Raw genomic sequence first — 60,948 nt, 5'->3', positions numbered from 1 at the left:
TCATCATAGTTCATAACCTGATAGAAAAAAATGATTTATGGTTTTCTAATGTTTTGAAAACTGATAAAATGTATTTTATATAACATTATGTTGATGCCTTGGAGTCAATTTTTTCACAGTCAATGTATTAAGTTTAAACACATCGTGACACTGCTATTATAGATGCGTACGGTTGGCCAAAAAATAAAAGTTAATATCCTGTTGGGCCTTAAGTACAATAATTCTAATACATTGAAGTTGCATTATTGTTTTACCGTTAAATGTAATGTTATATTTTTTTTAATGAATCTTAAAATCAAACAGACCAACTTGCTGTCTTGGCGAAATCATACAATTTTAAAGGGGCACTAGCTGTCAAATTCATTTTCATCGAGGTGACTCAAATTCTCATATTCTATTCATAACAAATTAAAGGTAAAACATTTATCTTAACAGTCTAAAATAAACAATTTACAGGACATGTGCTTCATTAAATGTAGTTTCGTTTCGTGTGCATTTTAGTCTAGACACCATCTAACTAACCATCGAGTTGACCTCCGAAGTCATCCGATGATCATATAATCGAAGTTAACATAAATATTGATAAAAATAGATTAAGCGACTAGTGCAATTGGATGTTTCTAGGTCTATTTAATTTCATATTATAGATTAGAAATATACGTTTATCGTAGATTTTCCTTGTATAAGAAAATAAAGAATGATTGTTGTGGATCGAATCAGTCAATCAAATAGTTTACCTTTGTTTCACTTTCAGTGTTAACATTCTTTTCCTTTAAATAACTTTACACGCACAATTCATGTATCATTAATCTCTAGCTAAGGGGTTAAATTGAATTTCACATGAATACTGGTTTAATGAGGTCAAAATATTCTACTTTACCAGACGCAGTCGTGTGGTCTCTGTCTGGTCCTGTAAACTTTGTTGGAGTTTTCCCACTATATTGTGTCCACTTGTATCTGTCAACACCACTTATAAGCCAACCACAACCATCAACGTCACCAGAATTTCCGAAAGTACAGCTACGTTTTGAATATCCTGTCGAGATAGATTTTAAGTAAAACCATCGGACTCCTAATATGTATTTTATATTCAAAAACTGTATATTGTGTCATTTTATTGTAATTAATATATAAACCATAAAAACAAATAAAAATACATGCAGTTTAGTACTTACATGTACATGTGCAATACGACCGGTATCTCATGTGGAGTAGGATCAGCTTACCCTTCAAGAGCACCTTAAATCATCCCCATATTTTGGTGGGTTTCATGTTTCTCAGTCACGTAAACGTACTGACACAAAGAGTCAAGTGAGTATTCTTCATGACTTGGCGTCCGTCGTCCGTCATCTTTCGTTTCTGTCCATTACTTTTAACAAAAATCTTCTCCTTTGAAACTACTGAGCCAAACTTGACCTAAATCATTCTCTTGGTATCTAGTTTAATAATATGTATCCAAAGACCCCGCCCACCAACCAAAAGAGCCATCTTTGCTAGTAATAGAATATGGGAGGGAAATGTACTTTTTTGCTTAAATCTCTAAAACTAAAGCATATAGAGAAGATCTGACATGATAAAAACTGTTTATCAGGTCCCCATCTATCTGACCTAAAATTTCCAGACAACGCAGACAATCGGTTGTTGTGTTTAGGCCCTTGAGCTGGTAAATTTGAGAAATGTTTGCAGTTTTTGGTTATTATCTTCAATATTATTATAGATAAAAATAAGCTCCTTGATATATTCCATTTTCAGAATTATTCAGTGTTAATTTTTCTAATAACCACAATCCTTATTTGAGAAATTCATCTGGATTGAAAAATGTATCTAATGACCCGACTCTACAACCGACATGGTTGCCATGGGTAAAAAAAATATGTATATAGGTGTTTACTATATAAGTCTATGGATTGGAAAAAATGGTCACAACTAAGAAACTAATTGAAATAATGATCAGGGGGTTTTCAGTAACTATCTTTAGACCACAACGTTTATTTGTAGTACTTAAATTATACCGTTAGTTTTCTCGTTTGAAATGTTTCACATTTGCCATTTCAGGGCATTTTATAGCTGAATATGCGGTATTGGCTTTGCTCATTGTTGAAGACCGTACGGTGATCTATAGATGCTAATTTCTATTTCATTTTGTCTCTTTTTGGAGAGTTGCCTCATTGGCAGTCATACAACATCTTTTTTCTTTGTATTATATAATTACTGTCGTCCTACTTACTCTTATATTGAATTGGGTGATCCCCCCAGGATCAGGCAGATTAGTGGGGATCACGAACCTTCCCTAAAATAAATTGTTTTCAAGGGTTTTCATAAAAGAGTTTAAATTTCCAGTATTATACAGGCCCTGTGTGAAATTTATTTTGGAGCGGAGGAGAGAAAATTTTGCATTTTTTGTTATTTATCTTGAATATCATCATACATTGAGATAATGTAAACAGCAAAAATATCAAGCAGACAAAGACAATGAAAGATCTACAAATAAGTCAACATGGAAATTTGCCTCCAAATGGAGATCTTTAACATAAATTTTCAGCAATTTATTTGTAATTTTGTAAATTTTCAAAATATTTCTGTTTTTGATTTAACTACTGGGCACAATTTAACCAAACTTGTCCTCTATCATTATTAAGGTATTTAATATAATTTCAATCGTATTTTACATGATTTCCAAAACCATATTAGATACAGGTGAGCGTCACAGGTTCCGGGGAGCCTCTCGTTTTAACTTGTGTTCCCTCAATCTGTCGACGCTAGTGTTTTGTTTGTCAGGAGTGAATGAACTTAAATGTACTTACCTGTGCAAGAATATGAAATGGAGACACGTCCATAATCATTTAACAAGCAGTTTTTTGGAATAAGCTTTGATATGGTACACGTTCTTTCTTTATTACAATGCATTTTAATGGAATTCGTCTGCACCTCTGTCAAATTACAATGCTTGTTTTCAGAACATGATGTTGTGTGTTGCTTTACCAGTAAATCAATGATTGTGATAGTTGTGTTCCCGTCACAGCTGATTATACTAGAGTTGCTAAAAAAGGTATTTCCTTGAGAACCTGCAGAAAAAAAAATAACTTGTTAATAACTGTTTTTAAAAATTTTGTTCCAGATTCAGTTAACCTCTGAGTTAGTGAATCATTGAAGTAACCATAATTGTCGAAATCCGCATTTTGTAGAGTTAAGAGATATCGCTAATGTTATTCTACGCATTCATGGTGCATTTTTTGAATGAAATAACTTTTATCTATATGTGATTTTGGCTCCTATTTGTTTATTATATTCTATAACACTATTTGTGCGTATCATCCTCTGAGTTTTTTTGTTATTCCACTTGAAAGACTAGCATGAATTATCGAACACTAGACAATAGTGTTTATGTTGTGAATAGTGTATGTATACGTTGATTGTTGCATATATGTGTTGTCTTCTTTATCAATGAATTCATCGTTGCACGAACGAAGAGTTTTGACATTGCTGCAAAGACGTGATGTTTTAGAAAGGTTGAACATATTCGAGTAGTTGGATTATTTAACGATATAATTTTAAATAAATCTACAACATATCATATTCGTATGTCAAGTGTCACATACAATACGCCGTTCATATGTTATGGATATGATCCGGTACATAGGTGTATTTGGACCATATACGTATACTAGTATTGCCCGATCATACTAGTATGTTCGGACCATACGAGTATATACTCTTTTGGATATTAACAGGCCCTATATCATTAATTCGTATCTTTTAACAAATTTGATTCGTTTAGGGATAGTCACATGTTAAACTATATTTTCGAAAGTAGAGAGAAAACGGCGGATAGCAAAAAGCTTATTGCACAGCAAAAAAGCATACTGCACAGCAAAAAATATATTGCACGGTTATTTTTAGAATGTCTAAATAGTTATCAAAAGTACCAGGATTATAATTTTATACGCCAGACGTGCGCCTCGTCTACATAAGACTCACCAGTGACGCCCAGATCAAAACAGTTAAAAAGCCAAACAAACACAAAGCCGAAGAGCATTGAGTATCCAAAATTCCAAAAAGCCGTGCCAAATAAGGCTAAGGTAATCTACTCCTGGGGTAAGAAAATCCTTAGTTTTTCGAAAAATTCAGTTTTGTAAACAGAAAATTTATAAAAATGACCATATAATTGATATTCATGTCAACACCGAAGTGCTGACTACTGGGCTGGTGATACCCTCGGGGACGAAACGTCCACCAGCAGTGGCATCGACCCAGTGGTTTAAATAGTTATCAAAAGTACCAGGATTATAATTTTATACGCCAGACGCGCGCCTCGTCTACATAAGACTCACCAGTGACGCCCAGATCAAAACAGTTAAAAAGCCAAACAAACACAAAGCCGAAGAGCATTGAGTATCCAAAATTCCAAAAAGCCGTGCCAAATAAGGCTAAGGTAATCTACTCCTGGGGTAAGAAAATCCTTAGTTTTTCGAAAAATTCAGTTTTGTAAACAGAAAATTTATAAAAATGACCATATAATTGATATTCATGTCAACACCGAAGTGCTGACTACTGGGCTGGTGATACCCTCGGGGACGAAATGTCCACCAGCAGTGGCATCGACCCAGTGGTTTAAATAGTTATCAAAAGTACCAGGATTATAATTTTATACGCCAGACGCGCGCCTCGTCTACATAAGATTCACCAGTGACGCCCAGATCAAAACAGTTAAAAAGCCAAACAAACACAAAGCCGAAGAGCATTGAGTATCCAAAATTCCAAAAAGCCGTGCCAAATAAGGCTAAGGTAATCTACTCCTGGGGTAAGAAAATCCTTAGTTTTTCGAAAAATTCAGTTTTGTAAACAGAAAATTTATAAAAATGACCATATAATTGATATTCATGTCAACACCGAAGTGCTGACTACTGGGCTGGTGATACCCTCGGGGACGAAACGTCCACCAGCAGTGGCATCGACCCAGTGGTTTAAATAGTTATCAAAAGTACCAGGATTATAATTTTATACGCCAGACGCGCGCCTCGTCTACATAAGACTCACCAGTGACGCCCAGATCAAAACAGTTAAAAAGCCAAACAAACACAAAGCCGAAGAGCATTGAGTATCCAAAATTCCAAAAAGCCGTGCCAAATAAGGCTAAGGTAATCTACTCCTGGGGTAAGAAAATCCTTAGTTTTTCGAAAAATTCAGTTTTGTAAACAGAAAATTTATAAAAATGACCATATAATTGATATTCATGTCAACACCGAAGTGCTGACTACTGGGCTGGTGATACCCTCGGGGACGAAACGTCCACCAGCAGTGGCATCGACCCAGTGGTTTAAATAGTTATCAAAAGTACCAGGATTATAATTTTATACGCCAGACGCGCGCCTCGTCTACATAAGACTCACCAGTGACGCCCAGATCAAAACAGTTAAAAAGCCAAACAAACACAAAGCCGAAGAGCATTGAGTATCCAAAATTCCAAAAAGCCGTGCCAAATAAGGCTAAGGTAATCTACTCCTGGGGTAAGAAAATCCTTAGTTTTTCGAAAAATTCAGTTTTGTAAACAGAAAATTTATAAAAATGACCATATAATTGATATTCATGTCAACACCGAAGTGCTGACTACTGGGCTGGTGATACCCTCGGGGACGAAACGTCCACCAGCAGTGGCATCGACCCAGTGGTTTAAATAGTTATCAAAAGTACCAGGATTATAATTTTATACGCCAGACGCGCGCCTCGTCTACATAAGACTCACCAGTGACGCCCAGATCAAAACAGTTAAAAAGCCAAACAAACACAAAGCCGAAGAGCATTGAGTATCCAAAATTCCAAAAAGCCGTGCCAAATAAGGCTAAGGTAATCTACTCCTGGGGTAAGAAAATCCTTAGTTTTTCGAAAAATTCAGTTTTGTAAACAGAAAATTTATAAAAATGACCATATAATTGATATTCATGTCAACACCGAAGTGCTGACTACTGGGCTGGTGATACCCTCGGGGACGAAACGTCCACCAGCAGTGGCATCGACCCAGTGGTTTAAATAGTTATCAAAAGTACCAGGATTATAATTTTATACGCCAGACGCGCGCCTCGTCTACATAAGACTCACCAGTGACGCCCAGATCAAAACAGTTAAAAAGCCAAACAAACACAAAGCCGAAGAGCATTGAGTATCCAAAATTCCAAAAAGCCGTGCCAAATAAGGCTAAGGTAATCTACTCCTGGGGTAAGAAAATCCTTAGTTTTTCGAAAAATTCAGTTTTGTAAACAGAAAATTTATAAAAATGACCATATAATTGATATTCATGTCAACACCGAAGTGCTGACTACTGGGCTGGTGATACCCTCGGGGACGAAACCGATATACGATTGACGTCATGCAATGAATTTCAGGATATTGTCAAACGATCTTTATCGTTTTGAAACAAATGATATCTGTGATCGATTATTTGACGAAAAAAAATCTTCAAATACATACATTGTAAGATGACAAAAAAAAACCAATAGAAATAACAACTAATGTTTTTTTATTGTCAAGGAGACAATATGATATCTATAAAATTCCAACAAAATCAAATGACGATTTTGATACAAATATGGTCGGAAATTAATAATATAACAAATATAGCCTGTGTATGGGTTCAATACAGGATGTATCGATCCAAAGACGTATATCGACTTTGGACTTCGTCCTCAGTCAATATACTTCTTTCAGGTCAATATTATAGTATTAATGAATGGGTGTTTTATAATGGCTCTGTTATATGTCCAAGGTCTGTAATAATGGTCGAGGAAGTCTGTAATGGCCCGAGGCAACGCCGAGGGCTATTACAGACATTCGAGGCCATTATTACTGACCGAAGACATATAACAGGGCCATTATAAAAACACCCATTTCTTAATACATTTATTAACCAACTGAACAAAAGTGTATGTGTTGCTGCTAACTTGATGTACTGTCTTACTCTTTTAATGACAGTTTAGTTTGAACAAAATAATGTGTACTTCACCATTATAAAGCTTTAAATATACCAAATATCCAAGATATTAAGTTGAAAGAGATATGAGTTAAAAACAGGATGAACAGAGATCCCTTTATATGGTTCTTTAATATTGGTTGCTGGTTACTTAATTAAATAAAATACAAAAAGGTATTATACTCTTTACAACTCAGTTTTATTAACTTTATAAAAAAACCCTAACAGGGCTTAATACAGACAAACTGGGCTTTAATACAGGGCCATTACAGAAAAACAGGGCCATTACAGAAAAAACAGGGCCATTACAGAAAAATAGGTCCATTACAGAAAAAAACAGGGCCATAACAGAAAAACAGGGCCATTACAGAAAATATGCAATTTTTAATAAACAGTCACTTTTGGCAATAATGCACTTAGTTGGTTAATAAATCCTTGTATCAACTTCATACAACGGCTATATTTGTATAGTACTAGTTATTTTGCTAATAAATCATAATTCATTCACAGGAACTCATAGCTCGTACTCTGACCAAAATCGGCATAAGTTAATTTCTTAATTTCGTTATATTTTACATGTTGTCTGAATCTTGTTGCATCTGCTAGTATAAGCCTGTCGTTGCTAGAGTAAATTTGATACACCTTATTCCTGTTATTCTTTCCTCCATGTTTAGATTTTTTTTGGTGTCTTATTACTACTTATTTGAAGTGTTCTTCGCCTTATTCATACATTCTTACAATAACAGTACTGTAGTTTATGCGTACTATTTTTATTTATTCAAATATAAACTGCGGTGCATGAAAATATTAAATAACTCAAACACTCTGCAGAGTTAAGAAACTGTATTTTACTAAAAATACAAATCAAAACACCATAATAGATTTAAAAACGAAAAGCAGGGTGCTATACCTTATATGCCGGTTAGATAAATAGTTGACTAATTCAGAAATGAGTATGACCATTATCACAGAACTGGTATAAATATTTATTTAGGGGCCAGCTGAAGGACGCCTCCGGGTGTGGTAGTTTCTCGCTGCATTGCAGACCCATTGGTGGCTTTCGGCTGTTGTCTGCTCTATGGTCGGGTTGTTGTCTTTTTGACACATTCCCCATTTCCATTCTCAATATAATTCTTGTTAAACAGTTTATTTCGATATAACTTTGATCATGTTGAAGTTATGAACCATAGTCAAAGTCGACATATTGCGTTTCGAAAGAAAATATCGACAATGACCATTTAAGGAAGCGTGCTTGTCATGTTTTGGAATTTTGGTCAGATTTTCGGAATCCTCTGTTTTTATCCGTTTGAAAGCCCTATCAAATTTTGTCCGGTGACCCCCATTTTTCTTTTTATAATTCTTTTACATGTATAATGATAAGATGTCTGTTAAAGTCTTATAAATTTTAATTACTTTTTAATAGTTATTGAGGACTTGAACTTGTTAATGATAAAGCTATGAAAAGTCAAGAGAGAACATTTTCCCACCAAAATTCCAATGGCTAATATGTCGAAAACAAGCACGGTGACCTATATATTTTCCCTTTATTAATCCCCTATCAATATATATGTTAGTGATTTGAAAAGTTAATTACTTTGAAACTGAGAAGCCAGCTCCCTTAAAAATAAATAAATTTAAAATTTAATTTGTAAGTAAAATTCATGTATTTCATTAAAAGTTTAATAATGCATACCATTTGATTAATTAATCACTATTTCAATCAAGATATTTTTTACTTATAACATTAAGTTATTGGTGGTACATGTATGTGAAAATCACCAATTGTAGACATGAATTCATACTTGTACATTATAGTATACATAACACCTTCTTTGTTGCATTTTGACGCAAGAACGAGAAAAGCGAAAGTGGTGTGATAATGAATGAGATAACTGTCCAGTTTGCATTAGTCCATATGAAGAAACAGGTTTAATCAACTAATATTTGATCATTATCATACGGTATTTACGAAGAATAAATAAAACTTATCACCTATAAAAGACCCTCACATATTATAATGTGACAGAGTTCAAAGTGAAAAATGCAGTACAAATATTTAAAAGATTCAATAAATAATCGAAACTTGATCATTCCCTACTTACTGCATTAAGTACCATGCAGCATTTTACATAAAAAATGAAGAAAGAAAATTAGGCAGACGTTAGCAGAATCTGTGTACGCGAAAGATATTAAAAGTTCTGTCATGTAAGAAAACAATAGAAATATCGGTTGTTATTAGTAACATATTTATCATTTAATAGGCTGGAAGTGTATCAAAAATTATTATTGAAAAATAAGTTATGTTTTAATATTGATTAAGTACATTTCTATCGAATAGGCTGTCCAAGTAAATATCAGGCAAATCCTATGATATGGGTGGCACAACATATTTTTCCCCACTGAATTTTTGGTTCCAATTCAGTGTTTATATCATACAAAGGATATATATGTCAAAGATATTTTTGAATCAACAGTGGATGGCTCAGGAAATGATTTTAAAGTTCACAAACAATGCAACAAAATCTGGTACAAAATGAAGAGTTATCTCCCCTTTTCAAAGAATTTTCAGTGCTTTCTATGTACTTTTTCTCTTTATTTGTTGCAGTTAATAAAAAAACAAAACTTAACTTTGAGAAAGAATGAATTTGTGATATGAAATAGCTGAAAATATTTTGAAAACAAAAAATTTCATGTGCTATCCACTGCCTGGTTTTTCCATAGACACCCTCTTGAATTGCTACCTTTCGTACGGATAACCATTACCCTACCTCCAAAAATATTATAAATGATAGACGTAGAATCCTTTAACTCTTTCAGGAAAATAAAAGTTAAGGACCCGTTTTATTTTTCACATATTTTGTGAACTATTCCCCACCTTTTGTTAGGACATTTATATTAAATAAATTACAACAACAACAGAGGAAAATGATTAAAGGAAATATTGTATCCATTTTAAACAATCAGGAAGACAGTTTTGTATCAGTCGGATATCAACTAATAAACCTTAAAAGTTCGTCACGGATGTGGTCATACATGAATGGAAAACATCAAACAATTTACTTTTTAACATAAAATGAAGCTTTTACTACATTACAAATGCCTTTGAGATATGTACATACACACATGAAAATGACTGATGTTTTGCTGTGTGATTCGGTGTCAACTTAGATTAAAGATTTTATAAATCCCTCTAACCAAATTCCTGCTTCATGTTTTTAATTTTAAAAAAATTACTTAGGACAAGATCTATCGATGTTCACATTACTGTAAAACATTCAAATCAAATCAACAGTTTTGTAGTGCATGTTCATTAGTATAATATTAGATACATACTATTAAAGAAATGGAAATTTTGAATTAATTGTATTTATTTACATTACGGCATCGAACTAATGTGTACGGCTTATATTTTAAGTGATAGTCAAAATTTCAATCTATAATGAGTTTCTTTTTATATTTTTGTGTCATGTTTATGGTGGTAAATTGCTTTATTTGTGTCTTTGGCAATAATGACAATGGAATTTGCAGAAGAATATTTCGTAACAATTTGTCATGCTAGCTTAATGATATCAACTATTTCATTTTGTAAAATGTATAAACCATATTGTATGATATAAATATAAGCTAACTATTATTTACCTTTTACATAGAAACTTTCAGAAAATAAATCCATACACTGTATATAAAGTAAAACGATGACTTTCTTTATTTCATCCATATTTTCTGTTCAAATATGTAATGAGGAAGTATAAAACGTACAATGTATATTGAAGTGTTTCATTTACAAGTATTTCCGATGTAAGTACTTCGATGTAAATCATTTCCGATGTATGAAAAGAGAGTCAATAACGATTGATGTTATCATTTTTTTCCAAAATTGCTTGTAGAAGTAAAAATGTAGGAATATGATATTTCAGCCTAGCGGTTTTTTTTATTTAAGAAATGACTGTAATATTTTTTCTGTCTAATAAGAAATGACATAAAAATGTGGTGCACACTAAATAACGCGCGTAGCGGGTTTTTTAACAGTGTGCACCACATTTTTTATGTTATATTTCGAATAGACAGAAAAACGATAACAGTTATTTCTTATAATTTAATACTGAATTTCATTTTAAACCGGAAAAAACCATTACTTATGTCTATGAACTGATAAACAGAATAACGTACGCCAACCAGAAGACGCGTTACATCCACAATTAAATTATTAATAGTTAGAAAAAATTAATTTGAAAAAAATTGTCCATTGTAATTAAAAAACAAAATGTTTCATAAATTCAATAACAGTTTCTCTGTGTTAATATAATGTATATGATTGCAATTCAAATTTGCAAGAGAGAAAAAGAGAGAAAAATTTTTTGATGATAAAAAAAAAGATATGCGGTACGTTCCAATTTGCAATTTAACAAACTGTAATACATCAAACGTATGCGATTACGGCGAAGAGGAATGGAAGCAAGATATCAACAGGGCATAATATAAAACACCGTTGACAAAAAAAAAGTACATGATATTATAATACAATGTATTTACTAAAATAAGGATTAATAATAAATTTTACTTCTGTCTGAACAACAACGACGGAAGAGATTTTTCTTCTTTTAATTATTTCTTTAAATTTTTTACAAACATCTTGACACCTGTGTTATTATTTTGATTATTTAATTTATACAATTTACTGAACAGGGGACTTGTTTTCGAAAGTATCCAAATATATTTCATAAGATATATTTCAACAAATTATATGACCATCGAAAAGCATTCAATGGGTTAAAGGCGAAAAAGAAGACGTAACGCTGGACAATTTTAATTTGCAAAGCACTCATTTGCAAATCCGCCGCCGCCTCAAATAAGAGCTACAATGTCATGTATATCACCAAAATGTGCGGAATTACATGGGATTCAATAATTTCATTTGTTTTCTACTGTCACTATTATATTTTTTTTGCTTTTTGATTTATAAAAACATGGGATTTTCGATTTTGGTTAAATTCCATGGGATTTTTTTTTTGGTCCCATGGGATAATTGTAGTCCCATGGGACAAAAAAATCCCATGGGACTATAAATATCCAATGGGATTTTTAATATCCCATGGATCAAATTAAAATCCTATGGGATTCAAATTATAAATATAAATATACAGTATTGTGTATGTTACAATGTATTTTATTTGGTAGTAAATTGTTATTAGATGATTTTTTTTAATTGAATATCTTTTTTTCTTTGGAAATGTTAATTCAATATATTGTTCTATAACTGTCCAAAACTAAACTTTCAAACAACAAAGCAGATAATGTAAGTATCAATATGTTTATGAATTATAGAATACTTTCTTGAAACACAATAATTTACCATTTGAAATCAATGAAAAACTCTATTATTAGGCTTAACATACTAGTAGCTATTTAAGTAATCTATTTTTTTTTTCACAATATCCATCCACAAAAACATTAATAGTTTCTTATCATCCAGCATTGTGTGATCCTATAGTACACTTGTTGGTCATTCAGCACAGAACATTGACATTATTGTGGTTTCAATATCTTTTAGTATTTAAAAGAACTTCAAATCATTGACTGAGTGATGCAAATAATAACTGCTTCAATTTTTGTCTTTGAATTTATTCTGGTATTGTTTCTATGTTTTCTCCATTTATTCTAGGTGATGAATTTCAATCCTTCTGAAAAAGAACCAATAAAATCTGAAGTTATATATTATACAAAATTTTTTGCATACATGTAGCAATTATATGATTTTCAATAAAAATAGCTATGCGGTATGGATTTTACTGATTGTTAAAGGTTGTCCAGTGTCATCAGTTGCTAACCTCCTACATCCTTTGGTCTCTGATGGAGAGTTGTCAAATTAGCAATATACCACATCTTCCTATTCTAATACTCTATAACAATCAATTAATTTATTCTTCTTTATAACATTTGGGTATTTTCCCAAGTTAAATATTATAATATATATATATATATATATAAAGATCAATGTAAAAACTTCAGGCAATTTTAATAACATTCCATTATTCAAAAGAATTTGCAATATATTATACAAAACGCAGACAACAGAAACAATATTTCCTTAAACTTTGGAAGTTCTAACAGAGTTCAACTTGTGTTTTATTTCAATAAAAAAATACATAGAACTCTTAGGACATATTGGAAATTATAACATTGATACAAAAAATTATATTGCTTTATCCTCATTTTTTATGTTGTTGGCTCGCTGTCTCATTTTTATATACAGTTATACATACATCAATAATCTTCTTCTTTATTAAAAGTAAAAATGGGATATTTTTCTAATTTTGATATCCCAAAACATTATAGTTCTATCGAATAACTTATTACCAAGTTCACAAACACCAATGTGTTTGATATTAACTTTAAGACATGTATAAATGTTCCAGACCATATCAGTATTTGGACTGTACGTTAACGGTCCGGAACATATAAGTATACTCTTACAGTCCGACCATATGCATACAGTCAGACCTTTTGAGTATACTTTTACTGTCTAGTACCAGCTCGACCAAACATGTGTTTTTATTTCAAATACAATTTAACTTTTTGTATTAATCTATTAAAGATTTCAGTTATGTTGATCTGTAGTGTAAATTTGTTTCTAATAAAATTGACCAGCGTCTTAAAATTGGGCAGACTGTACGCGTAGAGTCCAAATAATCATATGTTCTGGAACATAAACATGATTAACAAGCATTTGACAGGATGTCATGCGAAAATCCCATTACTAATAGTACTAAATTTTGAGTATATACATGTAAATCAACAAGTCGTGCAAGTTACTTACTGAAATTCACGGCGATCACTCACCAAAAACTTAAAGAGGATACAATTTAGAGGAAAGACTAGACAGATGAATGCACAAACACTATGAAAACAGGACATAAAACTTACCGAAAACCAGATGATTTATCCTTCAGAAGCAGGCAAATTGAAAAAAAAAATTCTTTCTCTGCCGTCCATGATATAAACTTTAAGTTCATTCATGCAAAATATGAAAATCTGCAAAGGTACGACCTTGAACCTCAGCTTATCCACATTTTGACTTTTGAACTGCATATTTGTTCTTTTCATCTTGCTGACAACCTAAACCTAAAAAAATTATAAAAACATAATTCTAGATTAACTTTGTGATTTTATTTTTTTTTTTGGTACAAACAATTTTTCCCAACTTAAAACGAAAACATCATCACAAAAAAAGGAAGTCATACTAACCTCCGAAATATTTAAACAAACCAAAATTATTACTTGATTAAGTTCTTGTCATATATTAATAGCATCTATACTCTTATTTTTGAAGACCATATTGATATATGTCTATTACATACCTACCGGTATATTCATTTGTACAAGAGTATGCATTTTAAGATTGATTCCGAGGACTTTAATGTTTATTTTACAGTTTCTCAGCTCCATGTGTACATTTTGAGAGAATCTTAGAAAACTGTATATTCTGATATTCAGAACTTATTTTGAGGTTTTTATTATTGCAACTGAAAGCTGTATCTCATTCTCATTTCTGATACATATTTATGAGCTGAAGACCAGTGCCGAAATTTTCTCACTGCATTGAAGATCCATAGGTGACCTTCGACCGTTGTCTGATCTTTGGTTGGGTTGTTATCTCTTTGACAAATTCACAGTTTCCATTTCCCATTTTATAACATGTATGCAGACTTTTTTTAAATTACAATAATCAATCACGCAATTTTGTCCATTATTGAGAATAAGAAAAAATAAATACACACAAAATATAACATTGTAATTAAAGGCTTTTTTTAAAAATGAAAACAGTTGCCTACACCGTTAATTTCCTTGTTTGATTTATTTCATATTTTTAAAGCCTTTATAGCTAGCTAGATGGTATGCCGGGGAGGATTCAGCCATTTTAAAAGGGGGTTCCCAACCCAAGAAAAAAAGGGGGGGTCCAACTATATGTTCTCATTCAAATGCATTGATGGTCCAAAAAAAGGGGGGTTCCAAGTTGAACTTCCAACCCCTGGAATTCTCCCCTTGATCCGCCACTGGTATGGCTTTTGCTCATAGTTGCATTCATATCGTTACCTATATCTTACTTGTGCATCATTTGGTCTCTGATGGAGATAGGCATACTGAAGAAGGTTCAACTTGCAATTTGCCGGATTATGAGTCTATTTATCCAAAAATGTAGACGAAACACATGCATAATAAAAACTAAAATTATGTTCAAACAAGAAGTAATTGTAACAGGATGCTGTTACGAAGTATCCCAAACAAAGCTCCCATAACTCACCATTCCTATGGTCCCATATTCATTCGATTTCCTTTATTGTATCATACAACATTGTACAAGAATATATATGGTTTAGGGGTGGGGATCACAACTACATGTCCCCATTCAAATGCATTGATCGTCCCAAAATAGGGGGTTCCAATGCCCGGTTCCCCCCTTTGGATCCGCGCCTGAGTTTGGGCCCACTGACTGCCTAAGAGGGGGCCTGCTCCTGTCATGCTTCAGTAATTCCCTATATAAACAACCATTTTTTTCCAAAAAAGGCGGGCCTGAACTCCTGATAAGTTATTAATTTGGGAAGCTTTCAAATTCACAGCATATTGCCGGTAGCTGTGTTCAAAGTGCTGGGTTTTCATCACCGTGTGTCCCTCGTTGTTTGCGGACTAACGATTTAGGTTAGTGGAGGATAATAGTGTGCGAGCATTAATCATTTGTTAATTTTCTATACCTTCTTCATCAATATTTTCAAATACTGACGAAAAGTCTTGTAATGTATTTTTTCCTTTTTGAGGCCAACGTGCCATTTACATGTGCGATCGAGAATGCAGGGGAAGGAAACTTGTCAATTATGTTTATTTTTAAGTCAAAATAAAATGAGCCGCCGTAAATTTAACCTTGGATAACCCTCAAAATGCAAGAGGCTTTGTGGTACGGACGGACTACTAATACATGTTTTTGTCTCAAAATAACTCGGCAGCGTCAAAAAAGAGTAAGGATCGTCTCGGGGGGGGGGGGGGTCTTCTTTTTTTTAACTATATTTTTAATAACTTTTTTCCATTATTCTCTTTCTTTCACTATTCTGTATTCCTTTTTTTCTTTGCCCGTTATTCTCTATTCTGTTAATCCACATCCATACCCTCTTATGTGGACTTTCGGTGGTTTATTTTGTAGTTCTGGTATTATGCGATAAGTCAATTTTTCATTCAGTTTCATGAAATAATGGTTTAATGCATATCAACCAAGATTGTGTGTGAAATTTTAATAAACAATTCAACACTACACGTTATGTGAATTTGATTAAAATCGATAAACATGAATTTAACAGCTAGTGCCCCTTTAACAGGTAAAATTCAATTAAAAAATTCTGATCTACTGGCATTCAAGATCATTCAACACCAAATTACTTACTTGCTGTAACAGTATATTGATAAATGTGATTGTATATTGTCAATACCTCAACATCGTGAATACGCCATGTGAGGTGTTGGCAATCTAATTTAAATATTGATCTCTGATTACGTTATACTACCTATGAGATCTAACAACTATCCATTTGAGGTTTCACTTTTGTGACCTTTTATGGCGTAATATTTGACCCCAGAAAGTATTTATATTGACCAATCAAAACCGTCCTAATGAAACGATATCAGAATCTTTTAAAGATTGCGACACAGGATAGAAAGACGATTTCGAAAACGTTCAAGTTCAAGGGCTAAATTGTGGGCAAGCTCAAAGTTTGCAAAGTATTTTGGGGCACAAAGATTGTTATCATCACGGTCATGCCTGCGGGTTATGGAAAAGTTTACTTTACAGATTCTCAGCTACCTGTTGTTGTCAGGACAGAAGTAATGCGTTCTCAACTAAAATATCAAATTCTCATGTACAGTTTTTTTCATACATTCCGTGAAATGACTAGGAAATAGCATATGTCAATGAAAAGATGCTAATTTTGAATAATTTGTCAAAGTATTTCTCAGTTTTTTAATTGCTTTCATATTTTGTATAAGGTAGCATCTTTTTATAGTACATATATATATGCTGTCTGTTTGATTTTATATGCTTCCAGCATTAACATTTGATGTAGATGCTGTTGTTAAAATAATGTACTGGAGCATCTTACTATTACTGGGATGCTAGTTTTGCATATATATTTTTTTTTAAATATTTTTTTATTTTTTGGGGATGCTGGATTTCCTATATATTAAAATGCTGGCATCCAGTCATATTGGGATGCTGGCATCCCGTTTTATTGAGATGCTGGCATCCCGTTTTATTGGGATGCTGGCATCCCGTTATATTGAGATGCTGGCATTCCGTTATATTGGGATGCTGGCATCCCGTTTTACTGGGATGCTGGCACCCCGAAAAAGCTGGACGCTGGCATCCAAAACTGTAGGAGTTTAGACATCGCAAAATATCCGAATGCAGTAATCCTACAAGTTCTGTTTGATATACTGTTGGTCGAATTTCTATAGATGTACTCCAATGCATAATTTTGTGTAATGCAAAAAAATAAACAACAACAAAAATCCGTTTGTTGTTTTCCTCCCAACACTTTATCTAATGACGTCAGGGATATTATGACGTAAGAGGTGTTTTACCATCATGCGTAGAGATTCAAACAGAGACTGTAAACATAATTAGAATTCAATTCTCAAGAATCACTTATACCAATATAAATATTTTTTGAAAAGTAATTAAAACAGATAACCCTTTTAATATTCTCTTATTTATTAGTTTTTTCTTATGTTTAATACTGAAAGCGCTTGCACTATTTTTCTACGCTAATTGCGGCAAATCCCACCCGCATGACGTCATGTAAAAAGAATGTTTAAAATCGGCGAGGTGGACATGGTTGAAAGGGAAAGGACGAAAAACACTTCTTTGGCCAGTATTCCGCAATTTATTATCATTTTGATATAACAGAAACATATACGAAATAGAACGCTATTCATACAGGTATGTAGATTTGCTTATATTTTACATGCACTTCGTAGTCCGAGATTTCTCAGATTTAGCCATTCATAATGAATATATTCTACTCAACTCGACAACTGTATGTCTGTAATGGTTTCATATCTATATTATCAGATGTCGATTTTTTCTATAGGAGATGATTTGACTCAGTTGGAAGGCAAACGCCTGAATCTGACAGATAGAGGTCAATTTGTCGACAAAAAAAGAACCCGTATGTAAAATGTTTACGCCCACAAACAGCGCCACCTATAATTTTTTCTGCGGCATCTTTGAGAACGATGTCCCATTCTGTAGTAAATTAAAACATTAAATTAACTAAAACATAGAAAAGTAAGTGTAAAACACAAATTGAAAGATATATTTGCAGATGACTGTTTATGCATGATACGCTGGCAATGTGCGCAATGTCCTTTAATCCAAGACTGAAAATTAGTTTGTTTCCTACGTCAAGATGGCGGATTTCAATGTTTACATTTTTTCACCTATTTATAATCTGACACAAATTCGTATCCAATCATTTATGAGCAATTTTATTATTGATCTTTGAAGATCATCCAATTAAATTTGCCGTTAGAAAGTGGCTACACGTTACCAGCCGTCGTTACAAAGTAGCCATGTGTTTTGTGGGGATACCTTGGGAATGTTGTGTATTCAAAAGTTACGGTAAAAATCAATGTTATCTTCCTTATATTTCCATGCATACACAATTTATAACAGCAAATCCATTCTTAACAGACCCCATAAGGTAAACGGACATATTTAACTGTCTGCTTGAGCAAAAATTCGTGTTAATAAGTCTGATGGGTCGTTTTGAATTCAAGCACAGCAGACAAACACGTGGTAGATTGTTTATGTTTGAAAGTGTGTTTACCTGAATTGCACGTTGATGTTACTATATACTTACCAATAACCTTTATCGTGTTATACTTTCAAGAGTTATATATTACATCTTACCTAAGAAATACGTCTAGGTAGGTGCAGGGACTTCCTTTACTTGGTCCTTAACCAGTGAGGGTGTAATGATACATTACAGCATTTTTTGCATTTGATATATTTCATGTACATGTACATTTTATGTACACAAAGAACAATAAAGTAAATGAACGTACATGGGTTTAATTCCCACCCTACATGTAGGTATACATTTTGACTCTCATAACAGGTTGGAACAAATAGAACAGATAGCAATTGACAATAATGTAATGCTAAAATGCTAATTGATGGGGTTAAATCATCAACATCATTTTTTTTCTAGTATACAGCAGCTCCTCTAAGGATTAGTAAGGGCATACTTTACTAAAAGTCCAGTGGCTATAAGTCCTGTCTTTTTTGCATGTATGTAAAGTGACTTGTAATTTAACTGTCACTGCTAACAGAGACTTGGACTCTGGTGATAAGTTTCCAGAATGTTATCTCATTGGCAACTATACCATAAATGTCAGTTTCCCCTTTATAAGTTTTAAGAAAAGAATTTAATGATAATATAATAATAAGTTGTAAAAAAATTGAAAAGTTAAGCACAAGTGCCAAATCTAATTGGCTTTTCATTCAATAAAACCTAGAGGCATTGAAAAGTGTTGAAAAATAAATGTTTTGAACTCAGAAAACTATCAATATATAGAGTACAGATATTGTTTTAATTGGGCCTTTGGGAATATTTGCCTGTTAATTGAAGATATAATTGTTATATGCCTTTTCAAATATATGTGTGGCTCTGATCTGGCTGTGGTTTAAAATCTAAGAATGGAGTTGGTTATCTCCATATTTATCTGATTTATATCAACATCATTGTTCCATTATATATACATATATATAAATCATTGTAATACATGTACATTACTTTGCTCTTCATATGCCCTTTAATTGGAATAAAATATCTTGTCTTATACCACATTTCTTTATTGTAGTACTGACAGGTTAACTTTTAAAAGCATTTAAAGTAAGTGAGTTGATGACAAGCTTAGTCAATGATTATAAATCCAGATAATATCATGAGTGTTTTTTATATAGTAAATAATGTTATTAAACTGGTTATCTCAATTAAAAGAACTGACATTCCACTTTGAATTTATTTTTGATATCAGAATAATAAATTTCTTTTTGTTGTCCTTTTTCAAAAAAATTCTGAACATACTGTATTTAAGTCAGTTTTGTTTTTGTCTGAGACTACTATAACATGGGAGGTGACCACAATCTCTATGTTATACATTGAAGTAGTCTCAGGTTTTTGTAGTCCAATTGACTATGCATTTTAGAGCAGGTAAATGTGAATTTGGATTACATTTGAAGTTGATTCAGTATATCTAATGACATAATACCACTGTTTTATTTCAACAAAGCATTTTCAAATTTTATTTTATACTGGTCAGCTTAGGTTATTATCCAATCAATAATTTAATCGAAAGGACAGTTGGTTGCAGGACTTTTGAATTCAAATATAAGACAGAAGAAGAAATATAAAGCAAAACTTGAAATATTACATATAATAGGATTTATGATAACTGCAGGATATCAGATTGCAATACAGCTTTTTTTCAGTTATCTTTGTGTTGATTATTATGTTTTAAATCCCTTTCTGGTTCTTTGGATGTTCAGATTTTTTTCTCTTGATTAAGGCAAGCAACAGAACTTGTACAACTTATGTAGTTTCTTATCTCAGGGTGAATCCAGAAAATTTTAAACATAAGTGGTGGTATTCTCAACCAAGGATAAAAAGGAGGGTTCCAACTATATGCATGATCCCATTCAAATGCATTAATCTTCCATAAAAAGAGGAGGTTCCAATCACCAGACTCCCTGAGAACTGCAATCGTATCTTAAAGCAGCTATAATAAAACAAAAATTGTGCATGTACTTCTGGCCACTGCAGATTGATTTTATTTTCAATCTATGATCATCTATGGTAATGGTCACAATTTTGAAGACTATAATTTTCCTTTTTTTTTGTCATATTTTTGTTTAAATGTAATCTTCTGCTTCTGCTTCTATTGTAACACAGGTTCTTCTGACAAATGACTGATAAACCCATCTTGTATCCTTCTATCTACCAAAAGGGTGTTTGAGAATATATATATACAATAAGTTCAAGTTTCAGAGAAAAAGTCAGTCTGTTATAAAATGTAGGTAATTGTCTTCTTTGGAAGTGTTCAAAAACCTGTAAGAACTTGAAAAAAATGTCATATTCAACCTTTCCATGACTATTTTAATGTTACAACAGTAGAGGAGCATGGAATATTGAAAGGTATTCAAGAACTTTTCGAAATAGATCTGCAATCATTAATTTTACTCTTACTGTTGTGAACTTGCAATATCCTACGATGCGCGTACCGAGTTATCTCCCTTTGATCTCCGCTTCGCCACGAATAAACTGACACAATTGCGTATCCGGGGTTTTTGTGATCTGATATTGTTACATTAGGAGCAAAAAACGGTTTTACTTCATATTTTATACCCCTCAACACGTTACCAAACCTATTTAAGGATTTATTAAGGATTTTCCGTGGACCTACGCAAATTTTCAGAAAAAAAGTTTCACTTCAGTCGTGAATTTATAACATTTTAACAATACTTTTTTATTATAGTTATATAAAATAAGAAAGCTTATTCAATCTAGAATTGAACACTTTGGTTTTTATTAATGTACGAGTACAAATAAGACGATACGAGTCCAAAAACCACGAGACATGCACGTTTACCAAAAAATCGTAAACTCTGACCTTTTATCACGTGACCAATGTCTTGAACTTAGACGCCATTAAATCGTTTGCCGTTCAACTGACTTGTGCTCGTCCGAGATTACTCTAACGTCCTAACGTAACGGTACCCAAATTGCACCGAGTACCCAAATTGCACCTATTTAGCAAAACTAGCAGCGAAAATGTAACAAGATTTCATAGAGACTAAAAAATTTGTATTTTTATGATTTGATACTAAGCACATCTTTCAACAGTTCAACATAGGTAAAACTATTCAGATATGCACAAAACGTTCACAGTATTTATCAACATATAAAGTATTTACTGAAAAAGCAAAATGTACTGAAACGTCGCCATGCGACGTCATCAAAACGTCATCTATTTAAAATGAGCAAATACAATATGTTACAAGTATCCATTTAAAAAATAATGAAGAGTAAGCATGGACTAATATCCAATTGTTCAAAATATTTGAAGAAATCAAACGAAAGCTCTGTTATTAGACTTTTGACGATGTGAATTTAAGCATGGATGCAATTTGGGTACTCCTCATTTCAGAATCATTGATGGTTTGGAGGTCAGTTTAGACCAATTTTTCTATGATTCCATATGGAATAAAAATCAAGTTGGTGTACCTTTATAACAAAGAAGGATACGGCTACAAAATAAACACAGAATGGACATTTTTGTCTTTATCATAAAAAAACGTAGATGAAAAAACTGTCAAAATAGGTGCAATTTAGGTACCGTCACGTGACACTCATGGGCCTAACTTGTCTTGCAAAACAGCTGTTTGAAGTCCCAGTAATCTTATTTCAGTGACTGGATACGCCAGCCGGATAACATAATTCTGATTACTTCCAGAGGGAAAATTACAGGCTTATATGGTTAGGCAACGATGATTATTGTCAGTCGCCAGATTCTCCCATGTCGTCGGGGAGGGATACACTTCGATCCGTTTGTGGTAGCCAGAACTTTCTATAAATGGGATTTGGGGGGGGGCACTGACTGCCATAACAGAGGGATCCGCTAAAGTCATCTTTTAGTGTTTACCTGTATAATAAATCGATTTTTTTCACACGAAAAAGGAGGGGGGCTGGATCCGCCTATGGTAGCGATGAGCCTCTAAGACAGACATACTTTAATATGACTATGAGAGTTTTTACCATTTTTTTTACATTGAGTCTATGAAAGAGAAATTATGACAGTAACGTAAAGGTACCCAAATTGCAACGAGTACCCAAATAGCACTTATTTAGCAAAAATCGCAGTGGAAATCTTACAAGATTTCCTAGAGAATAAACAAGTTGTATTATTTTTATCCGATAGTATGCACGTCTTTCAACATAGGTAAAAATATTTAGATATACACGAAACGTTCACAGTATTTATCAACAGATGAAGTGTTTACTGAAAAAGCAAAATGTACTGAAACATCGCCATGCGACGTCATTAAAACGTCATCTTTTTAAAATTTGCAAATACAATATGTTTCAAGTATGCATTTCTTTAAAAAGGGAGAGTAAGCATGGACAAATATCCAATTGTTCAAAATATTTGAAAAAAATAAACAAAAGCTCTGTTAATCGACTTTTGACGATGCAAATTTAAGCATGGATGCAATTTGGGTACTCCTCATTACAGAATCATTGATGGTTTGGAGGTAAGTTCAGACCAATTTTTCTATGATTCCATATGAATTGAAAATCTAATTGGTGTACATGTACCTATATAATAAAGAAGGATAAGGCTACAAAATAAACACAGAATGGAAATGTTTGTCTTGATCATAAAAAAACGTAGTTGAAAAAACTGTCAAAATGGTTGCAATTTGGGTACCGTCACGTTAACAGTGCTTAGTGCCAAATTACCAAAAAACTTGAAGTAAGACAATTTCCATAATAGGGTAGGTATGGAAATAGGAAATACACATATATATTCTTTTTATTTTGCCTCATGGGAATATGTACTTTTTCATGAAGTTATGAATAGTTTTGACAAAAATATGATCGACATAAACCCCACCGAGACGATTAACCACCATCAATATGGCCATGGCCAGTAAAAACATTGGGTCCGCAAAATTAATTTGTTTACCCCTAGACAACCTATAGGAAAACCATTAAAATGCATCACTGGTAAGAGTCCTTTGAGTTCAAGAAAAATAAAGTATGAAAAACTTAATTTCAGATTAACTAGAAAATTTAATGTGTTGTTTGCCTCTTTTTTGCAAGGGTCTTAAACCAGTTAACTTGTGCCCGTCCGAGATTACTCTGAGTCTTGACTTCCTACGCTCATGGGCCTAGCTTGTCTTGCAAAACAGCCGTTTGAAGTCCGAGTAATATCTGAGTAATGGTCTGATTGCTAATGAGACAACTCTCCACCGGACTGAGACCAAATAATATAGCACTAACATGACTAAGCAGTTTACAATTAAATGTCAGCATATGGCCTCCAACAATGAACAAAACTCATACCGCATAGTCATATATGAATTGTGATATGTATAAGAGTGAATGTAAAATTTGAAATACTATGTTTTAAAAGAAAGAAACGCTTATCATACATAACAGATTTACCGATTTCAAAATAAATTTACTCTAATATATATACATTGTGTACTTAGCTTACTAGATCTAGCAGGAATTAATAATAATAGGTTACATAGTTTTATGGGTCAAGCTAGTCTCACAAATATGCCTCGGAGTCATCTTTTCATAAATGATTTTAAGCTGATATTTTCGTGATTTATTTCTTTTTTTTTAAAACGAAGCTCGGTTCGGTGGAAGCTTGATAATAAAAGCAATACATAGCAAATTTGAAAAATGAATGAAAAGAAAATACGAAAATTAAATATCGCTACAAGGGTTTTGTGTTCCAGGACTAGGCTAAAATAAAAAAAAAACAACACACAAATTAAGGTGTTAACCGAATACACCCTTAGATGGGAATTAAATTTCACGAAAGTCACTAAATATATGTAGGATGTATTTCTAAAAAAAAACTTTGATAAAATTGAACACTTTTCTCCCTTTCATAATGTACAGTATAGACCTGGATGTTGTTCCATAAAAATTCAATTGAACTAGTGGTTCATATCTGTTTTGAATAGTTTTTAACGACTACACAGAAACAACAGGCAAATATTGGTGTGGAAAACTTAATTTAAAAGAAGTTTAAATGTAGGTTTTCTTCGGATAATAATGCGTTTTCTCGTAGGGCAGGGGATGTGCAAGTATTTTATTTTAAATATCAACTACGAGTGAGAAAGCAATCTTTAAATTTAATTCTACATCATTATGACATCATACATGAATATTTACTTTCTGTTCCCTATTGTTGTGATGTTACAACGAATAAAGGGCTGCGCTTTAGCGCATGATACGCCCGTTGCTCTTTTAACTTGTCTTTTATGCTTTAAATGAATTTATATGATCAACTAGAAATATATATACAAATCAAAGGGGATGTTACATTAATATATTCACCAAAGTTTCATAAAATCCCCCTTTTTTAAGTATAAAAATTCATTACTTAAGAAAACGTAAAATCTAAAATTTATAAAAATGGAAAGGGAGCTTATGTCAATAGATATAAACAATTTATCAAATTTTGTGAAAGTGTTAGTTATTGTTCCAAAATTGGAAAATCCCCCCTTTTTTAAGCATAAAAATTCATAACACGGAAATGTAAAATCTGAAATTTATAAAAATTGAAAGGGAGCTTACATCAATACATATAAACAATTCACCAAATTTTCATGGACATTGGTGAAAGCCTTTTTGAGTTATTGTCCGAAGTGTTGAAAATCCCCCTTTTTTTATGAATAAAGCCCCATAAATCCAAAACTTAAAATCAGAAATTTATAAAAATTGAAAGGGAGCTTACATCAATAGATATAAACAATTCACCAAAGTTTCATGGACATTGGTGAAAGCCTTTTTGAGTTATTGTCCGAAGTGTTGAAAATCCCCCCTTTTTTATGAATAAAGCCCCATAAATCCAAAACTTAAAATCTGAAGAAAAAAAAAAAACGAAAGGGAGCTTACGTCAATAGATATAAACAATTCACTTAAGTTTCATGGAAATTGGTGAAAGTGTTTTTGAGTTATTGTCCGAAGTGTGGACGACGGACGGACGGACGGACGGACGGACGGACAACGGTATACCATAATACGTCCCGTCTAAAAGACGACGGGCGTATAAAAACTATTGTTGATAATCTTTCATATAAGTGGCTTCACCTTTCTGGTTACTATTCATGTGTTGTGTATTAATGTATCGCAACACTTTATATATATAGTTATTGGACAGGTTAAACTCAGACGACGAATCATCCAAACAGCACCAGATCATTTCTGATTCCAGCTGATTTCAGATTACTAGCCATACATGATAATAGAAAGTTTGAAAGTTCCAGTTCGTGTAACTGATTTGATTAAATGATTAACAAATATTGAAATATTAAAATGCAGAAAAAAGATACAAGTTTAATAAGTATTGTAATAAAGAAAATGTAAGTTTTGTAATGCAATGAAAGGCTCAAGTACTAGAAGATCCTGGCATGATGTACTGACTCATTGGGAGATGTATACAACAAGTCCAGAGATACTGACAATATCCAGTACGTACAGATCATAGACACTGTGCACCAGTATCGATAATAGATTTTTTTTAAATATTTCATTGTGGTACATGTTTTATTGTATACAGGCAATTGCGGGAAACAAATCTCTTTAATTTAGGCATTGAATGCAAATGGGGTTTCTCATAGACACAAAACAAAATTATTATGCAGGTTTACATATCACGCACCTCATATTTAACATTTTAATAAAGGTACAGTCACCAATCCGTTTTGTAGAGTGTTTGCCCTGGATAACTTAGTTAATCAGACAATCCCAAGGTTGATGGTCATTGGGCAAATTTATTTGATTGATAATATGCAATACAAAATGATCAGCATTTTTTAAAAATTTTGTCCAAATCATATGTGTGATTGTCCTGTAAAAAAAGAATCTAGTCCAGTAAAAAAGAATGTCCAGTTGATTTCTGAAAGCCTTGGGAACTACTAAACTTGATATGATTTCAGTCGGCAGGTCCGAGAACACAATTATTTCGTAGTGCATTTCTTTTAGAACATAAATGAAAATATAAAAAAATCCCACCTGCGCTTTCTCAAAGAAACTTTTACAGTGTGTTGTACTACTTTTGGGACAAATTATATCAAAATTATAGAAAACTTCATCGGCTCTAACTCAAAATATGGACAATTTTATGTTTAGGGCGTCTTGAAATCTTTTGACAGCTTCCGAAGTGCTAATTTTCAACTTTTTTCCAGCTGGACCAAATCACTACTTTCCTTTAAAATTCTGGACCCAAATTTGTTTACAGTGTAATTTCACCCCCTACTTGCAATTTGAGGCATTAAACATGGAGAAATAAATTTGGAAGGGGTATAAAAATTAATGGCAAGTAACCCACTGTCAACACTAGGGACTATATTTGTGAACAACGAAAATCAAGGGACGACAATTGTGGTCTCGGACCGGCAATTGCATTTAGCTTATTTTCAAAAAAAAATATTCTGTGAACATTCGAAACATAAGCATATCAGATTTGAAAATTGTAGTCCTGATGTCATCATATATAAATGTATTGTGTCGAGACCACAATAGTCAATAAAATGTATACATCATGTCATACATAATGGTAATCAAAGTCAGAAAAATAACATTAAAATTGGCTAATTATTGGAAACTTACCGGTAGTACATTGACATAGTTTTATAAATATCAAATTGTTATCATCAGCATTCACATGGTAAACTAGAACTTTACAATTTAGACTCAGTTTGTTGGTCAAGTATACATTTCACACTCTGACCTATGATGTTACATTCTCAATATGCATTTAACTAGCCACTAGACATGAACAAAGAAAAAAATATAATCTTCCCAGCATTCATCAGTAGCTTTTTTTTTATGTTTACTTGATTGTTTTCATATGCATTCAACACACATCAAAACCTTAGGAATGTACTGGGTGTTATATTGGCGGCTTAATACTAAAATCCAGTTGATTAGGAAGCAGCATTTAAATTCGTATGTCATAATGAAAAATTGTACATGTCTGCATGGTTGTGATGCCCGAATCCCTATATTTTGGGAAGCCAGCATCCGGATATTTTGGGATGCCAGCATCCAGATATATTGGGATGCCAGCATCCCGATATGTTGAGATGCCAGCATCCAGATATTTTGGGATGCCAGCATCCAGATATATTTGGATGCCAGCATCTGGATATTTTGGGATGCCAGCATCAGGATATTTTGGGATGTCAGCATCCAGATGTATTGGGATGCCAGCATCCGTATATTTTGGGATGCCAGCATCCGGATATATTGGGATGCCAGCATCCGGATATTTTGGGATGCCAGCTTCCAGATATGTTGAGATGCCAGAATCTATAAATAATTGGAAGCCAGCATCCAAACGTTGAGGTATTCAATATGAAATTAAAAGAATTACATCAGCATCTATCAAAGGTGGAGATGCAATTTTAATCTTTTTCTTCATTATCCGCAGACACTTTTTTTTAAATATGCTATGTACAGAAATAAGAAGTGCTTTTTATACAAAACAATTTCACAACTACAAAAGTTATTAAATATAATCGAGAGAGCATCCATAATCTTTAAGACCCAATCAAATCCATTATGTAGCATCTACTTTTCATAGAAATAAATGAGTCAGTATGATTTTTGGTAAAATGAGCATATGCTGATACTTAAACAAATGCAATATAGTAGAAATATTCCGAATATGGAACATGGCCGTAACATTTTCTCTGGACATTAAAAAATTTAGTAGAATACAACATAATTTTACCTTAAAAATTCAAAAATTGTCAAAAAATTCTCTTTTAGCATATGAGAATTACAAATTTTAGTTGAGAACTCATCAAGTCTTATGTAACTTAGTCTGTAACTTGTAAGGAAGTAAATGGATAATTTCAGTAAACAAATCTATTGACATTGAAATAGACCTATGTCTGATTTACCTAGGGGCATTAGAAGCTTTCATATATCATTCAGTGGCGGATCCAGAATTTTTCTTAAAAAAGGGTGTGGGGCACTGACTGACCTGAAAGGCTCCAGTCATGCTTCACTGATTCCCTATATAATCAACCACATTTTCCCACGAAAAAGGAGGGGGTGGGGGCATACACCCATGTCATTCATAAAAGTAAAAATGTAGCGCTAAATTTTTCAACAATAAAAACATATGATAGGATCTTGTTTATTCCATTTATCAAACAATATCTATTACAAAAATATATCAATCAGAAATGCATAGGACTTCATTTTTTTTTTTGTACTGAAACCTCTCCTCATAAGGGGCGTTCCCTGATGACTTATATTTATTCGCTGAACTTATCCCTGATTGAACTAGGTATACTATAGGTATACTACAGGAGGATCAAAAACTTTTCATAAGGGGCCTGCTGACTGAATTATCATGGGACGGGGCTCAAGTCATGCTTCAGTGATTCCCTATATAATCAACCAAATTTTTCCCATGAAAAAGGAGGGACAGGGCCCCTGGATCTGCCTATGAGGTACAGACACTAGGAAAATGCTACATTTGTAGTTTGTGGTCCATTAGTATCTTTGGTTGAAGTCCAAGTTTCCAAACTCCAGTCTGTTCCTACATGTATGATCAAGTTGCCATTCAAAGGTAAATTCTCTAATTTAAAAGTAGAGTATGGTTGACATTTTATAACTTTAGGAAAGATGTTTCAGCCATGGAGCCAGTTGGGCCATGGCCGTTTCCACCATGTACATGTACCACCTCTGCCATGTAATAAAAGTTGTTTCAGTCATATACAAAAAGATTTTGTTGTAAATACTATCATCTATTTACCTTTTATACATGTTATAACTTAAACATAACTTTAAAGTTGCAATTGGTCATTTATTTAATTTAGCCTAAGGAAATTATGAAACACTTTTTAATCTATAATGAGGATACATGTATATATGCCATGATTCCTCATGAACCTTCAGATCTATATATATTTATTTGAGAAAACAATATCATAGGTAAAAACATAATACCATAAACAGCTTATTGTACAACTTGGGCTGCATTTCTTTCTAACCAAAATTTTGTAAACGTTGTGTGACGTTTGTTATCGTTTGTTAAACGCTAAAAAGGTAGAAACTAATACATCGTTTTAAAAGTGTGTTTTGAACCTGTTTTGAACTTTCAATTATGCAATATATCGCCCTTTTATCTCTTCTATGCGTAGATAACTTCATTGACAGTTCATCATTTTCATCTGATGAAATATCTGGAGACAGTGATGATGAAGCTCTTTTATTAAAAACAGCTACTGCAATGATAGAGAAGAGGGCAATACCTAAAATTGGATCCTTTGTTGATATTGTTTTAAGTTATGACAATCATGAATTTCGAAGAAATTTCAGGCTATCAAGAGGTACGTATTCATTTCAACATAGTAGATTGAACAATGATTTCATAACATTTGATATTTCGCAATTGTTTGTTCAAATTATTCAGTTTTTTACGTGATACATGTAGCAGGGGGTACATTTTTTGGTATCTCAGGCTAACCTTTCACAGTATCTACTATTGACCATTGTAAAAAAATCCCATATGTTACATGAATGATAACTCCACTGGATATAAAATTTTATGAATGGCATATATTGCTTTGTAGGCACCTTTCACAGAATTGTAGACCACCTTGCTGAAAAGGTAGAACGACGAGAATATAAAGGAGGCAGACCACAACTAACATTAGAGAAACAAATATTAATTGCATTGTGGTATTTTGCAAATACAGAGTGCTATAGGTCAATTGCAAGTCGTTTTGATGTGAGTGATTTACAGTGATGAAATCGGTAGACGGCATTGTGTCAGCGATGGGGAAGGATAAAAACAAACTCATACGTTGGCCAAAAGGAGAGAAGATACGCAGAAATGAAAATGGCTTTAGAGCATTTCAAGGTATATTTGTCGCAAATAACAATAGTATATATACTCAATATGTAAATGAAACAAAAATTATTTATGCGAAATTATGCATAAAAATTCAATGGTTCTGTACAAACACATCCTTCTTATTCTTAGTGGTCTATATATATATGTAGTTGGGTCGTTGGTGACTTATGCAACCAATCAGTTTTGCGAACTTTTGAATGGACCACGTATTCAAACAACTGAATACTTGTTTCAATCCATAGGTCCGATAAATACCAAGTCATAGGTAAAATTCCCTTTTCAACCAGTCTTTTTTTTTTTTATCTCAAATTGAAAAATATACTTAAAAAGCAAGACTGCTTATTATAAATAAGAATTGATTTTGTGTTCTAAGGTATGCCAGGTGTGGTTGGTGCAATAGACGGAACCCATATTGCAATACCTGGTCCAAATCAACATCATGAAAATTACATTAACAGAAAAGGATTCCATAGTATTGTTGCCCAAGTAGAATGCGACCATGAGATGAAGTTTATGTCTGTTAATACTGGGTGGCCAGGATCCGTTCATGATGCCCGTGTTTTCCGAAATTCTAAAATAGGGAAGCGGATTATAGATAAAAAAAATCTTGCCAGATGAGTTTCATTTGGTTGGGGATGCAGCATACCCTCTTTCTCAAAATCTAGTGACACCATTTAAAGACTTTGGTACCTTAACAGTAGCGGTACAATTTTGTTCATAGTTCTACCAGAATGGTAGTAGAAAGATCCATAGGTCAATTAAAGGCAAGATTTAGGAAATTGAAAATGTTGGATTGTTCACTACCAAAATCAACAGATTCTGTTACTTTCAGTTGCATTTTACATAACATTTGCATCACAGAGAGAGACATATTAAATGATGAAGAAATAATGATTGACGTTCATGTAAACAACGGACCTGCACTACAAGGAATTGTAGAAAGTGGAAACCAGAAAAGAAACAATCTTTTTTCAAAATTTATAAATACAATGACAAAATATTGATATTTTTTAATTAACTGTATGTTAATTACAAGCATCATATTAAAATTCATGTTTTGTTTTGTAAAGCTTTTCATGTTTTGTTTTGTAAAGCTTCTACCATTGCTCTTAGCAGGTCAGCCTTTTCTTTATGTCTTTTATCTTTCATTTCTTCTTTTTTCTGTTCTGTTTTTTTAAATTTTTTTTTGTGGCAAATAAAACCAAGATTTTGGTAGAAAATTCACACACTTGAATACAGAGGTTTCCGTTATAAAATTGTAAACAAAGATTACTGGCTTGTTTTTCTACGATGTTCCAGTGTTTTTTTGTTGTTTTTTTTTTTTATTGTCACAATAATCTTTACAATACCCAAAACTTTATGAGGAATCATTTGAGTCGAGTGCGCCCAAAAAGGTGTACTTGAATTGATAAAATTGAGAATGGAAATGGGGAATGTGTCAAAGAGACAACAACCCGACCAAATAAAAAACAACAGCAGAGGGTCACCAACAGGTCTTCAATGTAGCGAGAAATTCCCGCACCCAGAGGCGTCCTTCAGCTGGCCCCTAAACAAATATATACTAGTCCAGTGATAATGAACGCCATACTAATTTCCAAATTGTACACAAGAAACTAAAATTAAAATAATACAAGACTAACAAAGGCCAGAGGCTCCTGACTTGGGACAGGCGCAAAAATGCTCCATATTTATATTTGTTTCAACCAATATCTTACATTATAAACTTGTTTTAAGGAAATAATTGCTAGCACTGCATGGAAAAATACTCATCGTTCAAGCACCAAATTGCCAATATTAAAGAACAAGGGGAAAGGCTGTGTATTTTCAACACAAGAGTACACTATCATTAAAACTTACGATAAAGACAAAAGTACATTTGCAACTTCATTTCCTTCTTGACTTTCTGAAGACTAATGCTCTGTAAATATAGAACTTTTATATTGTTATTTTGCATTTTGCAAAAAATGGCAGTAATCTTCTTTTCATCACTTTTGCTTGTTGTTTGTATGTTCACAGGAACCACATGTTAATGAAACACCAATAATAATATACAGACCTCCTTTTCTGTTGACACAATCCACCTTTATAATAACCGCGGGAAAAAAACACGTGCAGACCAAGGTTGAGTTAGAAAGAAATGTACCGTTTGTACTAACAAACGACGAACGACAAACTGTAGACGCATCTTTAGCGTTTGCAGAGTTTGTCAAAGTTTGTGTAAACTTTGCAAACGTATTTTAGAAGCAAATAATCAAAACATGTACGCGCTTAGCCGTTTGCATCGTTTGTGTTAGAAAAAAATGCACCCTAAGTCTTTACTGACCCTGTTTGAACTTTCAATTATGCATGTCAGGTTGTTGGTTAACAGATTTTTTACAAACGTAGAAAAAATATATCGTATAATCACTAAAAAACGACGAACGACAAACTGTAGACGCATCTTTAGAGATTGCATAGTTTGTCAAAGTTTATGTAAATTTTGCAAACGTCTGTTAGAAAAAAATGATCAAAAAATGTTCGCGCTTAGTCGTTTGCATCGTTTGTGTTAGAAAGAAATGCACTCCATTTATGTCGTGATCAGAAATTTTTGTCCGTCATTCAAAGTCAACAATATAAATTCCAATTTTCGGATGATAATCAGCTTTTCAACAAAATATTCAGGGGTTTACGCAGTATATATATTGGACGATGTCCGTAGTCTTTCGTACACCAGATGTTATTCGGAATACATCTGTTCTTTTCATGCCCACCGTGCATTTACATGCGCAATAGCTTTTTAATTGACCTGTTGAATAAGCATTAGCATCTTAAAGTTGCTATAGGGAGGATGCATAATTTATTATGACGCAAGCTACTTTAATTAGCATTTGAATACTTCCTTGCATGCAGAGGACATTTTTGCAACATTCTCTGAGCTTTTGAAGAAAGCTAATACCCAATGTTAGATTCACCTGAATCAACAACTTTCGTTATGGATAACGAAGCTGTTGTCCAGATTTTTACTAGATTTGCCTTTCAAATAATCACTGTTAGAGATTGTTTTACCAATATTCCTATTGTCTTTTCCGTAATGATGTTGTATGATTGCCAATGAGACAACTCTCCACTAGAGACCAAATGATACAGAAATAAACAATTATAGGTCACTATACGGACTTCAATAATTAGCAAATATGTTACACAGCAACAAACTACAACCACTGAATTACAGGCATCTGACTTAGAACAGGCAGGTACAAACCTGAGAGTACTGGCAATTATACTGACAGCTAGTTCAAAGTCAATAATAACTATTTTTAAACTATGCGTTTAAGACTAAAATATATAAATATTATTATTTGTTCCTTTTTTTTTTCTCAATATTTTTTATAAGTTACATTGATTAGTAACCTGTAACAAACTGCTTCATACTATAAAAACAAAATAATCACTATCAAAACAATTCCCGATTGTCCCTCATTTAAACTTCCCAATTGTCCCACAAACTTATTCCCGATTGTCCCACAAAATTTCATTACTTTTTTACCTGTAATTTCAAAAAGTGGGACAATCGGGAAGACACCGAAACCAGCTGTGTTTAGATATGAGATAAGATTTCATGTAAACAATACGATTTATATTCGAAACGAGATTTGTTAACGAAAATCTATAAAAGTAGTATTACTATCATTTTATTAAAAATTATGAGTCTAGGGAATATGTACATGATGTACAAAGCAGGCTATTTTTTTTTTCATACTGAAATTAAAAGGAAGTCTTTCTTGCACTTTCTTGAAATTTTAGGTCTAGGATAGACCAAGGGCTTGTATACATAATCTAAAATACGTCCTCGAATAGAGGTAAAAAACGAAGATTTTTCAAAAACAAATAATTGTTTATTGAAAATAACGTTAAAATTAATTATGAAAGTATATTTCCGTTTTTATTTTCATTTAAATTGCAAATTTAAAGTTATTTTCTTTGTTTGAATATTGCAATGTTATTTACTTATTATTTGAACAAGGAGGTCACATAACCTCTGGATCCTTTTCGTCTGTGTGTGACTGATATTCAATATGAAGGAAAAAAACTAAAACTGAAATCTAAATCTAAAATATATTTTTTAAAAAATAGGCCATTTGACCATGCAGATGTAAGAAATAATACTTCAAGCAATGAAACAAGGAATCAAATGTGCCGCTTTAATTACGGCGGATTACCTTAAAATTAATCATGCATGCAATTTTAGCAGACTGAACGTGGTCGGCGATAAGATATCAAATATTAAAAAGAAGATGTAGTATGATGTCAATGAGACAACTACCTACAAGTCCGTATACATTAGTTGCACGCCAGAGGAACGCTTTAGCAAGCGTTAAACGCGCGTTGCATAAGTTTGAAGTACGTCGAAATGCAAAGGTATAGTTACGCTTGGTGAACGCTTTTACTCCAGGAAATTTGTATGGAGCATAACAATTTCATTCAGCTCAAGCGTGTGTCAAGCGTATACCTATACGCTACATGCACATAATATACACGCTACAAGGGCGTTGAAAACGCAACAGATGAGTTTGAGACACGTTAAGGGCACGTTGTATACGCTTCAAAATCGTTCGACTTTATGATGGCGTTCTTCAAACTTATGCAACGCGCGTTTAACAATTGCTTAGCGTTCTTCTGGCGTGCAACTAACTGTAACGTGTACACAGGGTAAGCGTGTCTATTTCTATCTAGAATGAGTCCGTTACCAGTTTGATACTGGATCCAAAATGTTCTATTTACAGAATATATAACAAATAATCTTTATTCAAATATTAACGTCAATGAACCAAAATATATACAACTGCTCTTTGCGGTCTCTAATAAACTATATCTAACTATTCTACTGCACATATATACAACTGGTACACATTTATACTATATCAAATTTGTCCTGGGTCAGGAACAAACTTGTCCTCCTGGTACAATAATGCACCTTACAAATTTACACACTTGTCTTTTTTCCGTTGGTACAATTATGTACTTTACAAGGTGGTCACACAGAATCACACTTGTCCTATACGGTACAATACGGCTCAGATTGTAAACGTACAAGTCTGTAGTAATAACAGTCACCAACCTGTTCTTTATTACACTTATTAATATTAACACAATATCTAATATATAAGAGACAGTGATTTCGAAAAAATACGTACCGTACTTCAGGTCTTCGTCTTCAAACGTATGACAATCGACCCTGAGCTAGGAATCTCTCCTGCTTATATACCCCGATTTAAACTGTACCATTCTTGAATAAGGGGTGTTCTAACAAAATGAATGACAGTATCAAAAGCCTTCTGGAAAGCAGGCAAACACTCTAGATACCTTCTTTTGTATTACAATACTTATCAGTAATAGTTTTTAGAATGAACTGTCATATGGTCAGATGGTTGTGTTTTTTTTTTCGGTAAACCCAATTTGGCTATCATAAATGATATGATATTTATCTAAGAATTTACAAAGACGTGTATTAAGCATCTTATTAAAAAGCTTTTCCAATGAATCAGTAACTGTAATTCCTCGATAGTGATTAAGATCAGATGCATCGTTCCCTTTATGAATTGGAAAAAAAACCCTGTGGTCCAGGGTTCATGGTATTTTCCATAAGAAAGACAAAGATGTATAGCGGATAGCATGGTACAAAATGTACCAATAGGCGTATTCAGAATTTTCTAAAACCACGGGTAATAATTATACCTGAACTTCGACATTGCACCTTATAATCAGCTTGACTACCAAATAACAATACGACTTCTCAAAATCCAGGCTAAGAATAAGGCGTACATGTATGTTCTTTAATTCGATTACGACCCCCATAACATAATTTGATTCCTTACTTATGCTCTTTCGACTTAAAGTGTCAATTCAAAATTGTAGATTTTTCTTTAAATTCCACCTAGTAGGTACATACTAGTTTTTAAAAAGTTTATCTTTTCAACACATGCAAAATATAAAGAAAATAAATCAGGATACTGTTACGTCATGTGATGTCAAATTTGTTAAAAATAATTTTCTTAATTTGTAACCAAGAATGATCATAACCAGAGCTTTGTTTCTTGTTTTAAAATGAATTCTCCACTTTTGAGAAATTTATACTGTCATTGAATTAAACCGCTTATAACTTTATATTTGCCTCTTAGTTAATCTTATACATCATATTTTAAGTAACAGTGCCTATTTATTGCATTTTGTATTGTTTTTTTTTCCCGATTAGTTCCAATTTTCTTTCCTCTCGCACTTTCATGTACCCCTCTCTTCACCCCTTTTAGTTTACCATTTTGTGAAATCAACTTCACAAATATATTCATATAATGAAAGACACGTTTAAAACTCTTGACTTGTCTTATTCGGTCCTATTTAATTATGTAATTAAGAGTTACGACCATCACAATTTTTAAGTTACGACCATCCTGAACATTTTTGTTGTTTTAGTTACGACCATCATTCTCGAATTATTGAATGACTATTTTACGAAAGTTCGAATGTTTTTATGTATCAAATTTTGTTTTAATGTCAACGCACTGACGATTAGAATGTATGAGACAAGCGGTTTGGCTCAAATAAATCTTTTACTGCACGAAAATCGGAAAAGAAAAATGTATCCCTAGAGTTGTCTCCCATTTTCGGATGGTCGTAACTTTAAGTTACGACCATCCGCTTACCACCAATGCTTTACGTTCGTTCGAACCTTTCGTCAATTTGTAAGAAAGCTCTATTAAGAACTTTGTAACTTAAGTCTCGGGAGTTATTCGTTACAGTATATTAAGGCTTTTGAACATATAAACCCACTGTCCTAAGTCAGGAACCTGTAGTTCAGTGGTTGTCGTTTGCTAATACAAATGTATAAAGTTGATAAGTGTTTCTCGTTTTTCGTATAGATAAGACCGTTGGTCTTACTGTTTCAACGGTTGTACACTAGTCATTGTAAGGCTCTAAATAGCCAAGGCTCCGTGTTGAAGAACGTTCTATGACCTATATTTATTTTTAATAGTCGTCAACTTTTTACAAAATGATTTTTTCGTCAGTTGTTAAGTCAGTTGGCTCGTATCAACCGTTCACTGATTTTCGTCACGTTACTAAATATTGTCCAGTTACTCATTTATTTGTTGTTCTTTTTCTATCTATAATACTAAAATAACGAGGTCCAATTTATCAGCCGTCATCGGGTAAAAACGACAAATCAAAGAATTCAACTCTATATATAGCTAATATAGGACAATGGTGTAGATTAAAAATTACACCACTCCTGACCCTTTTGTTTTATACATAATTAATATTGCCAATAATTAACAAGTTCTGGGTCGAATCCGATACCGATACCAATAGTATATTCACCTGTTACATATTACCTTATCTGTACGTTCCGCATTTGACAGGCGCACCACCAAACGGTGTATTTAGGATTTTGCTACATACACGGGTCATAATCAAAGGGCTGACACCACTAAATTCAATCATTGTCAAATTGTTCCCTATTGTAGTTTTATTCAGCAATCAGCAAGACTTTCTAAGATAACTGATATAGGACAATGCTGTTGATTACAAAATACTCCATTCCTGGATAGCCAGGACCTTTTGTTTTCCAAATAATTAATATTACAAATAATTGATAAGTTCCAGGTCGACGTGTTCAAACAGAAAGATTTGAAAGCAGAGAAAACTGTGTATCTTATAATCGACATGACTTTATCAGATGACAATACCAATTACTAAAATAAGGCTTAGGCATAGTTATATACTTTAATTCAGTCACGGGTGTGTACTTGTAAAATTTGAAAATTATGTATTGAATATTAATCTTTACACTAATATGAAAACAATTTACACGTACTAGCATACCTTCTAATCCTTAGTGCATGTAGTGGCATATCATAAGTCTTTAGCACACTAAAGGAGATCTTAGCAGTGTTTAGACGTACCGGCCCCTTCTATCGCAAGCAAAGAAAAATAATGACAAAAAAAAACTGGAAATAAATTTATGATGTGTACAAAGCAAATGCGGCTATGCAGATTTTTTATGAAGTTGAAAAACTACTACTACATGTAATCACAGCGTGCATGTACATTTTTAAATGAGTCCTTCCAGCAATCAACCATGAATTACAATTATAATGCTATAGTTGGTGAGACGTTATTCTTATAATATGTGCGTGTAATCATTATCTTAACAGTAATAAACCAAATCATTTTTGTATTTACCCTTACAATATGTAAGAAAATTTCGTATAACCGTTTCTATTATGTACAGAATTATGTTGAATGTGTGCAATTTATATCACTATTTGATTTCCCTTTTATTTTCAACATATAGTTTAAATTGTGACTCTCTATCTGTATAAACTGATAATTAACAAGTACATACATTTATTTTGTGAAATTATCAGCAATAATAATTTGAAAAAAACCCAAATGTTTAAAGTCATGAATAATATTCTGGTGAGTCTAACCTTAACGTGTTGATGTGTCTGTTGTGGGAGATGCACATAGAACTAAGTGAACAGCACACTCTCTTCAGAACATCTATTTTTTTTTTTTTTTTTTTTTATTTTTATCAAATTCTGTTGAAGGATTTGTAAATATTCAGTTGCAAATACTACATGCATATTGAGGACAAATTCGAAGAAATATAGTAACTGGAAAAATTATTGAGACAAGTCAACCTTAAAATAAATTTAAATCGAATGCTACCTATACTTAATAAAAAGAAAAAAACAATTATAAACGATTTTCAAAGATTTTTGTTTTTGTTTATGTAATTGTAGTGTATGTGATAGATCTGTTGTTGGACGCATATTTCCGTCTTGCAATTACTTTCAATATAGAGCTGGTGGAATTCTTAGCCCGCCATTACACCATGTGTTGTTTGAAAATGTTTCTGATTTTTTTCACAGTTTGGGTTTAGATGGTGTCACAGTACTCTTGTCTCAGTAAAACAACAGGGTTGAGTACAAGTGTCCTGGTGAGTTCAAAATTGGTCCTCTCTCTCGCACATGAAGGCGGGCCTCTTTTGGTCACTTAACTATAATGTATACTAGTTCATTGAAATTGCTACACTAAACACCAAAATACGCTTTTGAACTCATTTAAATTGAAAAAACTAACAAAAGCACACGATGTCAACAATGGTTTCTGCTTTGGGACGGCGATACAATGTAATTTTTGACTTTTGATATCTCAACCTGCCCCTATTCCTTTAGCAAATGAGGAATCAACCACACTGCATAAAACATGAGCAAACTCAATTTTAAAGAAGTCAGAGTCTGATGTTAGAATAGGTAACAGAAGTAACTACGAAAATGGCAATAATAAACATAGAATAACAATATATACACAAAGAAAAAAGTTAAGCACCCCCACGTTTTTTTCAAATTGACGAATATTGAGATAAGGGACATGGGATCCTGGGACAATTGGTGCAAAAATTAGTAATGCAGACTGTAAGAACATAACATAAGCTTTAGGAAATACACAACAAATTGCAACAAAAATGATAATTTAATGAATAGATTGTCAGAGAACCACAAGTCCAGTTTAAACACTAAAACGTGTCCATTTTAAGTATGGACCTTCTGAGTTCGTTTTGCATGATACTTATGTCATTTCACTTTAAAAACATCCATTGTAAGTCTGTTCACGTTATCCATAGTTCAGTATTCAATATCGGGTGAATCCATCACGTGGTTGGATGCAGGCCTCAACCCTGCGTCTCATCCATCCAGTTAGTTGTCGGATATCCTGCTGTGGTATTTGTCACCATTCCCGGTGCAACGCTGCTTCCAAGTGACGTAATTTTGGTACAGGTGGTTCGGCTGCCTATACCCGACGGCCTATAGTGTCCAAAATATGCTCTATCAATTTAAATCAAAGCTCATGGCAAGCCATTGCAGAGCAGTTACTGCTTCCTCTTGCAGAAATGCGGTAACCGCCATTGAACGACGCGGCCTAGCGTAGTCATCTATAAACACAGGTCTTGCAGCTAATGGGTGGTTATCAAAATGAAGTACAACTATTGCCCGAAGAATTTCTCTGATGTATTGATCACCATCAAGGTTTCCTCTTTTAGTGACCAAGTCCAATTTGCAGTCATGAGAGATGCATCCCCATACCATCACAGATACATTGTAGAGCCTCCATCGTAAGGGACAGTTGCTTTTATGTTAGGGGTATATGCTGTTTTTTTATGTCTCCAAACTCTCAATCTTCCATCTGCTACATGCAGAAGAAACCGGCTCTCGTCTGACCAATGAATCTCGCGTCAGTTCCTCAAGTTCCAACCACGACGAGCTAAGCAACATGACAAACGCAGTTGTTGATGTCGGTCAGTTAACATGGGACTCCTTGTTACCCTTTTTAACTCCAGTCCTGCTGATTTCAACTGGTTCATCAAGGTTCTGGTTGATAGCTGTATATGAGGTAACCATCCTTTTTTAAGAACAGAACGTGTTACAAATGGCATTCGTCTAACCAGGCGTTGCAGTGCCCTGACTTCACGCTGCGATATTACCAATGGTCTATCGGATCTTGGCAAGTCTTTTACGTTATTAATTTGGATGTGTTTCCGCACAAACCTACTGACTACAATATAATGGTAGTTCATCTGACGTTCAATAACTTTATAAGATAACCCTGATGACTGCATACCGATAATCTGTCATCTTTGAGCCTTCGATATTCGTCTTCGTACCATGTTCACAGAGTGTGAATACATGTATCCGATAGGAAACGCTTTTTTTTCCCCAAGGAATTTATTTACTCCTAAGGAAGAAAATATATCCTATAGGATATTTAAATCCTAAGGAATTTATAATCCCTTAGGATAAAAAAAATATCCTACATGTATGGGATGATGATTTAATCCTACAGAATTTCTCGAAATCCTATAGAATTTTTAACAATCCTATGCAAGAAAAACATATCCTACAGGATTTTGTCACTGTTTTGACTCCAGTTGCCGAACCAGGCGAGCCAAAAAAAAAATTGGTATTGTGTTACCTACCCCCAGAGGTACATAATTATAAAATTTGATGATTCTACGATTAAAAAAAGTGTGGTTCCAATTTGCACTTATCAGTGCAAATTAATCCAAGAACATGTTTATGCATGTAGTTTAGTGTGACGTCCATTTTCACATAACTTGTATATATTTTTATTTAGGGACCAGCTGAAGCCCGCTCTGGTTACACGATTTTCTCGTTGTGTTGAAAACCTATTGGTCTATTCGATAGTTTTTTTTTGTGTTTTCTGCTCTTTGGTTGGGCTGTTGTCTCTTTGACACATTTTTTATTTCCATTCTCAATTTTATTAATTAATTTATTGATCAATTGTTTGGTTAATTGATTGATTGATTGAGTGGTTTGTTGATTGATTGATTGATTGATTGATTGATTGATTGATTGGTTGATTGATTGTGGGTTTGCTCATTTTACGTCAAACAAAAGTCATGATCATATGAGAATCCTTTATTTGTATTGCAATCTTAATTTCACCAATGAAACTGTATATTAATTTTTGCCTTAATATTAAATTACTTTGTAAACTCTACAATGACCGTCTGATTACAATAAGAAACGCAAGAATATGAAATATGAAAACTTATTTAGCCTTCAATGTCTCAAACTTTATTAATGTGAATAACTTATTTGTTCAGTTAGATCATGTTAGATTGGAATTCGATTTTGATATTGTTTTTGAAAACTACCATGATAATAGATTTCCGGTAATTGTTCTGCATAAAACCCTATGGGAAAGCACAATGACATAATTTAACAAAAATTTATAGGAACCCAATAATTTGGCAAGGTGTTGCAACCTGTAATGTAAAGACGTTACAGCCGATTACATTGGATGTGTAGGCAAAGCTAGTATCCTTGGTTAGCTTGCTTGCATTATTAGGTTAGGTAAACTGCCATCCATTAAGACAAATAACCAATCAATCTGTCTCTAGGACTAGGCTACTTCTACAGGAGGGTAGTATACCTTACCTAATAATGACTTCACGGTTAAGCTTACAAGCAAGCCAACCAAAGATATTATATTTGTCTACACAATCAATGCAATCGGCTGTAATAAAAATGCGGAGATTGTTAGACCAGGCTCAAGCAGACAGTTCAGGTGCGGATCCAGAGGGGGGGTTCCGGGGGTTGGAACCCCCCTTTTTTTGGACGATCAATGCATTTGAATGGGGACATGTAATTGGAACCCCCCCTTTTTGTCCTGGGTTAGGAAACCCCCTTTTTAAAATGGCTGGATCCGCCCCTGCAGTTTATAGCAGCCAGTTTTCAAATATTTATGTAAACACAAATGTTGCATAAGACTCAAACTTACTTCAAATGTTTTTATTAATTATAACCCCTGACTATATCATTAGTGTTTAATTTAGCAGTCAAAGAAGACATTATTAAATGAATTTTAAAATTTCATTTCTGGTTCATTAGTTCTATAAAGGCAATATCAATCGCTTTCGAAATTTTACACAGCGTACTGCACACTTTACATTTTAGATAGTCAACACTTGAGTTTATAGAATCGTAAATAATTATGTGATTTTTTTGATTTTTTTTTAAATGGCAAAATTGCACTGTTTTTTGAAATAGCTTTCCATATCATCGGCATCCTGTCAAATAGTTCATGAAAAGTAATACTTATTCTGCATTTATTAGAAGAAAAGAAAGTTGCACTCGTGCTTTAACTTTTTTTTGCCACACAAACCTGTTTTTACAAAACATTCTACCTCTGAACTAGTGGATTTTGCTTAATTATGATTCGACGAAAGGTTTATGTTCTGTGTTCAAAGTATGGTGGGCAAGGAAATAATGTATTAGCTTAAAAAAGATTAATCCGTGCAGCAGAATTTTTTTTATTAACTGTCCGGTAAGGGTTGGGTCGGATATCCGACCTCAACTTAACACCTACTTAAGAAGAAAAAATAAGCAGAACAAAATTCTGGATTTTTCTACTGAAAACCTCAGCTATCTAGCTTCCCTTTGCACATAGTGCGGACAATTTTTATTACATTTTAGGTAAGGGTTGGGTTGGGTGTCCGACCCTAACTTTAGAACTTTTTTTTTTTTTTTTAAACAAGAATGACTTTTTTGTGTTCATAGTACACGGATGCCCCACTCGCACTATCATTTAGCATGTTCAATGGACCGTGAAATTGGGGTTAATACTTTAATTTGGCATTCAAATTAGAAAGATCATAGCATAGGGAACATGTGTACTAAGTTTCAAGTTAATTGGTCTTCAACTTCATTAAAAACTACCTTGACCAAAAACTTTAACCAAAACTTAAACCTGAGCTTCGCACTATCTTAGTCTTTGTTTGGTGGACCGTGAAATTGGGGTCAATACTTTAATTTGGCATCAAAATTAGAAAGATCATATCATAGGGAACATATGTACTAAGTTACCAGTTGATTGGACTTCAACTTCATCAAAAACTGCCTTGACCAAAAACTTTAACCTGAAGAGAGACGAACGGACGCACAGACCAGAAAACATAATGCCCCTCTACTGTCGTAGGTGGGGCTTTTTAAAAAATAAGCCGAACAGCAACCTGGATATTTTTTCTCCGATAGACATCAGCTACCCTTTACACACGGTGCGGACAAAAGTATTGCCGTAGAAATTTGGTTATTAACTTTTCTGTAATGATAGGGTAGGGTGGGTAACTGAGGTCCATTTGAAACAAAATTACAGGGACTTTAATGTGGTTTTATGCAGAACAATTACCGGAAATCTATGGTAGTTTACAAAATAAAAGTCTTTTTCCGACGTAGTCGGTATTAGTTTCGGTTTGTGCCCTTTGAACTATGGCAACATACTACGCATGCTCGAAAATCCTTTCTGTGATTGGACAAAATGCTGTCATGGTGGGTGATTTGGTTGTGTTTGAAAAAACGTCTCGTTAATTATATCGTGATGGAAAGCAAGTGAAAAACTATAAATATTTGAACTAGATCTTACAAAGATTTATATTTTTATTAAAATAATTGTTTCTCCAATAGCTCTTTGCATCCGTGACAGCTGTTTATTCGGGACAATTATATAATTTGTAATGTAAACTTTGTTGTACGAACGTACATGACTTTTAGAACGCACCTACGCATGTGAGATTTCCGCAGGGTTTTGGTGAATGTAAACAGAAAGATACGATGATCGAGAATACTGAACACAAACAGAGAAAACGTTATTTCAATGGTATCTTTGTGCTTCTGAATGTTATCGAAATGATAGTTTTAAACATAATATACTCAAATTTAATACGTCGGATATCTTTTTTACAGATAGTTCTTGTTTATAATGTAATACATGTATGTAATATGTTGGCAAATAATGAAAGCTCGCTTCTTAATTAATAGCCAAAAAAAATAAAGAGAAACAGTATGATAACCAATAAAAATCTCCCAGTCTGAGAGTCAAACTAAGTTAAGGAAACCAGTATGAAGGTCTGGATTCGGGGTTCTTAATTTCTGTATTCTTTGATATTTGAGGCCATTTGCATCTATTCTTTATACTTTTTGCCAATTATTCTCTTCTCTTTATTTTTTAAGACCATTTTTCTAGCTATTGTATTTATTTCTTGTCCATTGTCTCTATTATTTATATTTTTTGTCCACTATTCTCCATTCCATAATCCCCCATCAACGCCCTCTAGTTAAATTCACCATATAGCCTTCACAAATAATCAAAATTAATACCGAATAAGCTCCGAATGGCAAAATATATAATTGAATGCTTATCCTGGTTTGAATTGTGAAACTGCGGACATTTATTTTTTAATCAATTGATAAAGCAAAACACATTATTGTCCTCGATGTTCGTAAATTACTGGCAGATGGACACTTGTCATCAATTCTAATATTCTTAGATCGGCCTTTCTAAACTAGAGAGTAAAGTTCATGCACCCTTACTGTTCAGATGGTTGAATACAGTGGCGGATCCAGAAATTTTCATAAGAGGGGGCCCACTGACTGGCCTAAGAGGGGGGAGGGTGTTTGCGCTCCAGTCACGCTTCAGTGATTCCCTATATAAGCAACCAAATTGTTTCCCAAAAAGGGGAGCCCGGGCCCCCTGCCCCCCCCCCCCCCCGCTAAATCCGCCTCTGAAATACTTTGGCATCCGTCGACATTATCTTCGATTCAAGTATCAGTCTATGGAAGGTGCGATACGATAAATATAGATTCTTACACTGCAACAAGTGTATTACGATATTTCTCCACTCGAGACAGTTAAATTTTATTATTTAAAGCGCGAGGCTTGCCGAGCCCTTTAAATAATAAAATTACGATATTTCTCCACTCGAGACAGTTAAATTTTATTATTTAAAGCGCGAGGCTTGCCGAGCCCTTTAAATAATAAAATTTAACTGTCGAGAGTGGAGAAATATCGTAATACACGAGTTATAGTGTCGGAATCTGTTTCTCTAATGCTTTTTATCGTTCTTTTTCAAAGATTTTTAGAAAATTGTGCTCTTTATATGCGACGTCATCAGGCAAGGTCGCCTTTTTTCATGACGTCACAATAGGAAAATTGAGAAGAAAACAAATCATTTTGACGTCATAATCAAATTTCGACTAATCATTTGCCGAGAACAGAATTTTCACTAGTGAGGAGAAATATTTTTCTCACACCGGTCAGGAAATGTGAAAATAGCACAAAAATTAGAGAAAATCTTTTCTTATATCAATGAGCGATATTGTCTTATATCAACGAGTTGCATTGTGGGAAATCTCAGACGAATGTTTACATTTTTATGAAGGAACGAAGATTTCTCGGTATAAAGTAATGATTCTTTTCTTAAAACAGGCTGACATTTAACAAGACATACGTCTGCTGTATAATTTCTATGAATTATTTTAAGTTATACCTAGCAAGGTGTATTTAAACGAGAAAATTGAATTGTTGAATAAATGAGACATAAATGCACGATTTATCATTTGTAGATGTACAAATTCAATGAATGTCATGTAGCAAATTATGTAGAATGCAATTGAGATGAATTCAATTGTTGGATAAGCCAAAATCGCCTATAAGTCAAAGATACTGTTATATTTTAAAATATCAATGCGATGTTTGTCTTATATCATAGCGATATTTTTTTAATATCAAAAATTTATGAATGCGATTCTTTTCTAATATAACTGCTATAGTTTTCTAATAAAAAGTTAATACGATGACAAATCACAATGCATGTCAAAAGAACCGCAAACATAATTCACAAACTTAGTTCATGACCGGCTTAATGTTTGAGGATCAATATCACTAAAATTTCGTATCTGTAACAAAATTAACGCTTACACGATCTTATCATTTTAAAAATGTTGCTTGACCCTATTGATATTTGAAAGTGTTAACAACCTGTTCAGTCTATTGTTTTCAATCACATGGTTTAACCGACTAATTCTGATTGAAGTGATGATGCAATGGTGGAATTTAAATGCGGTTGTAAATAGACTACCAACCTATTAGATTCTAATATAGGTCCAGTGGCCGATCAATGCTCTTTATAGCTTGTTGTTCGGTGTGAGCCAAACATTCTTTCAAACAGTCCAATCCAATACAGCTCCAAATAACAATAAATATTCAAATGGTAAAATAAATATTCCAAACAAATTAAATTAAATTAAAATTAAAATTAAAATGCTGATGTTTCGAACTTTGAAGATACCAACTGAGTAGCCTCAGACTATAAATTTTTTATTGAACAACTTCAGATACAACGAAAATCAAAAATCTTGTCAAACAGAAAATAAAATTGAGAATGGAATGTATTTATTATTAACATAGAAAAAATATTGAGAAGGAAAACAGTTCCTTTTTAATATCAAAGACTTTCCCCGTTGGTAAATCGATATCACTATGAACATAATCAGCTCGCCGCCTGGACGCTCTTTTACATCGCGATGACCGTGAGGGCATTCCGTTGCTTTGTTACCACAGAGATCTGACTTGCGTTTTTGACTAGTAATCGATCGTATAAATAACAATCCGTATCGCTTGTTATAAATTCATTTCTTCAATGAGTACTAAAAAAAAAATGTTTAGAAAACAAATGAATAAGATGTAAATGTCTGTTTACGTAAGAAATGTGTATATATTTTTTCTATATTTATACATTTAGATCGTTCAGTGCTGTTTATTTGGTATTTTTATTGACGTAATTGTTCTTGTACCATCATAACTGTCGTTGCCTTTAAAGCTTTAGAAGTGTGCACTTAACAAAAGATTCAGCACCCAAATGACGTTTTGAAGGACAGGAAAGCAGTTATTTATAAGGGGTTTATCTGATATAAGATTTATAGATATATTAAGAAGATGGTGCATGAGTTCGAATGAGAGAATTTTCCATCAAAGTAATAGTTTGTTTTAAGTAAACCATTATAGATCAAAGTAGGGCCTTAAACACGGAGCCTTGACTCTCAGCGAACACCACGCTATATAGGAACCAAAAAATAACTAGTGTTAAACCACTCAAACAGGAAAACCAACAGTCTAATTTGTATACAAAAAGGAGATTCAAAAAAGCACAGGCCAAATTTTGTCGAATCAATCTGAACGAGTACAGTATGATTCATCTTTGTCAAAAGTTAGTTTCATTGTTTTCAATAAAGAAAGTCTTCCATGCATGCGTTACGAGCATATCTGATATATATTATTTGGGTGCGTTCATTATAAATTTGCTAAATGTTATATATATGTGAACAATGATTTTGATACTTAGCTATTTGATTACGACATTGTTTATTAAACCCTTGGCTATCGGTACTGGCGTTTTCAAATTTTGAAAATGGTGGATTGAACCTGGTTATATTGCGCTAAACCTGTCACGTGTATGACAGTATCATCAAATTCTGTCATATTTACAACGATGCATGAACAAAACAGACATAAGAGGTAAAATTGTCAAAATTTGGAGAAAGCAGTCAAATAATAATACTAATAATTACTATTATAGATATTACAAAAACACCGCTATGATATTTTAAAAGTATCGCATTGATATTTTAAAAGTATCGCATTGATATTTTAAAAGTACCGCATTGTTTATTTATGTATATAAGAAAAACACAGCACTTCAAATTTTTAACGGACATAAACTTTAGCTTCTAACTAACTTCTGAATGTATATTTAGACTCAATTGTTGTTTATATTTGAACAATAAGTTTTAAAGTTAGTATTTTCATAATTTTTCGTTGCCGAAAACAACATTTTCCGCATGGAATGTCTGCATATTTACAATTGATATTAGACAATATCGCTCATTGATATAAGAAAAGTTTTTATCGATACGCTTCTTCCATAGACTGAGTATTACTAATCTGACAACCGCTGGGCATGTATACTTTAACGACCGGGCTAGTTTTTTTGTCAGTTTTAAAAGTAGTTACCTCCCTTAAGCTTGTTAGCGTGATGTTGTCATCAATCTATTCATTTGTACCAACTTTATATATATATAATATTATATTGGTCAATTTAAATTTGTGATTCGTTTAATATTAAAATATAATAATTTATTCTTTATCAAAGATATAATCAAGGTAATTCGAAAGTCTTTGATTACTTTATCACCGTAGTTTAATTCAGAAGTCATGTGCCAAAATCATCAATGAAGTTTCGCGGATATTTTGTTATTTGACAAATTTAGACATATTTTATCAAGTTTTATTGTATTTTCTCTTTTTGTAATACATTAGAATCGGAATAACAGTACTGTAGTTGAAGAGTTGCCACGGTCAATTTTGATTTGACGGTCGCAAATCTCCGTTTTACTGTCTCCGCTACGCGTCGCCAGTAAAACTGCATCAGCGACCTAAATCTACAATTGACGGTGACAACTCTTCAACTACAGCACTGTTATTTCTTAATTACCTACCTCACTTTTAAATGTGAACGCAAAGTGAAGTTAAGGTTGTTGCGAATTCGCGGTAGGTGTTGTTTTATTTTCGATTATATAGTAGTAATCGAACATTTGTTGATTCATCAATTCAAAATGGCGGGTCCCTCCTTAGTTACGCCTGAACAACTGTTGATTTGACGGCAACTTTTGGCCAATGAAAAAAATTGTTACATCCAAATAGCATTAGAATCCGGGTTCGTCCCACATTAGCTCCACCTCTAAGTCGTTCACACTACCTAAACTTAACCCGGATTAACTAATGCGGGTCGAACCCGGTTTAAAAAGGCATAGTGTGAACGGTGAACTAGTGTACCGAAACAGTTAAAGAGTTATATGACAAAAAACAAGAAAAAAAACCCATATTTTTTTTAAGGTCAACTTTGCATGAGGAAGTTGAAACCTTAATTGTCTGCAAAATTTCAAAATCTATCAACAGACAATTTAGGCAGGTTTGTTATATCTTGTCAGTACAGAAGTAGGCTACTGATTACTGAGCTGATGATACCCGCACGGACTAATAGACCACCAGCAGAGTTATTGACCCAGTGTTGTAAAACGTTGAAAACAACACGTTTTAAAAAATTCATGCGTCCGAGGCGCTTTTCTGGCAGTTACCAGATGCACAGTTCGAAAATTATCATAGTTGCCGTCAAGTAAAACATGGCACCGTATCATGCGTGTGTTTTGCCCATTTTTTTTAATTGTTAGTCGCGTTCACTCGAGACGACGTTTTTACAATTTGTGAAATCAAACATCTCTCAAAAGAAAAACCACTACTTTCCTTCCTTTTATTATATTTGCAATGTAAAATCTTGACCTTCACATAATCAAAGATTATTTTCAATGATGGGATCCGACATTGTTATTACAGAAAGTATTTTTCGAGATAGTAATATTTTAAAAATAAAATATAACAGCATATTGAACAAATCATATTATTAAAAAGGACCGAAAGAACTGTAAACCTAGGACAATATTTCAGAACTCAGCATTACAAAGATATATTTAAACCGTGAAATTTATTTATATAAAATCATCGAAAATTAATTACCTTCTGATGGGACAAAAAGTAAAATCACAAAAATACTGAACTCCGAGGAAAATTCAAAACAAAAGGTCCCTAATAAATTGCCAAATCAAATGACTAAACACATCAAACGAATGGACAAAAAACGTATTGATGCTACACAAGCTAACAACACGATATTGACTACCATACATAAAGGCAACAGTAGTATACCGCTGTTCAAACTCATAAATCCATGGACAAAAAACAAAATCGGGGTAACAAACTAAAACTGAGAGAAAAGCATAAATATAAGAGGAGAACAACGACACAACACTACAATGTAACTAACACACACAGAAACGGACCAAGCATCAGACAAAATCCCACGAGAATAACAAATATAACATCAAAACCAAATACATGAATTGGGATAGACAAGTACCGTGACACGTCTTATCGCAATGTCAATTTACACTCAAAAATAAAAGAAAACAAACAACGCAACGTTAAATTGTAACACACACGGAAACGAACTATAATATAACAATGGCCATATTCCTGACTTGGTACAGGACATTTTTCAAGGAAAAAATGGTGGGTTGAACCTGGTTTTGTGGCATGCCAAACCTCGCACTTTAATGACAATGTTAAATATAACATAGAAATGACAACATAATATTACAGGACTACAATACAAATAAATAGGAAAACGTATTAGACAAAGAAACACATGATTAATGAATAACAAAAAACACAAACGATTTCACCTGTAAAATATTAACACATAAACTTTTACAAAAATTACATGTTTTTAAGAATAGTAAATTACCCTTATTCATGAAGCTGCACCAATAATTTATGTCATTGGAAAATGTGCAAATTTCAACATGTGCTATTTATAATATTAGTTGTGCAATTATAAAAGAAGCTTGGCAGTCATGTTGTCAAAATACCAAAAACAAATATTCAAAATGAAAGTCCAGAATCAAATGGCAAAATCGTAAGCTCAAACACCTCAAACGAATAGATAACAACTGTCGTATGTCTGTCTCCATTTTGTCCATGCTGCTTCAATCTTAGGTGTAATAAGTGTAATAAGTAAAATAGTTTTGAAGTGGTAAGCAAGTACTTCCATCAAATTTATTTCCGTTTATATGAAGCGAGCGATCATACATGGAATTACGTCAACACTATCTATTTCTCTGATTTATTAGTAAGAGGTCACTTATTTGTACAACTGTAAATTTTTTTATCTACAGATAGTCTATGTTAACAGTTTAAAAACAAAAAATAATAAAAGTTCTCACGTTTTCTTGAATTTAAGTCCAATTGAAAACAATGATCCCAAAAAAATTTAGTTCTTTTTTTTTAACTTTCCATTTTCTCTATGCTTCGTATGGGTACAAGGAAACATACACTATCAATGCCTCATTTTTGATTTATTCAATATGAGAATCAAGGACAATGTCAACCAAAGTATCCTACGATATACGTTTGTCCTTTAATACACCTTGTGATGGTCTTAAGACTTGGCTAAGTCTTTTCTATAATGGTAAATCCGTCACTGTCTTAGACTACCATAAAGCCAATTGTTTCTTATTTATCTATATTATACATTAATAAATGTTCATACATTGTAATATGTAAGTAAAATTCCCAAAGTAGGCATAGCAAAATAAAGTACACCGCAATTATCTCACGTTTCTCTTCTTACACAACACAACTGTTAAAAAATGAAATCCCAGGACAGACTTTAAGACTATCATACTTGATAAATGTCATGCATCCAAACGCTTTTAATTCTTGATTTACTTTTATCAGGATCTCTTAAAGTTATATAGGATGTTAGATAAAATAGTATATAGAATGAGTAAACACACTAACAATAGCAACAATGAAACACAAAATTCCCTTATCTCTATAAATGTATGTATATTTTGTATACAAGATGCAAGTTTGTACAAATTATAATTTGTACAGGGTTTTTATACAAGTTATAAGTTTTTTTATACTTACTTCTTGCACCAGGTGATAAATGTTAAACTTCTAAAATGTATCAGATTAATGTTTTAAATTCAAGTTTATATACTTCAACCTAACATTATAGGTGCTATTCTCTTTGTCCACCAACTTGAAATGAGGATACCACAATGGTTTAAATTTAATTTTATTTTTCTCCTTATACCAAAATCATATCCATAAAAAGTCTTTTCGCGTTCTTATAATGTTTTTGTACAATACTCTATATAAGCTAATATAGGCTGTATCATGTAGTTGTGGAAATATGACAGGAATATGCGAAACAAAAGACTGTTTGCTTGCATCATCCATTTCTGTTAAGCGGTAAAACACTGATAACTTGTACAAAAATTCAATACAAATTATAATTTGTACAACATTGCAACTTGTATACAACATCCGCTACATAAACTTTACTCAATGAAATTGATTAGGGAAACCTGTGACATTGATGCCAAATGGAATCTTATTTAAAACAAATATCGAATACTTAAATATTGCAGTTTAGTTTTGAACGACTGCGGCTAGAATGATTTTCAAATATGAAGTAATAAAACCCCGTTTTCACCTCATTAACATGATAATGATTGGTTCACGTAACCACGCGTCGAACTATAGACAAACTGCAGAATATATTTCGTCGTTAAAGATGTTCATTGTAGATCCCTTGTCCCTGCTTTTTAAATATCTGTGCTATAAGGATTGTATCATATATGAAATGTTAACTAAAAAAAATTAAAGCAATGAAAAAGGATCCAAAAAATTCAGTAATTATATTAAGTTGTTTCTAAATGACAATTCGTTTATGATGCAATATATACAATACAATACAAAGGTACCGAATAGAAAGTGTATCTCTGCACACAATTGGTATTATTATGTACGACTTGTGAATGTGAAAACAAATTTGATATTAACATGATTGTTATTGATACCAATTTAGTATACAAGTATTGCCTTCATGTTATTACACTTAATTAACTGTGCATATAATTTTGTTTTATTATACATTAATAATATATTTAGTAGGTTAATATCTTTTGTAATGAAAAATAAATAAAAATGGTAAATTGTACAACACAGCTAATATTCCATAAACCAGTTCAGGTCTTTCTTGTTATATCATAGTCATCTTCTGTCTTTTGTCCAAAGAAATGATCATACGTGTCATCTTTTCCTTTATTTGTTCTTTTGTGACTTCCAGAATCATAAACATCGTCCACAGCATGATTATAAATATTATCCTCTAATTCATTTCGACGCTTATTTCCAGAAAAGTCGTACGTTCCTTCTGGAGACACAGCGTAATGGTCATTTTCGTCACCTGCATACTTGTCACCAGCTGGCTTAGCAAGCTCATACGGTTGGTTCTTGTCGGAAAGATTTAACCTGTCGAAACCCGTTTCGTTGGGATCTAAAACCATGTAATTTTCTGTAGTCCCGATTTTATTTTCTTTTGAATGATAAACGCTTGTTTTGGCTTTTTGGTCAACTATTACATACTCATCATCTTTTGCTACATATTTACCTCGTGGTGTATCTTTCTGAAGGATAACACCTGTTAGTTTGTTGTCCTGTTTTTCTTCATTAACACGAGAGCTTGTTGCAGTTATATTGGTATAATCATACTGACAATCTTTATTATGAAAAGGTATACCAGAATTGCCGTAACCATTAACCTTATTACTACTTTCAGATTCTGGATATGTGTGTTGCATGTGACTCGTGGAAATAGAAGACTGTGGAAGAGCTATTTGTTGTTGCCCAGTGTAGTCATTTCTTTTAATGTTATTCACTATTTCTTTGTTCCGCTTTCCAAATGAACGTCTGAATCGTAAAAAGTATTTGAAAATTTTCTACTGCATGAACAAATTAAGATCAGTTAACTAAGATAATTGGACAAACTAAGTTTCTTAAGGTCCAGGATGACTTTGACTATTAACAGTTAACAAAATACCGGAGTCTAAAAACGCAACACATTAAAAATAGAATAGAGATAATTATACAAGAAACCGAAATTTGGAGCAAAATGTCTAAATATTATGTTTTGTAGCAGAACTACGTATGGTAAAGCATTAAATGATAATATTACGAAGATTAAGTCAAAAGGTTTTATAAAAGATGAACAGAAATACGTATGGTGTAGCATCAAGAACAATGATCAATATACAATCTAATAAACATAAGTTCTCCGCATTTGCTCCTCGTTGTTTATATGTCGCGCGAGGTCCGAAGATTAACACATAAACAACGAGGAGCAAGTGCGGAAAACTAAGTTTAACTAGATTGATAATTCTGAAGATTAAGAATGTTTGTTATAAAATATGATATTCTATATTTTCAACTCCCTCGTGCAAAGCTAACCTAACATGGATTTGGCTTTTTATGTTATATTTCTCATATAGTTCCTCAACTGTTTCGGTACTAAACCAATCCCGGCTATAGCTTTAAGCGTTACTAGTGAAGGTAAATTTAGGAAAGTGTTCCGGACGCATAAAACAACTAAACGTGTCGTTTTAATCTTTTCACAGCATTGGGTCGATACCTCTGCTGGTGAACTATCAGTCCCCGATTTAACCACCAGCTTAGACACATCGGTACTGACATGATTTATAACAAAACCTTTTCAAAATTGTCCGTTGATAGAGGAGTAGGTCCGGTAAGGGCCGATTTCGGCCTCAATTTTCAAGTTCATCTAACGAAAGATTTTAGACACTTTCTTAACACTTAAGTGTCTATTTCAATTGATTCAATTAGTTAATGGGGAAGATTTTAACTAATAAGTCATTTAAAACGCCCCGATTCAAGCTTAAATATGAAAAATCTATCAAATATGCCAAAAATCGTCACTTTTCAGATGATTTTTGGCAAATATGAAAGTGGCCGCATCCGTGTTCATCCTCAACCTTTATATATATTATGTATTATCATCAAATACAACTTACATTTCAATATTATGAATGAACACGAATGCGGCCACTTTCATTTCAGACGGAAACCGTCTAAAATTTAACTAAAATGCTACAATTGTGAAGATTTCAGTAATTTAGCATGACTTAATGATTCTAGTACCCGATATATGTGCATTGTTTTGTCAAAAACAGCCCACATTTATGTAGCAGAAGCATTCTACTTTGCAATAAATATCTAAACGATTACATTTTCACAATTTTCTAAAACTGCTATATTTTGAGGCCAAAAAGGGGTCTTACTGAACCTACTCCTTTTGAAATATAAAGAAACTAAGGTTTTTACCCCCTCGTGCAAATTGACCTTAGATGAATTTGACTTTTTTGGGGAGTATGTTTTGTCATATTGTTTCGGTACTTATACATCATCAATTTCCAAATGTTTGACTTTAAGCGTTCCTGATGTCAGTAAATCCAGAGAAGCGTTTCGGATGCATGGAATTATTAAACGTGTTGTTTTCAATTTTTGTTTACTTAATCTACATAATTATCGTTGCTCTTCATGCTGCATACGTAATTCTGCTATGAAAAACAATGTTCAGACATTTTACTGAAAATTTCGGTTTCTTGCACATATCTATCCTTTGAACAGTCACACTAAACTTTTTTGTTTCAAAAGATTTACACATGCGAATTCCTGTAATAATCTTCTTCATCAAAGTATCCTCTTAAATTGCGTAACAATTCTTTGAAATAATTCATCTTTATTAAAATTTCATGATTTTTGTAAGAAAAATAACTGGCATGATTTGCTGTATATTAAAACAAATCATCAGTATTTTTCCTAATCATTGTATCAAATACTCTTCATACGAAATCAAGTCATTTGTCATTTAAAAAAATGTACTTTTTTTCCAGCTGATAATTAAAATCCTTCGAAAAAATGCATCTTTACCCGATGCAAGAGTTTTGTCAAACGGAGTCTCATCACGATCGAAACATTATCATGTAATGTATGGTACCCAAGGATTATTGTCTTCTGGGGTCTTTGTCATTATAAGGGTAATGGTTTTCGGGGTTTTCTTTAATATGGATAAGTTTTAATTTGCTTTAAACTAGGTTTTAAAATAAATAACTGTGAAATCTCTTAGATACTAATCTTTCGTTTTCTGATGTGTTTTTTTTTTTCAAGTTGTACATTGTTTCGATCTGATGAGTTTATAGAAATCGAAAGATGTAACATGAGTGCCAATGAAACAACTCTCCATCAAAGTCAGAACGTGTAGAAAGTAAACAATTATGGGTTGTCGTTTTCAAAATATGTTTACAGTTTGTTCGTATGTTCTGCTGTTACTAAAACGGTATCGAGTAAGGGAAATTGAGAAATCGTAAACTTGCTTAATGCTTGGTTTGTGTTTAGCCCTAGTCAGGAGCTTTTAAACATGTGGTTGTGGTTGGTTGCTGTCTATCATATTAGTATTTTGAGAACTTTCAGAATAAAACAATGTGTATTTTTCTATTTGTTTGTGATTGATTTACATTTTATTCAAATCGGGGATCGACAAACTTGCCATAATGTATGGGTGCTACTCATCTAAACATGGAAGACAGTTGGTCTTTAGTTGCATAGTTGTCACATTGATAATCATACAATGGATTCTAATTTCAAGTATTAAAACCTTTAACATATGAACTATTCTTCGTATCAACTGTCATGGAAAAAGTAAAGCTCACAAAACACGAAATATTCATTTAATTCGCTAATTCCTAGCTTTGATTCCAGACACGGTGAAATCGCACTTTACAAATTAGTATTTGTTGCGTTTCCGTTAAGACGCCGTAGTAAGGCAAGGAGTCACATTAATGTATAGAATGTCTTCCAGAGTTTTTAGCCTAAAAACTAGCAAATATATTAAAATCCGGTTTAGCCTGTTGGTCTGGTACACATCTAATAAACATGCCTTTTACATTATGATCCTTATGCGTGTTTCATAAAGGGTATCAAAAATCGAACCTATGAAATTACTTTGAGACACGTTATTTTTTCATTGTAATGCCAAATAAGAGATTTTACCCCTATTTTACGGTTCACTGATCATAGAAAATGAAAGTGTAAGTGGGACATCCGTTTACTATGGACCAATCCGTGTTTGTTATATTTCAATGATCTGTAAAAGTTACACGTTCGGAAACTACAACACAATATCGTAGAACGACATTTAAAATTCGAATAAACGGGAAAGTAAAACAAGTCAGTTTGAACATATACAATCATGTAAAAAGTAAAATTCCAAAATACTAAACTCCGAGCAAAATTTAAAACGGAAAGTTCCTAATCAAATGGTAAAACTAAAAGCTTAAACATTGTCATATTCCTGACTTGTTACAGGCATTTTCTTATTTAGAAAATGGTGGATTAAACCTGTTTTCAAAGGTAGCTAAACATCTTACTTGCATGAACGTCGCATCAATTTCTATCATATATTTGATAACAATGTGTGACCAACACAAACATACACAATAGGTAAACATGCCACAAATAGGGGTACAACAGCAACACGAACCCCACCAAAACTGGGGATGATAGCAGGTGCTCAGGGTACGCAGATCCTGCTCCACATATGGCACTTGTCTTGTAATATATAATTAATGCTGTACAATAATGCAAATAAAGTGTTCAAATGGTGTGTTTTTTCTGTACATTTTCAAGAAACGATATTAAAAAAAATACTTTCCGGTAAAAGGTTTCAAAACATCAAGTCTAAGATAATGAATAGTTGGTGAATTTTCCTGTTACTTATTAAACAAGTAGAACTTTTTCCGTGTATGGTTACATGAAACATACCTTCTGAGGAAAATAACTATCACAATTACAAAAACTGCTAGAAGTAATAATCCAACTACTACTCCAACGACCACACCTACAAATAAAGTACTCGAAAGATATAGTAATGCAAATGTAATAAAAATATTGTTATATTGTAAACATTGAGAGTCTGACTGTACAAGACATGCAATTAATTCAAATGGTAGCATTAGAAAATCGGTAACATTTAATTTAGATAATAGTTAAAATACTATGATTGCAGAATGTCTTCAAAGTGAAACGTCATATAGTTTCAGACGTAGGTGTATGCAAACGCTACATTTGACCACAGCCTCTCTGAGTAACAAATAGTTTTTGAAATTCACTTCAATTGCGTATGTATAAAGACCAAAATAGTTAATAAATTAAATATGATTTCAAATGAAGATACATGTATTGTACTGTATTCCTTTGTATGATTGTTCTAATTAAATATATGTTTTACTAGTGTATGATACTGTAATTGTCGCTTTCCTTATTTTCCTTATTGGAATTACTCGACAGAGTAATTGATGCTGATAAACGTAGGAGTTTCAGCAAGAGTGACATCGGAGAAAGTGTATATTCGATAGGTAATTATCATCCATTAGACAAAATGTGAATGAAGACAGTTCTAACGAGGTGCATGTTAATGTGACAAATACTGTTTTGTGTTATTATGATTCATAACATTTTTAAACGTTATTACTTTTTTTCATTTACTGTCAATTACATGTACATGCTACAACAAATTAAACAACTGAAAAATTAAAAAAGTTTAACATACTAGCGTTATGTATGTTGTAAAAAAAAGTTTAAAATGTTTAATATACATGTACTTAAATAGCTAACTTTTACTACAAAACAAGCGAACATCGACTTTTGTTTAGTAAAAAAGAAAATCCTTCATTTTATTAGAATCTTGAGAAATGTATAGCAGTGATGGGCACGATCACTCACTGGACAAGTTATCTTGTATCTTTCTTGTCATTTGGTCCCTGTTTGTGTATTTGCCTGGATTGCTTGCACGTTGTATCATCTGCTGTTCAAACAAACCGCCTTCTTATGGCGTAGCTTAACTTTTTGAAACATTTCCCTCCCATTATTGGAAATCCCATTTGTGGTGGTTTTCAGTATTCTAAATATGTCCGAGTCAAAGAAATAAACACAATTGTTGCTAACAGATTTATATAACCCTTTTGCAAGCAAAGTCAGTACAATAGATCATGATGAAGACCCAACTCACGAGACTTCAAGTTCTCCGATCGAATCACTTGCCCATTCAGGTAGAACATTAAAATTATTATTAGTCCGAAAATATTGAAATGTTTTGTACATGAGGGTCTGGATGAGGTAAATAGACTTGAAATGAGTGTAAAGTTAAAAGAATAGAAATTTAGAATGGTGCCAAAATATAAAAGAAAAGGAAATTGTGGGCAAAAAGAATTATACATGAATTTTCAAATCCTCATATAACGGGCAGTATGTAGTACTAACATAAATTATACAACTGAAACATCGTTGTGTGTTAATCCTCCCCTTTTGTTTTCAACCTTAATTACACAGAGTTTCATTGACTTTAATACCAATAAAAAAATATACAAATTTATAGATATCAATCAACATACAGACTTGCACAAGTCAAATTTTTTATGTTTTTTTTTTACTTTTTTCTCGCTATTTTAAATTTGTAGTTTGGCATGCGTAGCATTTACGTATCTAAAAGAGTCATAAATTCTAGTTTTGTTTGTTTATTTCTGCATTGAAAATCTGGGAATGCGTCTTCTAATCATCAAAAACGGTCCAGTTTCCGTTCTGATATAACGTTAAATCTTATATCACAGTAAGGTACAGACACCGATATTAGAGAGTGTACGACGGCTTGGAAATTAATTGGCAGATTCTGTGAGGTGATCATCTCTTTACGTCTTTTGTTATTTTTTTATAACTTTGAGTTAACCGTAGATAAGATAGTATCGGTTTAAATCATACTCAACTTACTAAAGACTCGGGAGTCGAACAATTTTGCAGTAGACATATTACTACAATATGGTCAGCTGCGTTTTGGTGAAGACAGTTTGATGACCTGAAGATGTTGTATATTAATTTGTGTCGTTTCAATGTGGTTGCTGTCTCATGAACGTACATGTATACATTGTCCCATATCTCCTTTTACTCACTGCATGGTTATTTGAGTATTATACCTTCAATTTATATCATTTATAGCGTAAACCATTTAATTGTTATCCACTCGTCAATCGTTTCAAGACTTTTAAGGTTTTGCCGGAAACTAGCGGTTTAAAACTCTCCACAAGACACCAAAATGACTAAGAAACTAACAACTATAGGTCATCCTACGTCCTTCAACAATGAGAAAAGCCCATATCGCAAAGTCATCAATAAAAGTCTAAGTCATCCCTAGCGTCCGTTAGTCCACAATCGAAATTAGGGAAGTGATAAAATCCAACGTTACAATGAATCATATGTGATGAAAACTTTAAATTTTTGGTTCATAAATCTTTATACTGAGAATAAATATCTTTACATAATCTCTTGTAAAA

The 60,948-nt window shown here is 32.9% G+C and overlaps 1 protein-coding gene and 1 long non-coding RNA gene across 2 annotated transcripts; one reads left to right on the top strand and one right to left on the bottom strand.

The window, feature by feature from the left end:
• Window positions 1-886: 886 nt before the first annotated feature.
• LOC143044845 (uncharacterized) lies at window positions 887-10,680 on the bottom strand. Its single transcript, XR_012968793.1, has 3 exons — window positions 10,604-10,680; window positions 2,805-3,065; window positions 887-1,036 (listed from the first exon to the last, which is right to left on the bottom strand). It is a non-coding gene; the product is annotated as an uncharacterized LOC143044845 (long non-coding RNA).
• A 17,195-nt stretch (window positions 10,681-27,875) lies between these two features.
• Window positions 27,876-31,306, top strand: LOC143046535 (uncharacterized). The gene is made up of 3 exons (XM_076219691.1): window positions 27,876-28,011; window positions 30,405-30,566; window positions 31,062-31,306. Exons 1-3 carry the CDS (start codon window positions 27,876-27,878, stop codon window positions 31,304-31,306), a joined length of 543 nt encoding a protein of 180 aa, XP_076075806.1.
• The last annotated feature ends 29,642 nt before the right edge of the window (window positions 31,307-60,948 follow it).

This window comes from Mytilus galloprovincialis, chromosome 9 (assembly GCF_965363235.1).
Source record: "Mytilus galloprovincialis chromosome 9, xbMytGall1.hap1.1, whole genome shotgun sequence".
In the NCBI taxonomy this organism is placed as follows: Eukaryota; Metazoa; Mollusca; class Bivalvia; order Mytilida; family Mytilidae; genus Mytilus; species Mytilus galloprovincialis.
The sequence above is the reverse complement of the archived record's forward strand: the minus strand, read 5'-3'. Positions and strand labels throughout refer to the sequence as shown.

Coding starts and splice junctions, on each gene's coding strand:
- LOC143046535 (XM_076219691.1), top strand. CDS start 27,876: ATGCCAGCATCCCGATATGTTGAGATGCCAGCATCCAGATATTTTGGG. Junction 28,012..30,404: donor TGGGATGTCAGCATCCAGAT/GTATTGGGATGC, acceptor ATTGCTTTGTAG/GCACCTTTCACAGAATTGTA. Junction 30,567..31,061: donor TGCAAGTCGTTTTGATGTGA/GTGATTTACAGT, acceptor TTGTGTTCTAAG/GTATGCCAGGTGTGGTTGGT.